The sequence below is a fragment of the Amblyomma americanum genome, chromosome 6 (assembly GCF_052857255.1).
Source record: "Amblyomma americanum isolate KBUSLIRL-KWMA chromosome 6, ASM5285725v1, whole genome shotgun sequence".
NCBI classification, from domain to species: Eukaryota; Metazoa; Arthropoda; class Arachnida; order Ixodida; family Ixodidae; genus Amblyomma; species Amblyomma americanum.
In genome coordinates, this window is record NC_135502.1 from 156772486 (window position 1) to 156844574 (window position 72089).

Genomic DNA, 72089 nt, shown 5'->3' on the forward strand with positions numbered 1-72089 from the left:
ACCGTCCTCATGTCTTTTTGTAACAAATCTTCCGTTTCCCATTTTAGTTACTCTTTCAATGGCCGTGTGGTGGATAGGGTCTCGCAGTACAAATATCTTGGTGTCATATTCACGCATAACATGTCTTGGTCTAAACACATTGATTACGTATGTAATAAAGCACTAAAAAAACTAGGTTATCTACGACGCACGCTACCCAATTCACCAAAAGACACAAAGCTACTGTTGTATAAATCTCTAATCCGCCCTGTTCTTGATTACGCAGCTGTAGTGTGGAACCCGTACAAGCAATTCGAAATTAACATGTTAGAAGCAGTCCAGAAGAAAGCTGTGCGTTTTATATGTCATCGTTGTGATCGCGATTTCTCACCCTCTTCTACACATCTCTCATTGAATTTAACCACGCTGTCTGTCCGTCGCCACACTGAATCATTAAAATTCTTACATTGTATCGTCAATTCCTCAGTAAGGCTGTCAGCTAACCACTACATTAACTTTGCACCATTATCATCTACAAGAAGTCATCACGAGCTTAATTTGATACCGTATTTTGCGCATGCTAATTTGTTCAAATTCAGTTTTTTCCCCGTTCAATAGAAGCCTGGAATTCTCTACCCGGGTCCATTCGTTCTTGTCCATTTCAAAACTTTGTAACTGCCGTTGAAGACGCATAATAGCTGTGTATTCTTACCCTGTCGTTAACAGTTCCTTTCTTGTTTGATATTTCATTTGTGATTTTAACTTTTTGTAGTGCTCACTTTGTACATTTTGCTGCATTTTGTTTCCTTGCATTTTTGTGTTTTCCCACTCCTGCCATAGCGCATATAATTGCGCTGCAGTATGTATAAATAAATAAATAAATAAATAAATAAATAAATAAATAAATAAATAAATAAATAAATAAAATTAAATGTGTGTTAGGACAGCTGCTGTAACATCGGGAACATATTTTACCGGCTTAATTTACACGTCGTTGACATCACAGCTGGCGGAATTTTTTAACTGCATAATTGTTAAATACACACTTCACTGTCGGTAACAGCACTGAGGAAAACACTATAGGGGTTTTCATTACTGAGCGGGTTTGCATGATTAGATAATGTTGGTACCGAGAAATTTGCGGAGTGTTCATCAAAAGCATCCGCCAGAGCGGAACGAGATACTAGCTGATCATTTATTTTCAGCTCACTTATTGGGTCAGACGTAGATAAACGGCTCAAAACCTCATTTAGTTTCCGCCAAGTAGACTTGCAATCACGCTTGACCGTGCTGAAAGAATTTTCAAGATAGTCACTTTTAGCTTTCCTGATTTCCTTATTAAGGCTGCTTTTATATTTCTTAAATTCCTTCAGCTTAGTCATTTCTCGAGTCTTAATAAACTTGTGAAACATGTCTTTCTTGACTATACTAATTGTGGCCAGTAGATAATCATTTATCCAAGGTTTCCTGATTTTTCTAGACACGCTAATAGTTCGGAAAAAAAAATGTTTTCTGTAAAGATTAGTAAATTTATGAGGGAATAAGCAGAATTAGATATTAGGGTCTTCTGATTCTTGTTCATCTGACCAGTCTGTTTTCTTTATATCATAACGAAATTGGTCTAACTGGGATGGCAAAATTGGCTGGTAGGTAACTGCGATTTACTGGTTTTTCTTTATCTAAAGGTTTCACACAGACAAAAATAGGAAGGTGATCACTAAGATCGCATGCAAGGACTCCCGATTTAACTTTATGGGCTGCATATTTGGTTAGAAATTGGTCAAGCAATGATTAGGGTCTTCTGATTCTTGTTCATCTGACCAGTCTGTTTTCTTTATATCATAACGAAATTGGTCTAACTGGGATGGCAAAATTGGCTGGTAGGTAACTGCGATTTACTGGTTTTTCTTTATCTAAAGGTTTCACACAGACAAAAATAGGAAGGTGATCACTAAGATCGCATGCAAGGACTCCCGATTTAACTTTATGGGCTGCATATTTGGTTAGAAATTGGTCAAGCAATGTTGACGAACTGGACGTAACACGTGTTGGAAGATATATGGTATTGGTAATGTTTTGTGATTCAAGCAACAGCTTAAATTCATTAACAGGACCTGAGGTTGTACTAAGCGTATTTACATTAAAATCACCTCCGCAAATAAGCCCAAGACAGCACTCATAAATGTATGTGAAAAGAGACTCAAGAAAATTAAAGAAAATTGATAAGTTTCCTTCAGGGGGTCTGCACAGCACTACAAGCACCAACTTGTTCCAACGTAAAGATAAAACCTAGAAATCTGTTGCTGATTTCCTGAAAGCTGGGAGGAATTCATATTTTACATCTTTCTTTATCAGCATAGCAACACCACCTCCTCTACCGTTGCTTCGACTAAGATTACATGTCTGATATCCCGGCATACTAAGTGCATCATTATCATCGTGATACCATGTTTCACTCAACATGAGTACACTGAACTGGGTCTTAATGTTGCAGAAGAACTTGCTTTGGGGCTAGTTGGTTCATGATTGAAGTTCTGAAAGGCGCAAAAGACACACACACAGGAAAAAAGGGGGATGACACAAAGAGCGCCTACTCAGTTGGTAGTAGGCGCTCTTTGTGTCATCTCCCTTTTTTCCTGTGTGTGTGTCTTTTGCGCCTTTCAGAACATCAGTCTTAATCTTATTTAACAGAACCTCTAGCGAAGTGCTTTTATTCCGAGCAGATTGCATATTAGCGTGAAATGTATTGAAGGAAGACTGAAAGTAGCCGCCAACATAGTTGTCAAAATCATTTGGAGATACATAGTGTTGTCTGTCCATGACATTGTTTGGGGAAAACAATGAAAAACAATCAAATAAGCTAATTAGGACTGCTGGTCGCAATCCTATCCAGTTCGTTCATTGCTTGGATTCGCCATGCACGCTCTCTGCCCCTGCACCGAACAAAAATCCTAGCATTCCTGTGCCACACATATTGAAAGTCATGTTCTTTAGCCAATTTCTTTACTTCAAAAACTAAGTCCCTAGAGTGCTTTGTTAAATTTTCTTGAATGTACACTTGCGATGGAAGGGTACTTAGGCCATGCCTCTTCTCGAACCATTCTTCACACATATCTTGTCGGGCAAAGCGAAGGATAATGCCAGGGATTTTGCCGGGCTTGGAAGGAAGGCGATGAATGGCGACAACTTCATGTTGGGCTAATTCTGGAACAGCTATCGTCTTAGCGAGAGCATTGACTTTACCAAGCAAATCTTCCTTTTCAGTTTGTGCAATTCGTTGAAACTCCAAGTCTCCAAGTTCAGTTTACGGTTCCTCCATTCAAGGTCATTTAATTGTTCCTGCATATTTTGAACTTCAGTTACTTCCCGTTGCTCAAGCCTTTGTACCTTGGTCTTAATTTCCTTGATTTCTGTCTCATGATGTGCAATGTCAGCAAGAATCTTGTTCTATTTATCAGACATCAGCTGCACAGCTTGCTCAATGTTTTCAATGGTGTCCTTCAGGCTGAGAAGCGTTGCAAGTTTTCATGTATATCTACAAGAACAAGGCCAATCTGAGGCATTTCATCTGCCGATTTCTCTAGCACAGCAACCTCCGAAGCACTAAGTTTCTTCGGTCCACTTCGTGATCGTCCTGCTCAGCATGTCTGGTATCACCATGACTTTTTTGTTGTTTCCCCCATAGAATTGAACTGGCTTTCACGAACACGAGAGCATTTCCCTAAGTGATATGCATAATTGCAGTCACTACACATCAAGTAAGAATCATCCATGTCTACTTCTGTTGTACATATCAAGCATATCATTTCATCACCCATGCCTACAACACAGTTTCCGGCATCAACAGGGAACACACGAAGTAAAACTTGCCAAAATGGCAAACGAAAAATGACACTGACCTGCAAAAAGTAAGAACAACGTTTAGTAAAGGTCGTGTTGTAGCATTTTTTCTGCAGTTTTTGCTCCCCAGAACAGTTACGTTGCATGCGAAGTGGCTGAAGGATGTTCTATTTTCCAACTGAACATTCCTTTACTTGGGCCCCAGGTTTCCTATTTCGGTCACATTTCCCGTGCAACAGTTTGTAATTCTTGTGGGTATTTCTCGCATTACTTTCTAATTTGTCATTAACCCTTGCTGTTTTCTGGGATGGATTGATGAAGGTCAAAGTGCAGGAATTTGCCATGTACTACTATTTCTGCGTTCCAGTTTTCTTTCTCGTTCCTCGCCTTGCATTCTACTTTGAGAGGTGACCCATGAGAAAAGTTCACCTTCATCACAGAAGGCTGTTTGTCCAGTGCATATAGGGACCCCCCCCATTTCCCCCTGGCAGTACGCAGCGGTCATGTTTCGATTGAGGCCAAATGCAAGATGCTCATGTACTGTGCGATGTCTGTGCACTAAAGAACCCCAGGTGGTCGAAATTACCTGGAGCCCTCCACTACATTGTTCCTTACAACTCGAGTCACTTTGGGACGTTGAAGCCCTCAAAATAAACAAACAGAATGGAATAGATTTTAATTTATTTTTCTGCAGGTATCCAAGTGGCTGTGTTGAGGTGGATGGTAATGAGTAATTATTCCTCGATTGAAGAACGGGCTAAACGAAAGTTGTTGAGAGCTTGATTTTATGCTTTCTTTGATCAGATTGTATTTCTTAATAGCAGCAATGGAAATAAACATGTGAGGGGTCTCTGTGCAGTCATTTGACTTAAGGGCCATTGTCTGTGCACTTTACATGTTCATTTCATGCTGTGACCAATCAGTCCTGATTTCTAAAAAAATAAAGGTGACTAGCACGAACTTATACCTTGCCTGCATAATTCAGGCTAGCAAAAGGCCAAACCCCACCCTGCTAAAATCCCAACTACGGGATTGCAGTATCAATAAATAAAATAATAAAATAAATAATAAGAAAGAAAGCAGTGATGCGAATGGTGTTGGGGGGGTGGGGGGGTGGTTAGGAGCAGTAGATGGGAGGACATTGGCACTAAGGGTAAAGGTTGCTACAGTCGCATTGCTAGGCTATGCTGTGACAGTCAATGGCTCAGACCACAGAATCAACTTCAACAAAACCAGCATCCTCGGAACCGAAACAAATTGTCAAAACAGGCTCTTGCTCGAATCTTGGCAGATTCAAAGAACCCCGAACAACATCAACCGCACAAAGGGGAACCTCGCCCCAGTATATGCACAGGGACATTGCTCTGTAGCTCTAAGAAGAAAAGTCGCCATTGACCCTCACTGCACAGCCCGGCAATGTGACTAATAGCCTTAACAATTAGTGCAAACATCCTCCCCCAGGCCCCCTTCGCCAGCACCTTTCGCATCACCTCTTTCCTTCTTTCTGCCTTCTGCTCCACTCCATGCATACTTAAAAGATGCTAGCCACCACCCCCGTCACCCCTGAAGGAGCAGAGGTTGCTTTGAAACTTTCTGTTTTAAATTAAGTTTTTGGTTGAAGATGTGTCAGCTTATTATAAGTTGTCAGACCCAACCAGACAGGCAATTCTGTTGAAATGTTTAGTTTTCAGTATCATTTTAACTGTTTGTCACTATGACACTCATGTGACACTCATGTGTCATGTCATTGCATATTGCATTAACAGCTTGCAACAGTGATGTAGAAACTACCCCACAAGACACTGTGAGCCACAATGCTGCCCTTGACTGTGCCGGCTCCAGCTCTTGGAATCTGGATTCAGGTAAGCTGACAGCTGAATGGAATTTTTAATGTATGCCTTAGAACACTGTGGGAGTATGGACTGTTTTTGGGCTTCTGTGCTGACTTGCAGCATTTCTTGAAATACTGATTCTATGCAAAGAAAATATGTTTACTCAGAGTCTCGAGAACCGTTTCCTATATAAATATCAGTTGCATAGGATCTGCATTTATGTTGCAAGAGTTTTTCAATATCATGCGGGGCTAGTGATGAATGAGAAAACATTCTGGTTTTGTACATAATGAAAAAAATATTAAGCTTATTTCTAAAGGCTTTGCACTGTGTGCCCGAGTGGGCCAGGCTGAAACTAAAATGAAACCATGAATGCAAAACGATGTGTACACTAATTAGAAAAATAATTAAAACCCCTTTGTATTTTCAAAGTCATGAAAGCACACTGAAGTGTGCAAGAATTAGAAAGGAAACCTTGTTAGTCACTGCCTTTCCATAGTTGGGTTATATGTGAATAGAGAAATAATATTAAATTGAGGTATTACGGTAAAAAATACTGAGTACATTGAGTACAATAGTGTGTGTGCCATGGACCTAGTTGCCAGTCCTTGTTGGATGGCCTTCTAAAATTGCACAGCATTGTAAGGAAGCTATTGCAAGCTGCTGGGGAGGTTGTGTGCAAAAGGGAGCAGTACAGTAGTATATGGCAGATGCATCTGCGGCCTGAAGTAGGAGATAGAGCCCTGAAAATTGATTTTGTGACAAACCACTTTATTTGATGTTTTAGAAAAATACTGCAGGTGTAATGTGGCAGCTGGCACTGCAGTAATGTTATGATATTGTGGTCACCCCATGTATCCTTGGTAGGCTTCAAGGTGCCACGTGCACAGCATTAAATGTGCTGCTTCTCAACACGCATGCTACAGTGTCTCATATTTTCACACATCCCTGCAGCTCCTCACCACCACGCAGATGAACATGCTCCAGATGGCATTCCCATTATCAGGACTCGCACTCCGATGGGAGCCTCTGGCTTTCTCTCTTCGCAGCATGCACTTGGAGTTGGAGGTCAGTGCAGTGGATGGAATAATGTTGTTTTATTTTTTTGTAGGAACATTTGTGATTATTAGTCATTGTTACAGTGGACTCTCGTTAATGTAAACTTGTTTAATTCAAACTGATGCTTTATACCTGTCAACAGCAAGTGTTTAAAAGTTCTTCATTATTTAGAACTCTGCAGAACTGGCAAAATGTGTTTCAATATCAAGAGTGAACTGCGTAAGGTTTTTTTTTTTCTGGCTTGCAACATTTCTTAAACGTACCTACCAAAGCATGATTGTCTGCCCAGTGGGCCTGATGATGGCATATGTCTTGATGAATGCTACAGATGATCAGAAAATAATCTTGGTTTGCTGTTGACATTCTTGTGTAATTTGGAATAAGCTAATGAAGTGAATTCTCTTCTCATGGCATCTTCTGATACTACCATCACACGAAACATATTGCACTCAATGGGAATCAGCCAGTGCCACATGGCAACTACCAGTGTCTGCTGACATACACTCAATGGGAATACACCAAGATAATGGCCATTGAAGGCAGCCTTGCACTCGCTATGCTTAAAAAACAAGAAAAAGCTCGGTGATGTGAACTCAAAGGAGCGGAAAATGGTTCTAATCAGTATGCACTAGAATGTGTTCTCATCATGCCCTACCACATGAGTGGAACCCAAAGTAGCCACACCTGGGCTCGTTATTGCCAACTGGGCACTGTTACAGTCAAATGCATGGGACCACAATATTATTTCGACAGTAATATTAGGTGATGATGACGACATGCAGTGCATAGCGCAAGAGTGTGTTGCATTTTAACACGAGGCCTGATCGGCTGCAGTAATGGCATAGCACTCTTATGCACAGGCCAGCGAAACTGACCTGTTCGCGCTGCCACGGGTTCGAAACCCAGTTGTGGCAATATTATCTTACTTATTTATTCAAGGTCAGGCTTCAGCGATCAAACGGCTTTTGCAAGTTTGGTTGTGAAATAGAGCTTTCAATCTAAAAACTGCAATGTAATTGCCGCTTTTTCATTCGTGGACATTTTGCCTGTTGAGACAGGCTGGCATTTGTTGGCAGTGAATCAGAATGATCAAGCAATGATTATGTCGCAGTTCTTTTCATGCATCGTATGACCTGTACACACCTTTGGCATCACAGCTATCATTTGTCTGTTGAAACTGAATCACCATGAGAGAGAAATTTGATTATAAAATATTTAGCGGTTGTAGGTGAATACTTCCTGGTAATCCATGTATGCTAATGCCTTATGCATCGTTTCAAAGAATAAAACACGTAGATGGCTATACTATTTAATATTGTGGAGCATGTTTAGCGAAGTAAGTAGATTGAATGATCAACAAGCCTTTATTGTGAGCTTGTTCATTTGTACTTCCAAGGTTTAGAAAAAAATGGTTTAGTAATGGGTGAAGAAAAAAAAACTGGAAAAGCACATTTGCATTACAGTAAATTTAATTGGTGGAAAACTGAGAAATGGTCACTGCTGTTGATATCAAAACTGCAGTTGCCACTATTTTCTACAGATGTCATGCTTCATTGTGCACAGTGCCAGGAACTTCCAAGCAAAATTCTTCAATATGGTCAGAGTCTGTGTTGCTTAATTCTTTCACGTTGAAATGCGGCACTTTTGGCTGCTGCTCATGTACGGTGCTGTTGTCCAAGGCACAGGGAGCACAGTTGAATAGTATCATTTTCTGTTAATGTGCTGGTAGCAGCTATACCCACACCTGGCAATGTAGTCTGTGAAATGCACACTTTAAAGAAAGAAGTTCTCATCAGTGTACTCATCACCAGCAACTAGCAAACAGTGCTTTGACTGCATCGCAGCTGTGTTACTGACTAAACCCGCAGCACCAAAAGGGTTGACAATTGCAGTGTTGCCATAATGTCCCATTTGTAGGCCAGGATGGACACTACATTGAGGAATGACCCTTCATAAGTTCTGCCATATTCATTGCACTAGCATATTTTCTATGATTTGCTTTTTATGCTTTATCTTGTTTAATGTTAGTGCAGTTTAAGGACAGCGCAGTGAGCTATGGAAAGAAAAATGATAGGTGTAACGTTAAGAGACCGGAAGCGGGAAGAGTGGGTGAGGGAACAAACATAGATTAGTGACATCCTATACTCCGTTTCATACATCAGGTGCAACGCTGTGAAAGGTACGGAAGTAGTCCGCATAGGAAAATAAAGGGAGACGTGTTACTCCACACTTCTGTGGCCGAGTGGCCTGAGTCTGGAGAAAGTGACAGCGTGTCGTCAGCAATAAGAGGGCATTTAAGCTCATGACAAATGTGTAATGTAGTAAGCCTGCAGGCAAAGCATTCACTATATATGTTTCGCTCACAACAAGGAACGCACTACTTTTTAGTTGCGGCTGCAGGCAGTGCTAAGAAGAACGCTAGCTTTGACAGCATTGCACCTGATTTATGAAATTGCCTATAGTCAAAATCAAGAGGAAGAAACGGGCTTGGGCAGGGCACACAATATGAAGGAAAGCTAACGGCTGGTCTTTAAGGGTAACTGAGTGGATTCCTATGGAAGACAAACATAGCAGGGGGCGGCAGAAAGTGAGGTGGCCAGATGAGATTAGGAAGTTTGCGGGATACGTTGGGCACAGCTGGCAAAGGACAGGGTTGATTGGAGAGACATGGGCAGGCCTTTGCCGTGCAGAGGTTGCAGTCATATTGATGATGACGATACTGATGCAGAATTGCACACACAGGGAACCATGCATGATAAACGTATGCATGATAAACCTGCTTGCGTCGGCACCCTAACAGCATGATGCCATTGCAGTATTTGTTATGATGCTGAGACATCCTGTCATACTGTCAACCAAGTGTCAAATTCTGGTGTTTCAGCTGTGTTGAACTTAGTTTTATTACTATTTGTGTACACTTGCCCAGGGTACCTTTTGTGCAGTAACTGATGTGAGAGTGTTATTTCTGCTTTTTGTTTATTTAGAGATTTTGATTCGCTGCCCGGTGGCTCAGTGGTTATGTTGCTCTGCTGCTGACCCGAAAAACACGGGTTTGATCCCGGCCGCGGGAGTAGAATTTTGATGTAGGTGAAATGCTAGAGGTCCGTGTACTGTGCAATGTCAGTGCACACTAAATAACCCCATGCAGTCGAATTATCCAGAGCGCTCCTCTACAGCGTCCCTCATGGCCGGAGTCGCTTTGCGACATCAAACCCCACAAACTAACAAACCAACCAGAAATTTGAGCTGCTGGCAAAATGCGAGGCAAGGTGATTTCCCTGCTGTGAATGAACAGTGGTTTTTGAGGGATTAACATCCCAAAGCAACTCAGGCCATGAGGGACGCTGTAGTGAAGGGCTCAGGAGATTTCGGCTACCTGGGGTTAAAATGCACTGAGTCACTGACATCACATGGTATACAGGCCTCTAGAATATCGCCTCCATCGAAATTCTACTGCTGTGGCCGGGATCGAACCCGTGTTTTTCGGGTCAACAGCAGAGTGTCGTAACCACTGAGCCACCGCTGTCGTCCTTGTGAGTAAACTGAAGGGTTCAATAATTGTCAACATTTCAGGTGCAGGCCAGGAAGGCATTTCGCCTGAGCAGCAACGTGAGTAGACCAATTTATATTTTAATGAATTTTACATGTAAAATGAGAGTAAGAAGAGCTCACTGAAAGCATTTGTTATTTGCTCTGCATTCGGTGTCTCAGCGGTGGTGGCCGTCAGGTGTAGTCTTCAGAGAGTCCCTTATCAATTATACCTTTTGATAGAAACTCATCTCTGGCATTATTGAGCACATTTGACATCCCACATTTGTCAGAAGCACAACTGATGGACTCCTTGAGAATGCTGACTCAAGTGTCTCCTGTTCAGTGACAGCAACTATACGGGCTTTCCCTACCTCATCCAGTCCATGTAGCAGCGCTTCATGCGGCACCTATACTTTCAGCAGCTAAAATTTCTCTCCATTTAAAAGGAGCCTAGTACTGCTTTTGCAATCCCGACACTGTGCGAGATACGGTAGTTTATTTTGATAGCATGGGCATCGCGAGGTCAGCTTGATGAAATGGAATCTATCTCATTCATACCATGTAGTAGTGCATGACGGGTTACCTTTGCTTGCGCCAGCTGAAATTTTTCTTTTAAAAGCAGTCATGTACTGCTTTCGTGATCCAGACATCATGAGAGATGCGATCGTCTTGCTTGCGATAACGTGATTAAAAGTCATTAAAATCAAAGCGTCTAAATTGGTAGAAACCAGGTACCGAAAATACTACTAGATAAGGGCTCCGTTCATTGGAAGCCTTATGATGTTAGCACTGAATATTATGAAACTGGATCTACAAACTTGAACTGAAAATTGCTTGGATCTGCATTTGATGTGAGCTGAGAGTTTGACATGGTACATTCTGGAAAAAAGCCTCGTATTGTATGCGGGTGTTTACTGTAGTAGTCGGCCTCACTTGGCCAATGTGCTTGATTCCGGTAACTTTACTAATAATTATTTAAATGCAACTTCATAATCTTTTGCAGGCTTGTCGTCTAAGCAGACATTTGTATGCCAAGAAAGCCTGCAAGGCATGTGTCTAGCTATTTGGTCATACAGAATGCTTCACATGTGAAAGCTAAGTAAATAGCTGTTCAAGAGAAAACAACGGGATTTTATTGACAGTTAAGCCATCACAATGATGGCGCCAAAAAGAATGAGGCAAGTGGTAGTGGTCGCCACCTGAAAAATATTCTGCGCCAATAGCCAAGCGCTTAGTTCAGACCCTGCTGAGCAGGATGTTTCATGACAGTGCAGCCCGTGTTGCACACCTTCACTAGGGGCCCTCTGCAGTTTATTATATTTCATTTCCACCATAATCTCATGACATATTTTGGTCCGTTGTTGGTCCCTTTAATAATTTGAACTTGAAGGCAACCGAACTCTTGCTTTAAATTTTGTTTTAATAAGACCATTGCACTTGTCGATGGGAACAAAGGTTCTACTGAGTAAACCAGAAGTTTGTACCAAGAAAGGTTCAATAAGATCAGTTAAAATTATTGAGTCATCTGTATGTACATTTTTGATGTATTTGCTCAGTCCAGCTATTCTTTCAGTTAAATTCATGCACTCTTATTTAGGCAAGTGTTTTTTTTTCTAGGCTTTAATCATCACATCGTGAAGCTGCTGCTGGAGATCCGTAGCGATATCAAGGAGTTAAAGGGAAACTATTCTGCCACTCTAGACATGGAAACTGGAAGCGATGCAGTGATGGTAGCGACGTCACTGGAAAAACTGGCAGACATTGAAGAGGTTTTGGCAGATAAAGACCAGAGGGCTCTTCAGGTAAGAAAACATTTGCTGTCCTTTGTCTTCTCAAGTGATGTTAGAAATATAGGGGGCAAGTGTTGAAGTAGTTCCAGTAAAAGCTCGTTAGTTCATAGGTCATTAAAACAGATTTTTGGATAATTTGAACTGTACTACTTGGTGCAGCAAAGCTCCGTAGCAGCATATATGTAATAATAAAGCCTCTTAATTCGAACGCGAATAAATTCTGCCATGGTTAGTTCTAACTCTTCCCTGCCACACCCTGAATAGCCTGGCGCCTGGCACAGGGCCGGAGAAGTGTCCCCATGATATAGCGGCCTAGTCAGTCATATCACAAGGGTACATTTCTTCTAAAATGCAAAGAGAAGGTAGAACCATAAAACTGTTTGACAAAAACGAGTGCCATGACCGGCACGGCAGCCATAAGTGCCAGAGGGCAGGGACAGAGGGGGCAGCGACCGTGGCAGCAGCTGCCTGCTTCCGTGTAACACCTGAGACTTTCAACTTTTACTGGTTAATTCGACTCCCATTAATTCATAAACCCGAAAAATTTGAACTGCCAGCATGGTCCTGGCTAACGGCCATATCTTTGAAAGCCTGCCAATTTGGACGCTATGGGTCTCGCAACGGTTAATTTGAACGAGCTCTTAAAGGTTAGCTCCATCCAGGTATAATCGGCACGGTAAGCAATCATCAAGGTGGCCCTCCCTAAACCTGAAATGCATGCTGCAGAGTTCAGTACGCATCTGTGACATGCACACAACTGCACGCATGATGAAAAAATTGAATGGCCTCATCTCCGAGAATAGGGTGACCTCATAGTTTTGGTTTTGCATTTATGAGCTTCATGCTAGCCCGTGGCAACAGAAGCTATCAGACGTCCATCAGTGAGCTATCCAGGCTCAGCTGAATGCTGTTTCAAACGCTGATTGCCGGCACTGTGCATTTTCCTCGCTTCCATCTGTGTGGTTCCTTCATCATTCCAAACTGTGCACTCGTCAAGTGTCATTTCGTGCGTTGTGTGGTGAAGCCTGTTCGCACGAGACGCAGCCGTGACGCAACGCCACTACAGCATTGCACCGTGAAAGATTCTGGGGAGGTCGTTACAAGTTAGAAGTTCGGATTTTACTCGTAACAGTGCGCACAAAATATTGATGGAAATGCGAAAAGTAGCCATTTTTATGTTGTTCTCATCTCAAATGAGGGCAGCCATTGCTCAGTCTTCCAATGTATAAATTTACTCTGGTGCAAGTAGTTCTTGACAGTTTTGTTGGGGGCCATATGACAATTTGAGTTTTTTTTACAGTCCCTTTACAGTCCCCTCATGTAAAGCCCTCACCCAAAGGCCCTTGAGGTATCTATAGTAAAATAAAAAAAATAAAAAGATTTAATGAGCTTTTGCAATGTTGTTCTGCAGATTTGTTCTGCAGATCATATCTTTGTAGCATAAGCCGAAATGCGGTTTAGGAGAAACTTGGTGCTGTGCAAAAAAATATGCAGTGAAAGCTCATTATTTCGGTGTGCAAAACACCAGAAAGAAAAGAGAAAAGCTAAGAAAACAATTTGTAAAGTTCTGCAAGGAGCTGAAACATTGTTGCCTGCTTTTGACATGAAAAGTACACGGCAATGATTTTCCAGAGCTCTGTGAAGTGCTTCATTATGGGCAAAAATTTGAAAGCTTCCAAACAGAATTATTCCAGAATAGGAAGGGCCTCTATGGTCTTTTTCTCAGTGTGGCACGATACTGGTGGCAGCTTTGCATGAGAGGAGAGTGCATTGCACAAGCTATGAAGAGTGGCATGTGGTGCATGCACAGATATGGAACAGTAGGAGAACGACTGAACCATGCATGTGGAAGCAAGGGTAACCTGCAGGTGCGGATAGTCAAGTGCCTTAAAAAAAGTAAACGAGTGACTTGCCATTGAGTGTTGAAAAAATGTGCAGCACAGCAGTGTGCAGCTGCGCTTTGCTGATTTACTAACGTGTGGATCACTGCTGTTGTTGCAGCAGGTTAGCGTGAATTACAGGCATAGCAGCGCACAAAAGACGGCAGAGTAGACAGACAAGGACGAGCTTTGAACTTCTAACAATTCTTTATTGCGAACGCTTCACACTTATATGCATGCCATACGAGCCGTGGTCGTCGTATAGAAGCGCACAAATATGCGAGTTCTTTTTTCGGAGAGGGCAATACTATACAGTTATTTGCATCGTGAGCATAGAATAGTAGTCTGAATTAATATTTGCCTTAGTATTGCATTTCTTTCAATTGTGCCTATGAACTACTGGCAACATATTGATTCCTTTTAATATTATTTTGATGCATAGTGTTTTGTTCAGGTGTAGTTTAATTTGAGCCTTCTACATATGGTGAGCCCACTTCAGATTAAGTTGGGACTTCGAAATAAATTTCCTCATGTTGCATTTGGATTTGTAGACCTGAAAGCTTCATTTTGTAGAAATGTAGTTGAATGAGGATTTGCTGTAGATAATACCTAGCCTACTACAAGAAATTAGCACAAGTGTTAGCCTTGCTGTGCATAGTTGCAGCTGACTGTTATGTGCTTACATCACTCATGTAGCTCCAGGCTACAATCTTGTCGTGGTTCAAGGTGGCCTTAAAGTAATGGCTTCACTTTTTCCCCCTTATCTTATTGTTTGGGAAGCATATGCCATTGAGTCATGAATAAAAGGAAGTTCATATGATGATGCAAAGATGGGCGTATAGAAGACAACAGAGAATTGTTATCGTTAGGCTGATAGATCACACCACTGTGATCATAAGTCTGTTTGAGTCCTCTGTATGACCCTGTTCTACATGATTCTGATTTTTTGTTGACTTCCACATGGTTCCTCTAAGAGGGAGCTTTATTAAAGATTCATTGTAGGGTTTTAATGGCGTATAGTTTGCTTTGTATAATGTGTATAATCTATTTCAGATCAGAAAGCTGGCACTTATCGGGGGCGAGACGACTGATGAGGCAACAAAACTTATCATGAAGACTTTAGTAAAAACTCCCGTGGCCCTCAGGTACACATTGGAGGGGCGGGGTGAAAAACAAAGTTTTAAGAATCTTCGGCTGTACAGTGCAATTGTTGGTGAGTACATGGGAATCTTCTGAAGATTATAGACATTTTGTGAACACACCATCTAATTGCAGGAAAAAGCTACATTCAATCCACCTGGTGTGGCTTTCAACACTTCCGTTATCGAATACTGAGTAGGCATCCAAATATAAAGGACTATAGGTACTGAATTTTTGCTTGTGTGTTTTCTTCTTTCAAATGATGCATTAGACATTCATATACATGTACGACCACTAAATAATTTATAATTGAATTTCTTCTTGACGTTGTTTTGGTTTCATCAGTCGAACGATGACTGCGACGTGTAGTTGGTGTTTAATTCACATGAGACATAACAAATCGGTTATATTATTGCTGACAGATAATTTTTGTCCTTCCAGGTCTCGGAACAGGCTGGATTAAATGTCGTGGGGAATTAAAACTACATATCAGCGATTGTATTAGTTTTTCTAGTTGCATCATGTGACCAAAACTTCAACTTGACGACAGTCGTCATTCGGTCGATGAAGCCAAAACCGCATAAGAGAAGAAATTCAATTATAAATTATTTAGCGGGGCTGTAGGCAAATACTACCCGGTAATACATGTATTTTTTTATCTAACGCGTCGTTTGACAGAAGAAAACACGCAATAAATTTAGGTGTCTATTGTCCTTTAATGACTCATGCACCTATCGGTTATTCTTACTATGGATATTTATGCTTATTATGGTTACAGATATTAATAGCAAAAGAAATTTGCTGATATTTCAAGCATTGCACATTGTAGCATTGCATACGGTTATCAAGCATTTCCTGGAAGATGACTGTTATACTGTGCAAAGTGATTTTTATCCACCATACCGAATATCAGTTTGATATGTGTGTTTATTTGTTCACTTTTACAGCTGCTGTGCAGCGCAGAATACCTACAGCCACCATTGAAGGCATCAATAACAGAGTGGCAGCATTTCTGCGTGGGGCGAGAGACCGAGATGGCGGTCGGAGGGCTCGGATGAAGGGGGTGGACCCTTCACCCCAGTAATTGAGGCATTCTTTTAATGCCCACCATATGCATTGCAAAAACAAATAAATAAGAATTCTTACTTGCGTTGTATTGTCAGATATGTGGAATGTAATTTCAGTAGTAATATGTACACAAAAAATACTGAAGTGAAGAAAGCCTCTCTGGGTTGGCAGGTGGGCCTTAAATCTAATTGGGTCGGTGGGCTTAAAGGCTATGGGTTCTATATGGGTTACCTTTGTTGACTTCCCGCAAGTGTCTCCTAAGAAGCCTACTGTGACCAGAACAGACTAGCTCAAGGGGGATTGGGACGGGCTAGCCCACGTGGGCCCGGGACGGGCTAGCCCGCGTGGGCCCGGAGTGGGCTAGCCCGCGTGGGCCCGGAGTGGGCTAGCCCGCGTGGGCCCGGAGTGGGCTAGCCCGCGTGGGCCCGGAACGGGCTAGCCCGCGTGGGCCCCGAACGGGCTAGCCCGCGTGGGCCCGGAACGGGCTAGCCCGCGTGGGCCCGGAACGGGCTAGCTCGCGTGGGCCCGGAACGGGCTAGCCCGCGTGGGCCCGGAGTGGGCTAGCCCGCGTGGGCCCGGAGTGGGCTAGCCCGCGTGGGCCCTGAACGGGCTAGCCCGCGTGGGCCCGGGACGGGCTAGCCCAAGGGGATCCAGCGCGGAGCTGCGTGGGGCTATGCAGTAAGCCCACTGGGCTGCCCTTGTGGGTCCCCCCCGATGCCGAGTTGCAAATCCCGCACATATCCCACGTCGGGCCCCTGTGGGCAGCCCGTGCCGGGCCCACAAGGGCCCGCAATTCAGAGCCCCGTTTGTGCTACTGGGGCAGTGAGGAGAGGTGAAGAATTAGCAGATGCTTTCACACGTCTACTTGGTATAAACTTTGCAACTCAACATTTTTTTCTCGAGTTAATCTGATTCATTGCATTACAGGAAAAAAAATACAGCTAACACTGCATTTTTCCAGGCCACACCTTCGTACCGTGTTTGCGTTAAAGGAGATGCTACTAGAAATGCAGAAGACGCACTGCGCCGGTGCTTTTGCTGTGCTCAAAACGGGTCCTCCTCACATTCTAGATTATGGGACCGGAGCTCTTACAGCTTTTTCGATATTCGAGGCTCCTCCGTCGTTTTGAAACGCAAAAGGCGCCCGTGTGCTGTTTTATTTCAGTGCACGTTAAAGAGCCCCAGGTGGTCGAAATTACTCCGGAGACCTCCAGTACGGCATCTCTTTCTTCTTTCACTCCCTCCTTTATCCCTTCCCTTACGGCGGGTTCGGGTGTCCACCGAGATATATGAGCCAGTTACTGCGTCATACCATTCCCTCAAAAGCAAAACTTTTTAGTATATTTCTATGTACAGAATTGAGAAAGCAGTAAGAAAATGGCACCAACTTCCTATCGACTAATATTAATAGAATGCGCTCGGCTAAGAGACTGTGACTGCTGAAAATTTGTTTCATTTCTAAGGTTGCTTTAGTTGCTTTGACCTGTTAGGCTGCAGTACTTAATTTAGGCATTTCTTCGCACGATAAAAACTTTCTCTCGGTCTCTAGTATATTTCTACTGACAACAGCACATAGAAAGCAGTAAGAAAATTGTAGCAACTTTCTATCAACAAACGCTATAGAATATGCTCGTCTAAAAGAATATGATTGCTAACCTTTTTTTTGTGTTTGAGGTTGCTTTAATAGCTTTTAATTGTTCGGCTATAGTACTTGATTATTTTAGGCTTTTATTCACATGACCAAACGTGTTTTCTGATTTCTAGTATATTTTTACTCATAACAGTGCATAGAAAGCAGTAAGAAAAATCTATTAAAATAGAATGTCCTCTGTTTTGAAAACACGTTTCTAACCCTGATTTGATTCTGAATTAATTTGCTCCAGTAACACTGGAAGCTTTTCGATATAGGAAAATTGTTAACTAGCTCCAACAGATTTCACTATGCACTCAAGTAAGATGTCACGGTTATGCGAACAATAGTTTTAATCACCTGAAGCCCCGTGCCGTTCATTTAATTCTCTCGATGTGTTGAAGTGCACTAATATTTTCTAGTAACTTTCTGTTGACAGGAGTATATACAGAGAAGTCCCCTTCTGCTACCATTTTCATTAACAAAGGTGCATAGAATGTAAAAATTATTTTCTATTGACTTTTTACTCACAAGGGTACATACAAAGAAGTAACTTTCTACCAACTATCTATCAACAATCGTTGATAGAATGTAAAAATAACTACAAGGTTACAAATTCTAAAGAAAGAGGATAGCTAATCTTGTAAGGGTTGTGATCGCAAGTGAGTGAGTTCATGAGTTTGAGTGAGCCTCTCTAGGTTGACCAAACGTCTGTGAGTAATCCTGAAAGCAGCACTCAAGTTTTTGCTGAGGCGCACCGGTCAGTCCTGCTAGACCGAGAGCGACACCAACACGACCAACGCGTATCATATCAGAGCGACAGCTAGGTTTTTCAGGCCAACGAAAACAAAAATCTGATCATCAGTTCCTACGTTAATCCTAGGAAGATCGCCGCGCTCAGAGAAACCATTCCTATGAGGCGCTGCGCGACTTCGGTAATTTGTCACGGTTCTCTCCAGAGAACACTCGAACCGAAAGAATGGACTAGGCGACGGGTGTACCCACACAAACGCACATTTATTACACCCTACGCGACACACACACTAGAACACCAAACTAACAAAACTAACACAACACACAAAGGCTATAAATACACACGACCCGGGCACACTACTACCAGCGTCTACTACTAGCGTTCTACTATTCGTGATCGGCGTTCATGCTCACGGTTGGTTCGGTGTGGCTGCGGCGTTGTATGGATCCAGTAGGCGGCGTCGAGGCGGCGTTCGCCGTGCTTGGGCTGGCGTCGCTGGCGGTGTTCGACGTGCTCGGGCTGGCGTCGCTGGCTGCGTCGTAGAAGCTCCAGGTCCAAGCGACCGTGGAAGTGATGCCGGTGTTGGCGTTGGGTGCACCACCCGGATGGGTTGCAACAGCGCTGGAGACACCCCTGGCCGTAGCATTTCTTCTTGAATATTAAGTTTTCATTGTTATAGGGTGTTCAATTTACTGGTTGTGTATAGTCTGATATTCGAGATCCAGATACAACATCCTTTAACATCATGCAGGACACAAGATACTTGCCATGATTGCAGTCTTGCATTGCTAGCATTGCTTTCATGTTTAAGGCATCTCAAAAACTTCATGTAGTGCACATGGCCCTGATGCATGGTATTAAAACCTCACAAACAGGCGGGTGCAAATCTTATTGCTGTGATGTAGCAGTGTAGATATTTAGAGGGGCTCTAATAAAGTTGCGTTATGCCTGGGGTGTTAAAGCACGCTGCTTCACGAATATTGTCCACCAATAATATTTTTATTGCGGTTTGTAGAATCTGAGTTATCTGAAATTGAAATTTAAAATTTCAGCGTCTTCGCACGTTTTTTTTTCCTCTCGTCACTTTTTGTACGCTGAAAGGTCGCCGTTTCTCCACAGACCCCAATTCTGGGAGCGGAGCTTCCTGACTTGCCGGAGCTGCACGGCTTAGTGGCCGTGGTCACGGTAGCGGCCTGACGTCTGGAAGAATGTAATAAATAGTCAGCTCTCAACTTTCGTACGCAGGTGCAGACGACGGAGGAGGATGCGAACAAGGAAAAGTCGGCGGGAAGGTCTCGTAAACTTTATGCTGCGTGTAGAAGTGTATTTCTGGGTCAGGTTTTCGTGAAAACCCAGTGCACTGATTAAGCAAGTTGATGCACTCTCCTCGAAAGGTGTTTCAAAGCCCCTTTATTAAAGTGGCTGCAGTGCACTGCATGAGAGAGAATTTTGTTACCCTATTGATTGTGAGTCAATGTTGTAGCACAGACAATCGTGTATTCATATTTACTGAAGTTTTATTTCACCTCAGCAGCTGCTGTGATTTTATTGGTAATGATAGCCTGGTTGTCTGTATTCACAATGAAGGCACAGCAGAGAATGAACAAAGGCAGATTGGAAGGAAAGCAGACAACTGCGTTCGCTCTTTTGCAGTCATCTGTTCTGTTTTTGCACCATGATGCTGTAATTTTGTAAATGCTTAATTCCTGTGCCTGTCTCTTGCAGGCACGATTCGGTATATCCAAGGAGGTGAGCCAGCTGCACCACGCACGCACAATAACATGCGTCAAGACATGCAGTCTGCCCACAGACCACACCAGGCCGCGCGTGGGGTGAAAGGACTTTCTCCGCTTGTGAGCCTACAAGGCTTCAATCTTGTGTGGGGTCTGCCACCCGATTATATGCACTGTGTTCTTGAGGGGGTAACGAAACAAGTAACCGAGATATGGCTGACTGCTGTTGGTAAACATTTTTATATTGGCAGGCATGTTCATGAACCTCAGCATCGCATTCAGTAACTTTAGCCTCCGATTAACTTGTACCGATTGCCTAGACAAATTTTAGAGCGTAAAAATTGGAAGGCCACTGAGTGGATGTTCTGGTTACTGTATTATGATCTCCCTTGTTTAAAGGATGTGATCCCTGAAAGGCACCTAAATAATTTTTCATTGTTGTGTCAACGTATTTTCCTGCTGATTCAGACCTCTGTGAGTAGCGTCTACTTCACTGAAGCAGAGCAACTGCTGTCGTCATTTGTGAACACGTTTTCCTTCCTGTACGGAAAAGGCAAAACCTCATTTAATGTGTATCAGTTGCTGCATCTTGCTAAAAGTGTGGAAGCGTTTGGGCTTCTGTGGGGAACCTCCGCATTTTCATTTGAAAATGGCAATGGACAACTGTTAAGACATGTTACAGCCGCAAAAGGTGTGCCATTGCAGGTGGCGGAGCGTTGCATGAAAATGTGGCTCAAGAATGCAATAGGTTTGTGGGCCTGTCATCAACTCTTGCAGAGAAAAACAAAATGTTAACGGTTCGTGACATGCAAACAATTGGTACACATGTGCTATAAGCACCACTGCGATCGATTTACCTGGAGGACGCCGTAACCGGAATGATCATTACTCAGTATGGAGAAGTGTCGGTCATGTTACATTATGCTCGAGTAGAGATAAATGGCATCACCATTCACAGTATTCAATAAAATAGGCCTCAAAAGATTTGTTCTTACTGTGTGATGATTAATGATATTGATTTCCTTGTGATAGACATCTGCTCTTTCAACATAAATGCCCGAAAGGTTGCACTCGTGTGCCAAGAGTTGGTAATCTGCCAGTCAGTCTTCCGAAATTTCACTTACATGCACTCCTGTAAGCGTGCTCCTGCGAGTCGAAATCTGTCTGTACTCGTCTGATGATGTTGCTGCCCAGTGTGTGTTGCTTGAAATGAAGAATGTTTCTTATGTTTGCGATATTGCAAACAATTACAACATAGATTGAGTGAAAGACGGATTTCAGTACCTCGTTACTGTCAGCTTTAAATGAAGAATAGAGGCTTGAAAAATTCTATACAGGAGTCACAATTTTGAAGTCTTAAAAGAACATGTATTTTGAATCATAATTACAAATATGCTGTTTATATAGCAACAACTTTAAAAACTTTAGAGCTCAATTTGTATTATGCAGCATTAATTGTGCTCTTGCTGCATTACGTGTTGTCAGGAGAAGCCAGTGTCATGCATTTTATCAAAAACCTTGCAGCAAAATTTCTTCAAAGTTTGTGACAAAGAGTTTACATAACATATGCGTTCACTAGGACTTGGTTTACAAGAGGTTAAATGAAATATTTGAAATCGGCAAACACAAATACATGCTTGTGAACGGTTAATAATTGTGACTTCAATATATTTTTCCTGGACCTTTTTTTCCATTTAAATAGGTTTTTTTGGTTTGGTTCTGTCTGTTTAATGTTCCTAAGCGACTTAGGCTAGAAAGGACGCCACTGTGGAGGGCTCTTGAAATTTCGACCATTTAGGGTTCATTAGCGTGCACATAGATTGAACAGTACAGTGACCTGAAGCAATTTTCCTGCATCGAAATGCAACCGCTGTGGCTCGGATCAAATCCATGTCTTTGGGGTCAGCAGCCGAGGATCATAACCACTGAGCCATCGTGGCAGCCAATTTAAATAAGCAAATAAGGGTGCTTTTGTTCAAGAAAATGCGCTCGGCTGGAGCTCCTTGTCATGATGGCGATGATGTTTTTCTATAGCTCAAGGGCGTCTTGGCCAAAGAGTGATATAGCATAAGTTGGGGTCGAAGATTCATTTTCCGAGCATTTCACCCCTAAAGAGCAGATCACCAGACCAGATTTTGACCCATTGCTTTTCCATCAGCAGTCAGCTTATACCAATGTGTACTCATTGCCAGTAGAAATTGAGCTGCACACCTTGCTCTTGCATATAAGGCAGATGTTTAAACCACTTTTCCACTGCTGTAGTATAGGTGCCTGGCATCTTGTGCCTGTATGTACTGAACCCCATAGGGAATCGAACCATGCACCCGTCACGTTCAAGATGGATACTGAAACCATTTTACTACTCCTGTGGCCTTGGTACCTAGCATAGTTTGCCAAATACTTTGCATAATATGCCTGATATGATCCAATGCAAGAGATTGCACCTGCCAGAGTAGTGTTTCCGTTTCATGCTGTTGCTCAGTGCAAGCCCGTCACAAAGGCATGACATTGCTTCCGCACACAGCTGCACAGTCAGTATTTGCTGGTGTAGAATAGCAGAACACTGGTGAGCCATGGGGCCAGATATGGGGTAAAGACCTTGATGTTATAAGCTAGACCATTCACAAGCACTATCTTTGTGCATGAGGTGCTTGATCAGCGAGGGTAATTAATAGGTAATTTCCTGGCAAAGAAGTAACCCACCTATAGTGATATGTAACAGAGTCAAAACCTACTTTTAATGCTACTCTTAACCACAAAATAAACCACTAAAAATATGGTTGTGCTGCTCTTGGTGACGCAGAACTCAGAGTTGCCTCTCTATGCTTTCCATTTTCTGCTTCATTTTTGTCTTTGTCATTCATGCAGAGATATGATTGCACTGGTCAAGGATAGCTTCAAACCGGCTACTGCAGTTTCTACAAGCCAGCTGTTTTTAGTGTGTGTGCATTGCTCTTTTGCTCAGAGGTCTCATTTACATGAAGTACCATTTTGTAAGGATCCCTGTGATTCTTCCTTTTGTGGCCCTGTGTCCTGCCTGTTGGCCCCCTGGACTTTTGTGCAGACTCCATAGAAATTATTGCGGGCTCCAACAAGTTCTTAGCAAGGACATGCTGTCACCAATTTTTATTCTTTGTTAACTGAAAATGTGCTTAGTTTACCTCACATGTAGTTACCGCACATGTAACCAGCATTTTGTATTGTTCTTGTACAATTAGTTTGTGTTTCTGAAATATGTATACTTCTTCGGCAGTGCATACATATTCTCATATGCATATGGCATTTTGCCGCATGCATAATTTGTTGATTACTGTTGTGGTTCTGAAAAGTTTTGATTATACCGCGACAATTGTGGTGTAATATTCTGCACTTTGACTACCCCTGTACAGGAATGCATGAGTGCTGCACTGTACATATATTTTTGCCATGTGTAATCACCAAGCATTGTTAGTAAGTTCACCACTGTTTTCTTGTTTTTCTGTGACTATTTCGTGGCATCACTTAGGTCAGCAATTAAATCTGATAGGTGAAGTATAACTATAACAAACACAGTTTTTGTTTTTCACATGTCCATTGGGCAAATATGTAGTCAGCGCCGCTGGTGCCTATGGTGGTTGGTTGGATAACGTTGTTGACTGTATAATGCTGAGAACTTCACCTATGAGCAGTTGTGACAGCAACGTTTTGTTTGGTGTTCATATTAAATTTTCGGCAGATGACGAGGGTTGTGTTCACTGTGACCTTTAGTAACGTTTGGATGTTCTGTGTTGTTAGAAGGCCTGGCAATAAATGATCTATGTGCCTACTTACTGTCCCAACAATAATATACTGGTGCTAGAATGCACAACTGCAAGGTGGCCTGCAGTGAGCAGTCATGCCTGGCTATGCAACTCACTTGGGGAATACTGGAAACTCTTCCTGGAGATGTAATAGTCATGCAGCTCCAACAACACTATCTCAGTGCCGCTGAGTGCAGAGCGTTGCGTGTCAAAATATAAGCACTATTTGGAGGGCATTGATTTTGCAGTGAGTGAACCAGTTACCAGTTCGATGCTGTAGAGAGCATCAGTTGCAAAATGGCGTGAGAATGACAGTCCCACTGCTCATAAATGATGCATTTGCAAGGAACATCATCATGATTTTCAAGGGTGCCAGTTTTTTGGCAGCCATAAGGAATGGGCAAAAGAATATAAAATTGACAATTACAGGCCCATTGCGTACTAAAACATAGCCATTGAATGCAGCACTTTGCGAATCCTCTGTAAAACCTAGATCATATAGCGGATCGACTCACCGAATTATTACATTGAATCACTACAGTCCTGATAGTAACATGTATGTTGAGTATATTTTTGCTGCAGGACGAAGGCCTCTCCCATATATCTGTCCACTTAACCAAATCCTGTGCCAGCCACAGCCATCTCTCTGCGCACGGTTCTTAGTATAACCCACCCACTGAACTTTCTGCCAAGTACACTTGCCGTCTCTTATAACTAAATCCGTCACCCTTAATGATCATTTGTCATCCTGCCTTGGCATCACATTCCTCAAGCCTATTTCTTCTCCATTTCCACTGGGGTGTCAATTATCCACATTTGTTCTCTGATTCACTCTGTTGTCTTCCTGTCCTTTATCAGTGTACACATATTATTTTTCTTTCCATTAAGCTCGCTGTATTGTTCTCAATTTAATTTGGACCCTTTTGATTACCCTTCAAGTTTCTGCCCCACAGGTGATCACTGGTAGGAACGTACACCTAGCTATAGAAAATTGCTCGTGTGAGATATTGTTATAAACAAGCCATATTTATCTGACTATACCTGTCAAACTTGCCCCATTTTCATTTTTTTAATTCACACTCATATATGGTCCAGATCTGCACTTATACCAGCCCAAAGTACACTTATTTCCTTACCACTTCTACTGTCTCACCACAAATTTTAAACTGCATTTTCTTCAAAGACTGAGTTAGCAGCATGTTAATTTTTAGACCCATTTACATATATGCATTTTTAGACGATTTATTTCTCTCGTACAAAACTTTTTGAAACATGTCATCATTGATAATTTTGAGCTCTCAATCCGTGAGTGATAGCATGGTGACAAATCTGCAGCAAAGCAGTACAGTCCTTCCACAGGAATCTGTCGCGCCGCGAAAGAACCCGCGGCAGTAATCTGTAGCGCGACAGAACCCGCGGCAGACACTTCGGTCGCATATATTGCCAACAAAACTCTTTGCACAGAAATTCTACAGCACTCAAGCGGCACCCCATCCCCCAAACAAAGCGACGCATAACCGAAGCATTCTAAGTTCCGTATTGAACGCGTTTGCAAAAGTACAGTCAGAGAAGCTTAGAGGTCAATTAGGCTAAAATGTTACATGGAAACCACTATCTGGCAGCTAATTTCACTTTCTGTAGTCTCCTGCACACTACCCATGAGTTATAAAAAAGTGTAACACCAAGTGTACGGAGTGTGTTCACGTGGCCTGCTTTGTAAGCTGGACATTTAGTCAGATGGTACAAAATACATTGCAGAAATGTATCCACAAACACGACAATGTACAAAGCATTACCTATCAGCCTTGTCCAACAAATTCTAAATTAGCAAATGTACATAATAATTGACGTTAGAAAAGTTTCAAGCTCGCAGAGGAAAAGAGTTGACTTATCATGTCCTGCGAAATGTACTAGTACCTACTGCACAAGTCCTCAACAGCTCTTTGAGACGCGCAGCTCTGTGTCGTTCGGCACGACTCTCTCTGTCGCACGACAGAACCTGCGACAGAAGTCTGTCACGCGACAAAGCCTGCGACAGAGATCTCTGCCGCACGACACGCGGCAGCTGAAATGTCTGCCGTGTGACACACCGCACTAGAGACGTTTTTCTCGCGCTACGGAAGCCACGACACGATCCTTTGTCGCACGTCACAAAGAACGACAAGAAAGCTTGTCTTGCGAAATAAAATTTTGTCGCGCGACAGATGCGCGACAGGAATTTGTGTCGTGTGATTTGATCGGGCATGCATGAATTAATAGGACTGCTTACCATTCGAGGCAGGTGCGTGGTAGTGCTGAGCTGCTCTACGTCTCCACATCACGGCAACGCTCGTTCTTTTCCCTAACGCCGACTTCAGGACAACTATTGCTACATTGCAAATACACTTGACCCATGAACACGCGCACATAATAACTTCGCCTGTGCATTCTGACTTCGAATCTTTAAAATGTGAGCGAGCGCCACCCTTACTGCCAATCTAGAACAAAAAAACACATTCGGCAGAGTACCTACTTCTGTCGTGATACGTCATATACGGCACTTGGACAGCAGTGAACGAACCTATGCACTTTTTCAGTCATATATTAACACCAAAAACGCTACAGTTCACTACGGTACCTTGAAAAACGCAGTTTAAAACGTGTTCTGAACCGCTGAAGCATGCACACCGCGACGCCATGAAGAAAAGGCTGGAAAAAAAGTAAACAAAGCCCCGATGGTACCGGTGGCCGTTGTCACATATATTAAGGAGCCTAAATTAAATCTTAAAGGAAAAAGGTGTGAAGAAGATGACGTGGATTAACCAAAGAATAAAGAAGATGAAGAAGTATTCGATGAGGTTGTGACAGAATTTTTGTGGAGAAGAATTCGTTGAGGTGGAGGGAGATGATTGGTGGAGAAGAGAAGACGACATGGCTTACGTATACTAACGCCAAGGCTATAAAAGGGCCAGGGAGAGCGAGGCACGGGGGAACAGCAGAGAAGCGGAGGCTACTGCGGGCCAGGGGCACATAGGTTGGAAGAGAGCGACGCTGGCTACTGCTCCGGTGAGCTCGCGTTCTACGGCTTCGCATCGTGGACTTGCGGCCGTGCCTGAGCCCGTTCCGGAGATTCAACGAAGGACGCTGCCACCTGCCACGGCCAGGGGTGTCTCCAGCGCTGTTGCCACCCATGCGGGTGGTGGCCCCAACGCCAACAACACCCGCATCCCCTCCACGGCCGCTTAGACCGGGAGCTTTATGACGCAGCCCGCGACGCCGTCAGCGACAACAGCCCAAGCACGTCGAATGCCGCCTTGACGCCGGCTACTGGATCCATACAACGCCGCACCGAACCAACCGTGAGCACGAACGCCGACCAGTAATAGTAGAACGCTTGTAGTAGTAGACGCTGGTAGCAGTGTGCCCGGTGTTTTTATAGTCTGTGTTTTGTGTTAGTTTAGTTAGTTTTGTGTTCTAGTGTGTGTCACGTAGGGTGTATTAAATGTGCGTCTGTGTGTGTATACCTCTCCCCTAGTCCATTCTTTCGGTCCGAGTGTTCACCGGGGAGATCCGTGACAAAGATAAGTGGCGAGCCACCCAGGATTCATTTCTTTTTTTTTTGGTTTGGCTCCGATTTTTTCGATCTGTCGACGGCAAAAAGTATGGACTTGGAAAAAACGTCACAGCTGGCGCTCAAGCTAGGGTTAAGCAAGGAAGAGGCGATGCGTCTCTGTGATGAGGAGAAAGAAGAGGCAAGAAGGCAGAGAGAGGAAAGGGCACAAGCACACGCAGACGCTCGAGAAGCAGAAGAGCGCGAGGCGAAAAGAGCTTGCGAGGCAGAAGAGCGAGAAAAGAGCTCGCGAGGCAGAAGAACGAGAATAGAAAAGAGCTCGCGAGGCAGAAGAGAGAGAAACTGGAAGAGCTCGCGAGGCAGAACAGGAGAAAATACGGATAGAACTGGAGGAGTTTATTTTGTGGAAACAGGCGCATGTCGCGGCAGGATATGAGGAGATCACCGACAATGATCAGCGTTCCTTAGAGAGTACAAAATCTCCTAGAACGGCCAGTTTGCCCAAGGAAGCTGATGGCTCCTTTCGATGACAAAACAGATGATTTTCATGCATATCTGTAACGATTCGAACAGATAGCTTTGGTGCATGGCTGGGAGCACAGTGAATGGGCCACGGCATTGAGCATGTGTTTAGTGGGAGAGGCGCTGAATATGTTTAGAAGGCCCCTGCTGCAGATTCTATGGACTACGAGAAAGTCAAAAAGGCGCTCCTCCAAATATTCAGGCTTACGGCAGAGGGTTTCGTGAGATTTCGCGCCGCAAAACCTGAGAATTCGGAAACCGCTAAGCAGTTTTCGTTCAGGCTAACCAACTATTTTGATAGGTGGTTTGATATGTAAAACACAGAAAAGTGTTTTGTAGTGGTGCGTGACAAGCTGGTCACAGACATTTTGAGCATGTTGCAGCTAAAAGCTAGAGCTATTCCTGAAAGAAAGTTGTGTTCATTGGAAGAGTTCACCGACACTCCAGACCAATTTCTCGAGGCTCAAGGGCAAAGAAATTAGAGTAAGGCAAAGGAGAAAACCCAGAAGATCGTAGAGACGGATGCGGCAAAACCAAGAGCATATGGCGTTGCATCTAAGGCGCCAGTAAGGAGTTTTCTCTGCGCCAAGTTGGGACACCGTGCAGCTGACTGTCGAACTAGTAGCGCTGCCCAAAAATCACAGGTTGTGTGTCAAGTTTGTAAGAGGAGGGGTCACACTCTGGATGATTGCCAATACAAAACGGAGGACCTATCTGCATGCGTTGTCGACGCTAGGGCAAAACTTGTTAGGCCACCGGAAGTTCCACAGCTGAAAAAAAAGCAAACGCCGCTGGAAAATGAGGCAGTGAGTGGAACACCCAAGTCGAAAGCAGCAATGCCTGTGGTGGTTGGGAAAATAGGGGACCGTCCTATAATCGTGCTTAGAGACAGCGGAGCTAACAAAGTTTTGGTTCGGAGAAGCCTGGTGAACGACGAGGATATTATAGGGGAAGTGTCGGCCGTCACTGTTGTAGATAGTACAGTAAGGTACCTTCCTGAGGCCAGGATTCTAGTGTCCACGCCATATTATACTCGGCTGGTAGTGGCAAAATGCGTAGACCAACCCATCTGCGATCTCATCTTGTGGAACATTACGGGTGCAAGAAGTGCCGAAGACGCCGATCTCGAGTGGAGGAAGCTCGACGTTGAACATTCAAAGGAGGAAAAGCCCGCGACAGCTCAGACGGGTGCGGTAAGTTTTTCGTCGGCAGTGGAGACGCTCTTGTAAGGAGTTCAAGCGACAGCCCGAGCAACGCAGCGGCCGCTCTCTACTCCTGGTGCGATGTGCTTGAGCGTAACACAGGGCTTAATTGCAATTAGGCAAAAAGAGGACCGAGCTTGAAGGCCCGCTTCGAAAGAGTCGGGGAAAAAGTGAAAAGAAAGAAGAGTCGTACGTCATTCGAATACCAATTGGTAAACGGCGTTCTGCACAGGAAACACATATTTAGTTAAGGAAAGTGGGTCCAACAGCTGGTGTTACCAAGAGATATGCGAGAGACTGTGCTACGCTTAGGACATGACGCCATTATGGCCGGACACCTGGGTATTAAAAAAACGGTGTCTAGGATCACCGAGGAGTTCTTTTGGCCTAGTATTCGGAGTGACGTTAAGCGCTTTGTTCGCTCATGTGACGTGCGCCAGCGCACAGTTCTGAAGGAAACAGTTGGTCCCGTACGTCTTGGCAAGATGCCAGCCATCGACCTACCGTTTCAGCGGGTGGCTCTTGACATTGTGGGGCCAATTTCTAGTAACCGCCAAAGACAATAGATATGTGCTTATTCTGGTTGTCGTGGCCACTCGTTATCCTGACGCTATTCCACTGAGAACTGTTGACAGTATACAAGTGACGGAGGGTCTTGTGGAAATGTTTTCGCGTTATGGGTTCCCGAGGGAAGTTTTGAGAGACCGAGGCTCGAACTTCACATCGGAACTCATGAAGGAGGTTAACCGCCTTTTCTCAGTAAGGCAGTTACTGACAACGCCTTACCATCCCATGTGTAATGGGCTTGTAGAGCGGTTCAACGGCACCCTCAAAAATATGATCAAGAAAATGTGGCAGGAGAGTCCTACTGATTGGGATAGATATCTCCCAGCTCATTTGTTCGCTTACCGCGAAGTACCGCAAACTAGCTATGGGATCTCGCCCTTCGAGATGTTGTATGGGAGAACGGTTAGTTTCGCTTTCATTTTTCATTCAGAATGTGCACGCGAGCTTGAATGTACTTGCAGCACCGGAGCAACACAGTGATTGCTAAGTTGCCACTTATGAAAAATAAGAAGTTATTGAACATCATATATTTCTTAGGATTACTAAGTTACCATGAATTCGCCCCTTGCCAATTTTTTTTTTGCTTTCACTCCAGCGCCTTCATTTCGATGGTAGCAAAATATAAAAATATTGTAGCCTATGTCGTCGTCGAAAGAGGAGGGGAGCATGAAATGTATAGTAAGCAAAGCACAGCAAATTCTTCGACGGCTCCTCCCCGAACAGATATCCTGGAATGATACGTACGAATTTGGGACGTTGCCTTCAAGTGGCGTTCCTTCACTAGTTCGACATATTCGGCGGCAGTGATGTTGGCACGGGACAGGTGTACTGCGGTCGTACGGCAGCATTCATGCGATTACGCGTAACACGGATATCTGGCATGTATTCAATGGCGGTGTTAGGTACACTTTCATGGATGCGTCAAGCCTCTTTGCTGTTTACCGCAATCCAAGGCGCAGCACCTTCCAGCCTCTCTTTTGTATGCGCGTCGTCCTGGCGCCGCGGCTTTCGAGCGAAGAGGCCGCTCGGCTTACGCGCTGCGCATGAAACCCGAGCAACCTTCCAAAGCCCCCACAGGAACGGTGGCATGGCATTCGTGGTGAGGTGGATAAGAGAGGCGGGAGAAGGTCTGGAGGGTGCCGTGTTATATGTTTGATAGGAGTCATGCCTCTAGGCCTGTAGCATTGCTCTTCATAAAATTAAATTATTCAACAAAACAGAGCGGTGATTGCGAGCAACATATACCGATGTGAGAGGCACAGTGCGGACTCCAGGGTCGTATCTAAGCAATCGAAGCGCTCGACAAATGTTTCTGCGGTCCAGTAGACCTTCGGTTCCCTTTGACGCACTCACAGCCCACACAGCGTGCTTCCACTCGCAGCTCGCCGGTTGCGAATTAAGTGGGCGGGCGGAAATGTTCGCTTCAGGTTCTAGCAGTTGTAGGTCATGTTCTCTGCCCGGTGCGCTGTGGTGCATAGACGCTGTTCGCAAGTTTAGCCAGAACGGGAGCTGAAAGCACTAAATGTCTAAAGCGCCCGCGTGATGTGCAATGCAAGTGCACGTTAAGGACGCCGGATTGCCGAAAATAGTATAAAGCTTTTCACTACAGCGTCTCCGATATCCCGGGTTTAGCAGCTTTCCGACACGAAACGCCCCATACCAGGGAATTTACTTTTTATGGATTGCAAAGGCACCTCCTGCTACTCGTTAGGTCTTAGGGAGCTAGGTACATCGATGCAAAATAAAATTTTTGTTTTCCCTACTTTACACTTAAGAGTTTCTCAAGCTCTTCTGGGGACCTAATTAACTTCAGGTCTCCACAGTTGCCTTCCTTTCAGTTGACAACGTAATTGCTTCAAAAAATAGCTAATTTTGGTCCTATTGCTTGTGCGTGATTTGGTGTGTAAAGCAGAACCATTTGGCGCAGACATTACTCCGATTGAAACATAAGGTCGAAGGATGTCAGTGTAATGATTTCTCTATTCATTACGATGCAGTTGTAACTGCTTTGCCCTGATATGGATTCAGCAAAAGAGCACGTTATTATAAAAAACAACCAATGAGCCCACACATTCACAGCATAGGTAATATTCCAACAATTTTATTGGCATTTGTAATAAAATCAGTCACATGTTTTCTTTTTAGGCTGCATGTGAACCAAATTTTTCTTGCCGCTGCAAGTATGTTCTCGACTGCGAAAGATGAAACCATGCCTCAAAGTGAAATTCTAACGACCGCATACAATTGGCACCATCAGCGCGTTTTTACCGCTCTCATAATTAAGTTTGATCGTCATGTGGAATGTTGGCTTAACAATCTCATCGGTGCATTAGTAAAACGTGGATAAAGGTTACTGCTTCACATATGCATGCGATGTTGTCACAGGAACTACGCTAACATATTTCCTTCCTTAAAGCACATGAGCTAGGGCAATATTGTCTTTTTTTTCATTTCTTCTTCCTCATTTAGTCAAATATGCAGCACTGAGGTGAAACCAGCTTTAAATTTTTTGAAAGGAACACCCTTGCTCCTCGATGGCACTACAAGGAGCATTAGGGTCCCATGCACCCGTTCATGCAAATTTCTAAAATTCTTTGGAGCAGGATGGGAGCATGTGTAACAGAAACTCCTAATTTGTAAGGTGTAAGAGTGTGCTTGGAATTATATTCCATTTAAAGGTGCGAATATTTTTAGTGTGGAGAGCAGCTGAGATGCATTAATTTGCGCGACGCTAGCACGCTCACCGGAGATCATGAAACTTAACAGCTTAATCTGTGACCAGTACAAGCGGATTGCTTTGATACCAACTGAGTTACGAAACGACGTCGATACTAGCGTCACACTTTTGCAACAGCGACTCGCACTCGCCGCATTCTGATCACGTGTTGTTTCTCATGCAAGAGCCCACTAGAGCATCGAAACATCCGTGTTTTCGAATTAATATTATTCCGATAATTACAAGCTGTTTTGGCATGTACCGGAATAGAAGTTCTCAACCTGTGCGTCACGAACGGTGACGATGGCGTCGTGGTCGATCTTAATTAAGACTCGCCGCAACGCAGCCGACACCCCAAGCATATGGTCACTAAAGTTGTTTACCAGTACTGCAAACGTGGGCATAAAGTATCGCTCAGTCGCAGGCCACTCGCTCGCTGCTCGATTTTCCAGCTTTCCGAGTGACAGTCAGAAGCTGCTAAGCCAATCAGTGAGCGAACAGCAGTGAGCTAGCCGAGCTTTCGGCAACGACGCCACTAAGCCTAGCCGGTTTCACATCGTGGCAGCAGCCCAGCGCACTTCGGAACTGGCTAGCGCAGGGGTGCTGCTCTCGCCATTGTTTTACAGCGAACCTCGTCCCAAAGTAAAAGATATGCTTGGTTTCCGCGACACCTTCAGGAGCGGAGCCAGCTTAGGCCAGGAGAGCCAAAATTGAGCAACAGCAATTAAAGGCATATGGGAAGACATTTGTTTGTATTCCTGTTATCGCTTCTACCAACAACTCGATATTGGCCAACGATACTCCATCCCACGGCTTGGTATGGATTTTAACAAACAATACTATCGCATTTTTCTGATGCTGGCGGCCGGCATCCAGGCTTACATGCCGGCCCCGAGATCGAAGGGCTCCCTTTGTTTATCATGACGCTTAATTATATGGCCGTTGTGTACATCAAAACCGCCAGATATCCTCCTGTTCGCTTAGGTTGTCCTACAAGGAGTCACATTGGAACCAGCGCAATTTAGAGGAGAGAGCGCGGGGGCGCAGCAGCTAACTTGGCCAAAACAGACGAAACTCTCGAAAGCGTGCGATAGACGTCAGTCCCAAGACTGAATTCTCATTTCAACCGAGAATCAAACCTGAAGGAGGCCCGCAGGTCGCCCTTGCAGGTGTGAACAATTTATTGTTTATTTGTTCCTCAATGGTCCACGAGGGACATTACATGGGGGGTGGGCTCAGAAGAGAATTAGCAAGGATACAGATTATGTTCGAGGGCGGTTTTGAATCTGCTGTAGTCGATGATGGTTGCCACTTCGGATGGAAGGTCATTCAAGTCTCGGGCTGTTTTCAGTTTTCAGGAAAAAAGACTTGTGATATGTTTCGGTGCGGGCTTTCACACGGTAGACAGCATTATGGTGACCATTACGGGAAATACGTTGAGCGCGTGCGATAGAAATAAGGTCTTGTATAAATGTGTGGAAAGTTCAGGATATAAGAAATTTATGATATTTCCGCTGCCACCTGTCTACCCAGCCGGTTAATCGAATGGGAACAGGCGGTCCCCCGGCCTAGTACTTGGCTCTCCAGGGGTGCACCGTGTGGGAAAGAGCCTGCGCCTCAAAATTCCCGTCAAATGTGGGCAATAATATGCGTTGTTGAGCTGCTGCCTGATCGCAAGCGACTGCTGGTCGCATGCCCTTCGCGGCTTGCAGGTCTGAATGGGCACTAAAGGTGCGTTCACAGTAGCGAGTCCCATAGTTCGCGCAAGTTAAGCCCATTGGACAAGGGGGAGTGGCGGAGGCGGGGGGGGGGGGGAGCGCCGAACAAGTGCACTCTTTTATGGAAGTCGCTTGTGAAATGATTTCACATAACTCTTCAACGAGTCTGTAGAGTCGTGGGGTATAACGCCACAATACCTGACCGATATCCAGGTGCTTGTTCCGCCGGGAAATTCAAGCGAAGGCGCAAAGCAGCACCCCATGCGCGCGACTTTTCTGGCCGTCCATGTTCAAATCGGTTCAAGCACGCCGGCCGCCGCATTTCACCTTCGGCTTCATGCGCTCTTCTCTATATTTAGCGAGCTTTTTGTGTCAGCGTCATGAAATTTTCAGCGATGGCAATGAACGACGTCGTAAAGTAGTGTTTTTGCTATTTTATGATGAGAAGCACGTCACAGCTGCTCAAAAAATTCTCTGCCAACACTGGATTGGTGTTGCACTAAAGAGCGTTAGCTACGGGGGCTTCAAGTGTTTAGATCGGGGTGCTCAGAATACGTGGAAGACAGAATACAAACACCTGAGTGTGTTTCGTTTCAGAAACATTCCTTCTAAGATACAAGCAGCACCATCTACTTTTAAGATTTTATAATACTATTGGGATTTACAGCCACGTTCGTTATATCCGGTATGTCTCCTCCTTATATATCAGGTAAAAAATTCCATAAACGCGTGCATTACAACAAGGCGAATCGTTCGACCGCATCCGGAACCCTCTGCGACGAACGGTTATGCTGTAATGGCCATCTATAATTCCCCGAAATGCATGGTTTCGGGGTGAAAAGGTCGTCGGTCCGAATACCACACGTATTTCGGGTTAATCTTAATAGTTATTTTATCCCCAGCAACATGACAAGTCATCTGACACCACTTACAACATTCTGCATCAAACGGGCGGCCCCCAAATTTCATACAAATGGGAGTCCCCGGTGTTCCACTTCGATAGCTGCTATAGTGGCATATGCAAAACGGATTGAAGGTATAGGTGACAACTGAGGCTCTACGCGCGCGCTGTTGCTATGTGATGTAGTGTGGTAACTGCCTTGGCCAATTGACCTTCCCTGCAGACAGACGTGCCCTTGACAAACGTAAGTTGTAAGAGCTGACGCTCTTAAATCTGAAACGTGGAAAGATAATATCGGGGTTGATTTGAACACTTATACACAGAACTGCGTGCATGTACATACATGCCGCCTTTGTGATAGCCGGATGATTATGGCGAGAAGTTTTCTCTGATTGACAATTAACGACATTCTTTTCCGCGATGCGCGTATTTGTGTCCTTGGCCTTCTCTGGGCATGTAGTATTAGCGGTAAAATATGTTACATGCCTTGACGAACACGTCACAGCAGCCAGGAGGACACTGACTTTCAGCTGCGCCATTCGACTTGCGCAAAGCGATTGGTGTGCAGGCGCTGTCGTGGCTGGCTACATGACGCCACCCCAAGCACGTTAGGATGCGCAGGCACCGCTGGCTTCGTCGCTTGTGCATTAAAGCTTTCTGGGCTTTCAACGACTCATTCTCTTGAGCATGCACAACTTTCTTCACACTGTCATGTGGGAACAGAAGATAATTAAGTGGGTGCTCGAGCAGTGCCTCTCCTGTACGACAATTCTCGTTCGGAGAGAGAGCCAGGTCGCCGAAAGCGAGTTGAAAACTTGACTCGCCATTGTCAATTAGCACTTCAATTCGCTCAGTGCCCGTCACCAACAAACCAGAGCACCTCGCAAGCTCTTCGCGACTCGCCACAGTGATCGTGCTTTAACGCATCTTTGGTCAATTTTATCCTACCGCTGTCACACGGCGGCACATCGGTCGTACGACACATCCCACAACTGGTATCTTTCGTGCAGCACATCCCACGACATGCTGTTCTGTCGCGCGACAGGACGCACGACAGGCACTTTTGTCGCATGGAAATAGGCGTTATAGAACTCTGTCGCGCCACTGAATCCACGACAGGCAACTCTGTGGAGGCACGCAGTCTCTGTCGCGCGGCATGACTCCCACTGTCGCGCGGTAGTACCTGCGACAGGAATCTGTCGCGCGACAAATGCTGCGACAGGGACCTTCTTCGCACGACCACATACAGTAAATATGTCTGTCGTGCGGCAGAACCTACTACAAACACCTTTGTCGCGCGAAAGAACCCACGACACGAACCTCTAACGCACGACTCAAGGCACCAAGACAGCTTGTTTTGCGGCAGAAAATTGTATCGCGCGACAGATGCGCGACAAAAAATTCTGTCGTGCGTTTTGATCGGGAAAGCACCACATGTTTGGGTAGAAGACAAGGAGAGGAATGCCATCAGCAATATGGATAAGATAAAAGAAGTCGAAGATTTCTACACAAATCTATACAGTAGTCAATGTAATCACAGCGTTAATGAGAGAGACAATAGCGCACAGCAATGCAACTTCTCGAGAGTAACGAAAGAAAAATAAAGAAATCCTTGAGAGCAATGAAAGAGGGAAAAGCAGCTGGTGAGGATTAGACAACAGCAGACCTGTTGAAGTGCGGGTGTTAGATTTTTCTGGTAAAACTAGCCACCCTGTAAGCACAATGCCTTAAGACCTCGACCGCGCCAAAAGCTTGGAAGAGCGCTAACATTACCTTAATTGATAAAGAAGGGGACGTCAAGGACTCGAAATTTTACAGACCGATCACCTTACTGTTGGTTGCCTATAAGGTATTTACAGAGGTAGTCACTATTAGGATCAGGGCCACAAATGCCAGGCACATTTTTGTAAAGATATTGCACAATAGATCAAGTTCACGCTATCAATCAGCTGACAGAAAATGTGCAGAATATAAGCACCCACTGTGTATCGCCTTCTTTGATTAAGAGACAGCATTTTGCGCAGTGGAAACCTCAGCAGCCATGCAGGCATTGCGGATTCGAGGTGCATAAGAGCGTTATGTGAAAATACTGGAATATATCTATAGCAAAAGCACAGCGGCCATAGTCTTCCATAAAGACATGAATTAAATTGCAGTAAAGAAGGTCGTCAGGCAGGCCAAAGCTATTAACTGCCTGTTTACAAGAGATATTTCGAGGCATGAATTGGGAACAGTTTAGGATAAGACTTAATGGGAAATATCGTAATATGCAAAAATATGCTGAAGGTGCTGCCGTGCAGAGTCACTTCGCAGTGAACTATAAAGCATGATCAGTGAGTTAGACAAGCAGAACAGAATGGTAGGTCCTAAAATTAACATGAAGAAAACCAAAGTCATGCCGAACAGACTAGCAAGGGAGCACCAGTTCACAATTGGCAGTGAGGTGCTTAAGGCGCCCGTGTAGTGTGCGATGTCAGTGCACGTTAAAGATCCCCAGGTGGTCAAAATTATTCCGGAACCCTCCACTACGGCACATCTTCCTTTCTTCTTTCACTCCCTCCTTTACTCCTTCCCTTACGGCGCGGTTCAGGTGTCCAACGATATATGAGACAGATACTGCGCCATTTCCTTTGCCCCCAAAAAAAACAATTAAACCAATTAAAGTGAGGCGCTGGAAGTAGTAAAGAAATACTAGGGCAGATAGTGGCCGCTGATTGGAATTGTGAGAGAGAAATAACTAGAAGAATAAGAATGGGTTGGAGCGCATATAGGAGGTCCTCTGAGATCATGAATGGCTTTTTACCGATATCCCTCAACAGGAAATTATACAACAGCCGTACCTTACCGGCACTGACCTATGCGGCAAAAACGTGCATGCTAACGAAAAAAATTCAGCTTAAGTTAGGAAAAACGCAGCAACTTATGAAAAAAATTGATAGATGTAGTGTTAAGGAACCGGAAGCAAGCAGAGTGGGCGAGGGAACGAACGAGAATTATGTTTTTGACGAAATTAAGGTGAAGCAATGGGCTTCGGAAGGGTGTGCAATGCGAAGGCAAGATACTCGCTGGTCCTTAAAGGCAAGAGAGTGGATTCCAAGAGAAGCCAAACTCAGCAGGGGGAGGCAGAAAGTTAGGTGGGACGATCAGAATAAGATGTTTCCGGGCATACGTTGGGCGCTTTTTGGCAAAGAACAGGGTTACTTAAAGAAATAAGATAGAGGCCTTTGCCCCTCCTCACTGGCCGTAGTGACGCTGATGATTATGATAATAAAACTCTTCAAAATGACCTGAACATGCTCAGCAATAATTGGGCGAACTTACAAGGTTGTGTTGAACTACCTCCCAGTATTAAAACCATTGTATTTCAGAGCGCACAGATGTGGGCTGTTTGAAGTATGCCCAACACGGAGGCGGTGTTTGCACCCCCCCCCCATTGTCCACATCCTCTAGTACATTCAAGTTCTTCGACTAGCTATCATATCAAAATTTGTGTTTGATTTTGGAGCATGCGGGTCTGATGAGAGCTACTTAGTTTGGGGCTGCGCTTAAAGTACTCACCTCGGTTTTCTTTGGGGAACATGTGGGTAAGCCCAAATTGGTTTGCCCCTGTTCGACAGGCATCAGTCCGATATCACTACCGAAGGGGCTAATGAGATCAAAAGCAATTTTTCCTCCTAAGGGGCTGCCCACATCAGTCCAAAGTACGACCGCTGGTGAGCCGGGTGCGCTGCCAGCATTGCGCAATGCAGCCTAAATGAAGGCAGCCCCCACATGGGCTGCCAATTTCAGGCCCACGTGGGCCCAGTTCTATAACGCGCATTAGGCCCACAGGTGCCGCATATATTGCCCACGTCGAACCTACAGGAGTGCCCTCTTTATCACCTACTTTGTGCTGCTGGGGCTTGTACAGAATTTTTGTCATTAAAGAGAAGTTTTCCCAGGTCTTGTGCTCTAACCCAAGGCACGGCCCTGTCGGGCCAATTATTAGGACAAGAGCAAAATAATCAGTCACTTTATTGTGAAAACGATGCAGTTTCATTGCTTTCGGGTAATTCCGTAATGTTGAGTATAATTGTGATGAAGGACAATAGTTATTGGCGTCCACGCAAGCACAGCCATACGGTAAAGCTATGCTGTTGCCGAAACATCGCACTTGGAGAAAAATTCTCTCTAGCCAGGTGTTCGATCCCGGGACTACCACCTTGCTGGCGCAACCGTCCGCTTAACAGAGTTAGCCAGGACAACTAGCATGTCGAAGAGCGAGGGTGAATCCATCATTAACAAGCAGCGCGGACGCTGTTGGCCCACTGTTCCAGGGCTAACCCGCAAGGTGGAATATATTTGCAATGAAAAACATTTAGTCATAAGTTCCTCCCAAGTGCAACTATGAAAAAAAGATCTACAGCTTCCCCCAAAACTCCGCAGTTAAAAAAATGTTTTTGCAGTAAGAGGTTCATACCCCGGACGAAAATCTAATCGGGGCAGTCGCTCTTTCAACGGACCAGACCAAGACGGCTAGAATGTGGTAGTGCCAGAGCAAAATCATCATTCAATCAAAAGGGGCTAAGGGTTGGTCGAGAGGTTTTGTAGAAATCTCTCAAGGTGGAGTATATCTGTATAAACAAGCATTTTTTTTTCATTATCAGCCACCCAAGAGCAGCGTTGCAGCTACAAAATGGCAGCTGCACATTCTCCTCAGAATATTTGTAGGCAAAGAACAATTCTTTCTCAAACCACTTTCGATCACGGTACTAGCGCCTCACCGGGGCAGTCGCTCTGCCAACTCAACTTATCCTTGCTGCTAGTATATGATAAGGAGAAGACGAATTCATAAATAACTCGAAGTGCGAACTGTGTTGGTTGAGGGCTCTATGCTAATCGCTAAGGTGGTGGAGGTTTCTAATTGCGGAGCATTTAACGCCTAGCCTCATCTCATGCGCAGTTATGAGGCAAAGAATATAAGATAGCTTGCGCAGAACCTTCGCAGTTAAAGACTTTTTTCTTAGTCTGGTGTTCATTCCTGGCATTACCCCTTAACCGCGACCGTACCTTTACTTATTGAACTGAGCAGAACGGCAGCCAGATTATAGCGCTAGAACGATATGGTCAACAATCTAAGTGGAAATGGTGTAGGTGGAATGTCTTTATAAAAATCTTTCAAAATTGAATATCGTGACCATTATCGTCAGCCCAACTATATGCCCACTGCAGTGCAAAGAACACTGCCATGTCCCTGCAGTTAACCTGGTTCTTTGCCATCTGCGGCCACCGTGTCCCTGCCGCAAACTTCTTAATCTCATCCGTCCATCTAACTCTCTGTCACCCCCTGCTAAGCTAACCTTTTCTTGAAATCCACTCCGTTACTCAAGGACAGTAGTGTGGCTTCATAGTAAGGCTAAACAGCCTCCAAAGAAACTCTGCCATTAAAAAAAATCGTCCCGCTCCGAGGTAAGAACATGTAAACACCATTTCAACAAGACAGCAGCTCTATTGTGGTAACGGAGACGGCTAGGTAATAGTAGGGCGAGAGTGAACTATTCAAAGATGCGAAGTGAAAATGGTGTTCGGAAACCCTCAATGAGCAGGTGAATTTTTTAAAGGAGCTTTTAATTGTACATATCCACCGAAGAACAGCCTCAAGGTAACATATCTGTAATCTATACTGGTTTCTCATAGCTATCCATAGTTGAACGAAAATTCGTCCTCCTCGTGGGTTCCATCTAAGGACCACCGCCTCACAGGCGCAGTCACTCGAGGAACTTACCCGGGAGCTAAACGCCCGGCTACATATGGTAGGATGAGAGCAAACTTATCGATAACTTGAAGGGGGCACAGCAGAACAGGAGTTGTGATTAAAGTAATAATCGTGCTGGTTGTGTATACGAAACTGAGCCCACCACCTAACCGAGGAAGTTGATATAGGAAATGAGTGAAGAGTAGGCAAGCATATGGTAGGACGTTGTGTAATAGACGAGAAGTTACTCAAAAGCATCCTTTCGAGCACAACCATGTAGCTACTTAGAAAATGTATAGAGCTTTCACAGTATCTTCGAATCTGACAAAAAAATGTTCTGGTCCGGGGTTCTGCCTAGAAACACCCCCTCAACGAGCAGTGGCTTTACCAACTGAGCTAACCAGACTGGCAAGCTTTGGGAAATTTGAGAGCGCAATGATCTATAACTTAAAGTCAATATCGTGTTGCAATGTTTTATAGGAATCCTTACAGGTGGATAAATTTGTTATTAACAAGCAATTACTCAGTAGCACCCACGCAGGCGCTCTTCTATAGCTGCAAAGCAAAGCTTTACGTCTTTTTAATAATTTTTGCAGTTAAGGCAAATGTCCTTCCGGTGCAGTGTCGAGCCTAGAATGGTCACCTAACGGAGACAGTCGTTCTTCCACCTGAGTTAATGGGGGCGGCAAGCATATGGTAGGGCAAACGTGAATTGGTAGGCTGAACGCAAATATTTGCCCCTTTTCTAGACATACAGTCACCCTTGTGGCATCCCCTAAGAAATTAGACAAACATTGTTCTCACTTAGAGCTATTGATTAATTTGCTTGCGCTCTCCTTTAATCTAGCGATTCCAGTTAACTTGAGTTGTTAAGGGGACGCACCGATGAGGCGCACGTCCAGGGCTCGAACATCGGAACGGGATAAGTCATGTAACATTGAATTTTTTCGAGCTGTACACTTTATATTGTAGTCGTGCGGCTGCGTATGGAAGGATGTCAATAACTATACTCTCCACAACAACAAATTCACTCAACATAGATGGATTTACATAAAACATAGAATAAACACGGTTCCCACTTCGTGTTACTTGTCACCCCAATTTCGCGTTTTTTTATGCTTGCAGTCTTCGTTAGCTCACTTTGTAGAGCGGTTGCCCCCGAGACACATGCGCCCAGGAATCGAACATCGGACAGAGCGAATTTTTCTTAGTCTACGAATGCAGGAGAAGCTTTACCGCTTTCTTTTGTAGGTGTATGGCTGCCATTTGGTCGAGGCTAATGAGCAATTGCCGCATTATTTATAAGTTATTAGGGTAAGTAACCTTGCATTTCACTCCCTTGTGCTCTGTGATTTATATAACTAAAAATAGGCTAAGCTAATGTTAAGTAAAGGGAACGCAAGCTGTCCTCTAGGTCAATGCCTCCGAGGGACAGCGTATGGTGTAAACAAGGGGGGAGGGGTTGATTCTAATATATTTATTTACTTATTTATTTATTTATTACCTCAAAGACCCCGGATATGGGGCATTACATGAGGGATGGGCATGACAGACTACAAGATGATGGCCTCAATCTTTTTCTTGAATTTGGTGGGGTTGGTGAGGTGTATGGCTTCCGGCGGCAGATCGTTCCAGTCCCGAGACGATTTGACAAAAAAATATCGTAAATGAGATGCGTTTCTTGCAGGGGGAGGGTGCACTGTCTTGCTGTGGTGAATGCGGCTGGACAGACGATGTGCTGCTGATATGATCGATGCTCCTAAAGATGAATGATAAAACTTATGAAACAAGCATAATCGAGATATTTTTCTTCTTGTTTCAAGACTAGACAAAGAGGCTCTATATTTTAGAGAAGACACACTAGTATAATATGAATAATCACAGTAAATAAAGCGGATAGCGCGATTTTGTAAGTTTTCAAGTATTAGCGGGAGGTTCGATTGATGAGGGTCCCATACTGCTGAAGCGAATTCTAAGTTATGTTTGACGAAAGTTTGGTAAGCTAACAATTTAATGGAAGGGGTAGCAAACCGAAGATTTCGACGTAGGAAGCCAAGGGTGTGGTTAGTGTCATTAGCGATGGTCGTTATATGTGAAGATCGTGTTAGGGTATGAGTTAAAGTAATGCCTAAATACTTACAGGTAAGAACGGAACGCACTTCAGAACCTTAAAGAACATATCCAGAGGAAATGTTGATTGCCTGCGATGGAAAGAAATCATACATCTTTTAGCAATATTAAGGGAGATTAGCTAATGCTTGCACCAAGTTTCAATTCGGGTTAAATCTTGTTGAAGGGTGTCGGAGTCAGTGCTTGTAGAAATCGGGCGGTAAATACGCAATCATCTGCAAATAGCCGGATGTGAGAGGTAACGTTGGAAGGAAGATCAATAATGTAAATGAGAAAAATCAAGGGTCCGAGCACTGTGCCTTGAGGAACACCTGAAGTAACCGGAGAGCGAGGGGACGAAGATTTGTTAGCGTAGACAAATTGTTCTCTGTTAGTCAAAAAGTTCTCAAGTCAGTTCATCACTAAATTATTAAGGTTTAGACGCGAGAGTATTAGTAGTAATCATTTGTGCGGTACTATATCGAAGGCTTTTTCAAGGTCAAGAAACAGTGCGTCAAGAGGAATATTTAAGTCAAGATGCGAACTAAGGTCATTGATAAAAAGTGCTAGTGGGGACTCACAGGAAATTCCTTTAAGAAATAATGTTGGTTAGGGTGGAAAAAGCTGACTGAGACTAGAAATTTAATGAAGTGAGAATAAATAACATGTTCCATTCGTTTTGAACAAATGCTTGTGAGTGAAATAGGGCGGTAGTTTTTACAAGAAAAAGATGAACAATTTTTGGGGACTGGGACAATCTTACCTATTTTCCAGTCTTGTGGCAGCACACCTGATGTTAGAGACTGCTGAAAAAGGTGGCATAAGATGACACTAACAATGTTCTTAGTATTTTTTAGAACTTTAGACTTCAAGCCATCAATACCAGATGAAGAGGACACTTTCAATGATTTGATCAGTTTCATGATTCCACTGGTATCGAACAGAATTTCTGGCATAACAGGGTGATTGAAGACAGGGAAGTATGGTAATTCGCCTTCAGGTACTTTAGTAAAAACTGAGCAAAAAAGGAGTTAAGAGTGCTACAGACTTCTTGTTCCGGTATGAGAATGCTACTATCTTTGTGAAATGTTAGAGGTTTGTGGCATGTAGGGTTAATAGTTTTCCAAAACTTGTTTTAGGATTAGTGCGCAGCATAGACGGTAACAATGATGAAAAAAGGAACGTTTGGTTTTGCTTGCTAAAGATTAGAATATTTTTTTCCGCAGACTGATACCTTTTCCACGCGCAAGCGCTTTTCAGGCGTTTGGCTGTTCGAAAAAGTTTTTTTCTTTTTGTTGTTGAGGCGCTTCAGTTCGTTTTTAAACCACGGGGACGATGATTTTTCTATGATGTTGATAGTAGGGATGTGCTTATCAATCAGTTGATGCATTTTGTGTTTGAAGAGAGACCAGTTAGTTTCAATAGACCGGCTTGGGAAGTCAAGGACCAGCCACGCCCAAAAGTCGACAGTTCTACGCTCATGGCTGTGTAGTTCCCTTTGTCATATAAGGTTAGTGTCTTTATTTGCTTTTTGCTAATGCATGCATGTAAGAGAATATGGCACTTGAAAATCGAGGAATGTTTCCGCCGGAAACTATAATACTTTGGAGAAATTATTATTAAAATAATACCTCATCCAAAGTATTATAGTTTCCATAACATGCAAGTACTTTTGACCGATGCTCCGTTACTGGGTGTGTCGTAACACGTGAGCAATGAAAAATTCACTTGCAATAAGAAATGCAAAGGTTCACCATCATCTGCGCAGTCATATTACTTAAAATCTGTTGTCTTCTTTGAGAGATGCAGTTTTGAAGAATAATACCTTTAAAATTCGTTAAACCGCACAGAAAGACAACAGAATAGAAAGGTAAATTTGCGGTTCTTCTTTATTCCATGTACACTTACCAAATCGAAAAGGAGTAGGTACTGCATTGACGAAAGGCTTTAGTGTGATGTGAATAAAGCTTTCCAAAATGTTATTAACGCACTAGACTGCAAGAAAATTGCTGGTAGATCAATGAATTCTGCTCTCGTGATTGAAAATTAGGAATGAGGAATTACATTAATGCGTTCGCTCGGGTTTTGTAAAAATTACTCCCTTTCTGGGGTTTCAATTTTCTGGAGACAAGGTAAGGTAAACTACTGACATTGTGGGAATTTCTGGACCGCCGAAATAAAACTTTTAACCTCGACAATTGGCGCCGTTCGGCTAGAGGTGGCATAAGTTGACGCGGTTTCTCTGTAACAGTCAACAATACGTTTCTGTCCAAACATTATAAATCGACTTGCTCTTGTGTGCACGCTTTCAATGTTTTTTATAAATCAACTTTCTACGGGGTCACATATAATGGTGTCATATTATAATGTTGGTCGCACAAATATTCAACAGGCTGTTAATTTGGCCGATGTCACCAGTACGTAATTTCTCCACCCTAATTCTACAGAAATGAGGACTGCCAGATTGTTCAGGGTTGCTACAAGTACGGTCGAGCAGCGCTGTTACTTACTCTGGTCTTGTTCGTGACCCGCAAAACTGCTTTTTTTCATTTATCTTCATTTTTCTCTTTGGCGCCATTTTTCAACGGCTGCGCGTGATTCATTAGGCACTATATTGTTAAATCTATTATTTATCACACAAGAGTGCAGGCATTCTTCGGCAAAACGTCTCACTGTAACGGCTCTATTAATGTCGGAAGCAATGCCTTTAATACTGCTACATGGTGGCCAGCCGAAGAATGAGGAGCGATGAACGATCGCAGAGAGATAATGGCGATGGGCTTGGTAATGGGCGCGAAATGGTGATGGGCTTGAGAGATTGGTTGGACAGTGAGGAGGAAATGTTGAGCTGCTGGCCGCCACAATGAAGGGCAAGGCTGAATGATTCCTGGTTCGCGAATCTTTCGGGCCGCAGGTAGCCAGGAGCCGACGGCCGATGCCCCAGGACGCGCCGAACGGCATGGGCAGGGGGGTGTTATCTTGACATGTAAACGGCATCTCGGGTCGCTGGGGGCTAGGTCGGGTCCTTGAGTCGGGTTCAGTTCATTGTGTCGAGTGGTCTGCGTAGGGCCGGGGCAGAGGCAACAATGACCAGGTCGCTTCGGGTCAGAAAGGCTGGAGCACTGCCGGGCGACGCAGGCCAAAAACTCACGGCCGACGACCACGGGTCACGCAGGACGCCGATGCCCCAGGAGCAGGATACCGATGATAATTACCCAGCAGCTCCATCAAATATTAAGTGGCGACAAGCGGAAGAATAAGGTGAGATGAGCGATAAAAGAGAGGATTTTGGTGGCAGCTCACCTAGGGCAAACGCTCTGTTGTTTTTGTTGTTGTTGTCTTGGTGACATGGCACATACCCGCGACGAGGGATTGGCCAGGGTTCATTGGGGAGACCCCATAAAATAGGGTAAACTGATGTCAAGCTAATTATTGTGCTTTGGGTGAAATTTCAGAGTAATTTAAGAGAAAAGGAAGAAACAAAATATCAGGAGAGAATATCTGAGAATTAAATTAATAAATATATGTAAATACCCAAACGCTCTTTTGAAAGCGGAAATTTTGTAAACAATTCGCAAGGGAATCTGCCGTTAGCTGTAATATAAAGTGGAGGTATTCGCGAACTTCATGCAATCGAAAACCCCTGGCGCACGCGCCGCTAGAGAGGAGGTGGGGAAGCGACAAACTGAGACCCAACTTCGTAATGAAAATTCCTATGTGTGCTCTCCTCTGATGCGCAAACCTCCGGCAAGAGAGTAGGGAATGCTCCAGTGTGTCTACTTCACCACAAGCCGCACAAAGGTTTTGTGGGACTGAACCCGCATCTACATAAGTAAATATTTAAACGGGGAATCCTGCACCGCATGAGTGTCATCGCTACTTCCCACTGCAGGGTTTTACACGCACGAGCCTTCCATGGGCACATGAGATGTTGGTATTCAACAGTACAGAGTAAGGGATCGTTGCACGTGGTGGCCATAAACTGAAAAAGGAGGAGGAGGAAAAAAGGAGGAGGAAAAAACTTTTATTGCTCTATTAAGCAGACGTTTTAGCCGCTTCCGGATGTCTTCTTCCCTAGGGCTTAAATCCCGGTTGATCCGGTGGTTGGTTCCCTTCTTCCAGGGCCCCACTGAGCCGTGCCACCTCGCATGCTTGCTGCACTAGTCTTCTTTAAACCGACAGCTCGCTGCTGGTGAGCGGGCCCTCCCACTGTTCCGCATTGGGCTCTTTTAACTTATGGAAGGAGAAGTTGTTCTTGTATTCCCATGTGATGTGGTATAACGTGGGGGTTGCCCCGCACCACGTGCATATGTCCGCCTATTAGTTCGGATACATTTTGTGGAGTGTGTGTAAGTTGTAGAAGGGCCTGTCTGCAGTCTTCGCCAGCCGACTGCTTTGTGTTGTGTTAAGAGTGGGTGCGGCGGAAGATACGTTATTCTCCTGCCTCTGTGATAATTCAGTATCTCCGCGAACGTTGGCTCCACCGTCGTGGGGGGTTCCGAGCTCGTTGATGTGTCCGCTCGGTTAGTAAGCTCGCGAACTAGATCATCGGCCCTCTGGATCCCCTTCACTCCGGCGTGTCCGGATACCCAGAAAGTCTTATGTTGTATTTGTGTGCTCGGGGGCCTTGCTTGGAGGATTATGCGCAGCGCCCCCTTGCTGACTCTACCTGCGGTGTAGTGTCTGCATGCCGTTTTTGACTCCGTGAGAATTCTGAGCGACTCGTTCCTAGGGTACCCTTCCGCTACCGCTAGAGCTACGGCAGCTTTTTCTTCTCGAATACCCTGCAGCTTCTCAGTGTTGCGCAGGTGATCATGTCACCTTTTTGGTTCACCACCACTGACGCAACTCTGTGTTATTTAGAGTTTCTGTTCCACGGGTGTAGGGCCCCATCCGTATATACTACGTTTTTGTCATTCGCGAGGTGCTTTTCTACATATTCTGCCCTGCAGATTGAATAGAAGTGGAGAAAGTACAGACGTTTGTGGCACGCATCCGGTTTGGGAAAGCATAAGAACTGCCGTCCTGTTAAAAATTCGCGGATCTATGTATAAATGTAGCACGGCGGGTGTAATAATGCCAATTTAGTGATAAAGATCGCATTTTCAACACTTTCGTACGCTTTAGCAATGTCAAGCGTCACTAATACCGATACTTCTTTCTTGCACATACAAAGGCAGACTCTGCTCTCTAAATCGACATGGGCAGACCAAATGGATCATACGTGGCGAAAGCCAATCTCGGAAGAACCTAATGCGTTCACTTCTGAATCATGCCGGGATAGGTGGCTGTGCACAATTATTTCTATGACCTTTACCAAATTGATTGTTTGAGCCGTCGGCCAAATGTTATCAATACGGAAGCATTTCTTAGGCAGTACGACTGCCCCCACAATTTACACAAAGATGTATTCAACTATGCATTTTTGTGGGGTGATCTGAAGACCATGCGAGGCGAACACACTGCGCGGCTTTTGAATAGTACGCTCTGTCGTTGCTGAATTCATCACGAACACTTCTACCCATTTCGAGTGTGAATCCACCAACACTAAAAGCCACTGGTTGTTTGTGAATGCGAAATTAAGGTAGATTCTTTGCCAACTGCGGGAAGGCCAACCCCATGTTTATAGTGGGGCCTTCCGAAAAGCATTCCGCGCCAACTGACAATACAGCGACCTTTAACAACACACTCAATGTCTTGGGTTAACTGAGGCCACCAGACATAGCTACGTGCGAGCATTTTCATACGCGCAACTCCGGGGTGGCCTTCGTGCAAAAGTGCCAACACTTGTTTGCGCAAGCAGTGGGGAACAATCACACGATTTCCCGTGTACGCACTGCTGGTCTACAGACAGTTTATGCCAACGAAAAAGTATGGGGACAATTCACTGTCAGCTACATGTGTAGGCCAGCCACACATCGTGTTCGTCAACCCTTTAGATAGCACTCTATCCGTGCTCGTTTCCTTCCTAATCGCGTCCACAGAGAAGGAAAGTTCATTCATAACTGAACTGAAAAAAAAATGTACTTAATCTGAGACATCTTGATCATTCGCGAACGGCAAGCGCGAAAGCGCATCAGCGTTTCCAACGTAGCTGCCCTTACGATACACCCATTTGTATTCGTACGCCACTATGATCAAAGCCCAGCGTTAAATGCGTGCTTTTGACGTTACTGGAACGGGCTTGCCGTGCGCCAGAAGGCTAGCTATTGGCTGGTAATCTGAATAAATGATAAAACTACGCTCAAACAGATACTTGTGAAACTTCAACCCATACACCACGGCGATAGCCTCTTTTTCAATGTGAGCATAACATTACTCAGCTTTGCTCAGCGCCCTAGACGCATATGCAATTCGCAGTCTTATGAAACAGAATGGCGCCAACGCCATACGTGGATGCGTCACACACAAGCCCTATCGATTTGTTGGAGTCGTAGTATGTAAAAAGCTTATCTGTCGGTAGCCACGCTTTACTTTCCTGAACCGCTTCCTTTGCCTCACGTGTCTACTGAAGCCTTTTCCTTGGTTTACAACGTCGTGCAATGACCTCAGCATTGCGCCCATTTTGTGAACAAACTTTATATAAAAGGTAATCAAACCCAGGCAAGCTCCCAATTGTGCCTCATTCTTTGGTGCCGGCGCCTTCGTTATCGCCTTCATTTTTCGTCTCAGAGGCGTATGCCCTTTTCGTTAAGAATGTGCCCAAAGTACAATACCGACGTTTGAAATAGTTTGCACTTTTCTTTTTTCACTTTTATGCCTCTGTCCTGAAACCGTCACAGCACACTTTCCACTTTATCAAAACAGTCATCAAATGCAGCCCCTACAATCAGCACGTCGTCCAGATACACGCTACACGATCAAGTGCCTTCAACACGTCATCCGTGACTGCATTAAAGATTGAAGGTGCGCTTGTTGTGCCATAGGGTAAACGCGTGTGCTTGAACAATCCTAGGTGCGTGTTGACCACGAGTAGCGACTACGGACGCAACTCCAGCTGCTGATATGCAGTAGACAGACCAAGCAGCTTAACATATTTACAGCCAGCCATTTTTATAAACAGATCCTCCATAACAGGAAGGGGACAGTGATCCATTCTTAGGCATGGATTTAGCGTCACTTTGAAATCCTCACACATCCTGATGTGGTTGTTCGGTTTAGGCACGACCACTAGTGGGGTCGCCCACTCACTCTGCTTAACAGGTACTAACGAGATTCTGCAATTCTGAACAAACTGCTTCCCTAACCGTAAATGGCACCAGTCGCGCTTTACAAAAAAGCTGGTGTACTATCCTCTTTCAGCACCAATATAATGGCGCTGTTCTTGAGCAGGCCTAGCGTAGGCTAAAAAATCTCGGCCTACTTTTCAAGCAACGCTAACACTTTGTCCAGGCGAACCCCATGCACACTAGACCAGTAAAACTTAAGCGCCGCCAGCCAGTCACGTCCCAAAAGCACAGTGTTGGTATTCTCGTTTGTCTTCACGACAATTAACGGAAGCTGCTTGTGCTGGCCGTTGTGCCCTACCGAAACGGTTAGCTTCCCTGTTACCGGCAGCGGTGTGCCTCCGTAAGTTTTCAGCTTTAGACAGCATTGTTCTTTGGGCAGGGTGAGCAGTATTTCTTGTACAGTGCTTCTGGTACAACTGCTACAGGCGCCTCCGTATCAATCTGCATGCGAACATTTTTCTGCTCAATCTTCAGAAAAATTTCGTAATGTTCGGTGCGACCTTCCAATGAATATATATTGTGCAGCGCCAGTTCACACGTGTCACTGTCGTCAGCTGTGGAGTTCGTAGAGTCTATTTCTGTCCCTGCATATTCTCGCTAAGCGTCCAACAAGGTTACACAACCGACAACCATACTTCCGAAATTTCCAGGTAGGCGCTTCAAACTATGAGCCGCATCGTAAACAGTCCAGCGATTTCGTCACCCTTGCCCCAACGGGTCCCGTAGCAGTTTCCTCTTTACTACGCGGAGAGCGTTTTCCGGCGCCTCGCTTTCGGTGAAGAACGCTGACGATCCCTTGCCCCACGTTGGGCTGGAAATGCTGGCTTTCCTTGCAGGACAAACTCGATATTCCTCGCGATATCGCAGGAAGTTTTAAACATCCTTCAGGAAATCCGCTTGCGTTTTTTTGTCACAGAGTCCGGCCACAAAACGGCTGCGAGCAGAATTGTGCAGAAATGTTCCGAAGTCGCAAGACGCCGCCAACCGTTTCAACTCTTCCGCTAACGCTGCCAGTGTTTCTCCTTCTTGCTGAAAACGCGGGTAAACTTGAACCGCTCTGGAATTACAGAGGGTTTTGGTACATACTGCGCTCGCATGGTTTGCACCAGCTGTGCGTATGTCTTGTTTCCGGCTTCTCCGGTTCTAGTAAAATGTTTATCGCCTTGTATGCTTTCTTCCCTATAGCCGTTATTGACACCGAGATCTTCAAGTCGTCGCTCACCTTAGAGGCATTTATGAAGTGGTCGAATCTCTCCATGTAGGACTCAAAATCTTCGCCGTGCTCGATGAACTGATCGAACGTTCCACTCATCGCCATCGTGCCAGTATCCTCGCAACACACTCCGGGACCGCTGCGAGTGGTCTCTTGCAACCCGACGGGACTGTGATCCCATGCTCGTCGCCAGTATGTTGTAGCTGAGAGCGATGAGGCAGAGCCAGGGTAACGAGCGACGTAGACGCTTTATTGGCACGCCCATACCGGGCCGACAATACACTATTCCCGCTGAACGCAGCACTTATGTAGCGCCGAGAGACGCGCTATCAATGTGACGTCACACGCGCTTCGCATGACACCACAGAAAGAAACCCTAACAGGCATCATAGACTACATACAAGACTTATCTATAGAACCCACATATTGCGCCTTCCAGTATTCTCCCTCAAAATGCCGCCCTTTCATAGTCAAGTTCAACACCTTCAGACTAAAAGGACGTGTACTTTCGACACGTAATAAACTTAAAATGAGCGTCTCACAGTGTTCGAACATTTTTTTCCGCCACGCGTACTGCCAGAACTAAGCTTGTTGAGTTCGCGAAAGGTCGTCCCGACTCCCTTAGATTTCAGTTGCGCTGCAATAAAATCACAGAGAATGTGAAATTATACATGTATTGTGCCTCCACTGATAGCATAGTTGAGACTGCCATGCCAACTATGAGCAGATGCTTTCCACGGCGGTGCGACGTTTCATAACATAGCCGTAATTGAGAGCATAGTTGAGTCTTCGGCGCCCCAAAATATAGATGCTTGCTACGGTGGAGCGTCATCACATGATTCCAGCTAAGAAAACGGGAGGGGAAGTGGAACACGTCTTTTAAACACAGAGGTGTTGTTTTATAACATACTTAGCATCCTTAACAAGCGCATTGAGCTAGCCTCTGTATTTGATACTATAAACGCCGACATTATTGTGTTAACGGAGACCTGCTTCGACCACAAAGTAATGAGTGGAAACTCTTCCCGACAGCCCTCAGGTTTTCCTTTTAACGTCCAAAGTAGCACAAAGTGGGCTACAAATTAGGGCCTCTTGTCTGTCCCATGTGAGCAGTCCATATGGGCCCCATGTGGAATATGCAACTCGTGCCCATGAGGGGCCCCAATAGGCAGCCCACTTGGGCTCCCCCAATGGAGCCAGAGGGGAACCAGCTTGGGCAGCCCACCTCAGGGCAAATAAGGGCAGACTGCTTGGGCCTGCCCAGAGGGGCTCAATCCCCGCCCACATGGGCAGCCCATTTCGTTTGCCCCAAAGTAACCCGACCTGGCTCAACGTAGGCCACTCATTTTCAACTCCGTTGTGGGGTCCTTGTTGGGCCAAAATGAACATCCCCTTTTATGCAATTATATAGCCCAGTTAAGCCCAAAGTGGCAGCCCCCGTTGGTTGCCTAGATGAAGCCGTGCGTGCCCAAGTGGGCAGCCCAATTTGGCCCAGACTGGGCTTTATGAGAGCAACCATACTGGGCTGCCATGATGAAGCGCAGTTTGGGCCAAGTGGGCAACCCATTTAATAAGCTCTACAAAGCACTGGCTGCAGAGACATTACTCATGCAGAACCAGGTGAATTTATAGATAATTCTATGTACTCACAGCGACATCTTATGCAGACGCACCAATATCTGCAGCTTCTTTGCCTTAGCATGGCAGTGCAAACCTGAAGTATGGTATATCAAATTCACAACTCGTTTTGCTGCACGTTTTATTGCATTATTTCACAAAAGGGAGAGCTCAGTGGTCAGGATGGTGTGCACGCGTCAAGTTCATTCTGGCCTTGGACCACCGTCCCGTTACCCTGGCGCCACACAAGAAGTTTGCAATCCGGTAGTTGACACGGGCGACATCCGAATCAGGCACCCTCTGCTGCACAGCAGCGGTAATCAAACAGTTCATAATTACGAATTTGAAAAACATGAATTTTCTGCTATGTGGTCAAACCTTGCAATAACATAAAGACAGCAGCAGAACACATTTAGTGTATTAGCAATAATAAAAGAAGGCACGAAGTTTGCGAAAATCTGTGAAGGCGTGTGAGTTGTGCAAACCAAAATGGAGTAAGCACAGTGTCGCTAGCGACTCACAAAAGGACTGTTTTTTGAGAGAGCAAAAGAAAAGAAAAAAGACTGCAGCAAGCTCTATTCAAAACCACGGCAAATTATTTCTACCCCGGAAACTTGAAAACATTATTCCAATCGAATGTGCAGTAGAATTTTCGTGAAGTAAACCGAGTAAAACACATTTTACTCGCTATTTGCAGTTTCCGAATTATTGACACATTTTTGTGATCGTTACAATAAATTTCAGCAAATGCTGATAAACAATGAGCTGAAATCAGTAAATAATTGTTTCTGCTCGCAAATATGCACTTTTATATTAAAACCTGCAACAGACATTTTATTTCGAACAAGAGTACTCAACTAGTCACATAGCACCGATGCATATGTATCTGCTCTGCATAGCCTGTGAAAGAATGTAATTCCAGTTTTCTTTAATGACACTGCTTTACCTAGGGAATACTACTGTTAGCCTGTTGGAATAAATAATGCATGCTAAAACAAAAAATTCAATCCCACGGAAAACAGCCGTTGTATGCTAAAAACGGGCAGAAATAAAACTACAAGCATTATTGCTTCTCACTAATTACATAGCAGGAAGCACCACCAACCAATTCTTTACAGCATATTCCACATGCTATGTCACACTGCGACTTTAATGTACTGATCATTGCATATTTTCATTGTAATAATGTCAAACTTGGGTCAACTGGTGGAAAAACTTTCAATTTAAATTCAATATTTGCAACATTAAATTATGTTTTACATCTGACAGGTATCAACATATCAGACAGTCCCACAAAATTTTTACTGATGACAAAAAAGAACAATAATGCCCTTAATGCGTCCAATTTTGTACGCCAAAGTAATGCAGGCTTATATAATACATTGATTACTAATAAAAGATGAGGCTATATGAATGTGCTATTCTAGATTCTTAAGTGGCTGCTGATCATGCATCCAGAAGACTATTCAGCCATACGACATCTCGGAACCAGAAAATGTTAACATTTTAAGTATTTTGCTATTAGCAATTTCTACACAACCAATGCCATATTTTTGGAGTACACAGGTGATCAGTGAGTGCAGAACATTTTCTGTGATGCATATGTAGTTAGCAGCCCATTCGTACATTTTCAGCATTCCAAGGTGGAACTAGATATAGAAAGGGGTACTTTTTATATGAACATTAGGCAAGCGACAAGTTGGGTGTCGCTGCAGAATTTGGCTGGTGCCAGCACCACATAGCATGGAAAGTTTCTACGAGTTAGTGTAGCGCTGGCATGGTTTTCATTGATAATGTGACATGCCACAGATCACCTCAGTCTACGTAGAAGGCTTCGCGCCAATAGCTTACTCCTAATCAGGTTCATTATTATCATCATGCTTAGAGGAACATTTGTTTTTCATGTATAACAGCTGACAGGCATACCTCGACCAGAAAGGAAGAACACAACTGAAACTTTATAAAAACTTTCAAAGCTAATAAAAAATGTGGCTGTTCCAATGCAGGGCCTGCTCGGAAAACTGGCCCAGCTAGAAGGAGGCTGGGCAAATGCTAGACAATATTAGCTAACAAATGTCACTGTCAGATTTCTTGCGTGCGACCCTCTCAACTGCACTTTGATTTGCATTTTTGCCAATTTATTTTTTCTGGCCTCTAACTCTAAAGTATCGTCTTGGAATTGAAGGTGGCCTAGATATGAGCAACGATGGAACAATAAAGAGCACAAATTTTGGCTAAAGGGGTTACAAAAAAGGGGATGCAGAAAGTGGCCATCACGTATGTTAATTCTGCAGTAGAAATGAACCTGAGCGTGCATGCCACGTACAAGTCCTCGAGAGCAAGCTCGTAATTTTCAAGATATTTTCAAAAATTCGCGTTTTTGCTCCGCAACCCACGTCACCGGGCGTTCGTGCGCAGTGTGACTCGCCAAAGCATGCCCTATTACCTCCCCCCCCCCGAATATTTTTGAACTGTTTCAGAAACCCAAGAATGATTTCACCAAATTTCATGCAAGCAAACTGCACATGCCACTGCAAGGCTTTGATAAAAAGTTACAAAGTTAAAAATAATACAGCTAAAGGATGCAGACTATGCTACAACTTCCAAAAAGTGCCAATGAGTGAGAGCAAAAAAAATGCAGCTATTTTGCACTCCATATTTTTATGCATCCAGGTTTTATGCATGCTACTCAGGGAGTGGAGGGGGAATGTTGCGTCCTTCTGTGTGGAGTCCTTTCACAGCAGGGCTTTTACTGTCTACGCTAGTCCCGTGCCATGACACCCAATTCACGAGCCTCAGAGGAAAAGCTACATATTTTGCACCGCAGCCTTTTAGAGTGCTGTACCTATGTTTACCACCAAGCTTTGGCTTAAAGGTGCACGCAAGGTGATTCTGAGCTTGTCTTTTCACCACAAGAACTCGATAGCTAAGTAACCACACACATTTAAATAACCAGTGAAAACAGTGCTGACAGATACAACGCTAATCGCAGAATCTCCGTGTTGACGAATCTCATGAGAGAAACGTGCAATGGGAAAACCTTATAAAACAACCACTCTAAAGCCTGGGTCACCAGAAGAGCCCTTCGGTCAAGGTCTTAAAGGCTTTCTTCAAGTTCGTCAACATCTTCCATGAAACTCAATTGGACCACCTCTTCTCCGAGACAATGCTGCAGAGAAACTGCGTGAATTCCTTTGAGCTTTTTGGTGTAAGCTCTGATCTTCATCAGGAGCTGCACTATCCGATTGTTGAAGCAATGTTCAAAATCCCTGATTACAAAAAGACGTCCCATATCCCTCTCAGTGCTTTGGTATGGCTAAACGAATCAAAATTTGGTATACACCACATTTATTGCACAGCACAGCAGTAATTTTTTTTAATTCAGTGCCATTTTAAAATGGTCAGTATCTCCAAGATGAATGCACAAGTTCCTGCTGTACAGAGTACAAGCTGTCGAAAGTTTTCGGATAAAAAGGAGTAGAACATGACTGCATTACTGTGTCCCATTCGCACGCATCACACATTCACTAGGTCTACCCTTATCCAGCTTGAACCCAACAAGCTTCTAAGCTTGATGGAGCAGCTGTGTATCCTGAAAAGGTTAGAAGTTTCTGATATGAGGGAAACGCGTGTCCGATTCTGATTTTGAGAGTGCACTGCAAACATAATGTGTTTGTGACCTGCAGTAAACTGTCAAAACAGGCTATAGGGAAAAAATACAGCATCGTGGCCTGTGGGTAGCGTGCCTACCTCACAGTCTGACGGTCCAAGGTTCAATTCACACTACCATAAAAATTCACCCAATTTTTACTTCAGCTCAGTTACTAACCTTTGTTTACAGGAACTTGTCAGAGAAATTTTGTGTATAGGAACATTCCCGAGTTTTTTCTGATTTTTTATTTCTCTGTTCTATCATTCTATCAGGACTTTCCCCCCACGGCTAACGCCACTGCCGAGTTTTTTGTGACAAGAGATCATTAACACTTTCGCATTAAAATTCAGAAATATTGTGGGGCCTGAACAGCAGTTAGTACAGTCACTGCCCTTGATGGTAGCGTTACATGTTGCAGCCTCACACTCACGGTCCTAGGAGTGAATGTGCCAATCAGTTTTTTTTAAACCCAGAATATTTAAATTTGCGGGGCTGACAAATCGCCCCCATATCCACAGTTTATGGAAATTCTCTAGAACTGTAGTGCCACGACTAGGGGCGATGTCATAGGAAACAACACGCCTTACCATGCTGCCACTTACAGCTGTCATCACAATCTTGAGAGTTGTCTGAAAATGAAACAGCACTATAGAAAATTGAATGCGGCCCACTCACGTTGTGGCGAGCGTAGGGTGTTCATATCTTGTCGACCTGCAAAATCAGTTGAACGATATAATACGAAATTTATTCATATATTCAGCATACAACTTTTCTGCTACTGTCATTTTTGGCAAGCAAGCAAGACTTAAAGATCGACAATTAGAGGTATTACTTAACTGGTGCTGGGTCTCCGGCGATCAGCAAGGTCGGGATGGGAACATTCAAAATTCTGACTAAATTTCAGACAGCATTTGCTTTTTCATTCGCACTTTCACTATAGTTGAACGTCGTTATAGCAAACACGTATAAAGCGAATTAACAGTTATAACAAAGTAAGAGAAAAGTTTGGTTAGTTCATGCTTTTTTCAGCATGAGTTCTATTAGTATAATGAAATGAAGAGTTTAAAATTTGACACTCGATTCGTTATAATGGAGCAGGTTTCCTATTAGCATGGCTCAAAATGCACAGAGACGTGAACACTTCAAGAAATGCAATATTTTGATCATTTGAATAGTCCAAAGTAGTAGTGTATGAATCGATCGTTTTTTCACATGCCGCACCAGTTAGGGGCAGTACGAACTAGCATCAAGCTGACAGACGCATGACTGGCATGTCATCAAAGCATCGGCTCATCATGTTGCACGCCCCTGCCACAGGTGCACACCTGCGCGCAAGTGGGCTGCACTCTAAGACTTCATCAACTCCGTTGCGCAAAATGGCAGCGCAGAAGCACAAAGTAGTTGCAGTTGAGTCAAGACTTTTTGGTAGTCTACAGAGAGCGCAAACTGGGACATTACCGCGGACTTAAGTGCTGCATCTAGCACTCATCCGAATATTGTGAACGCAAGGCAGAAGATTAAAGACATCCATTGACATCCGTTCCAAAGAAGACATGAAGAATGATCGCCACGTCTTCAAGTCAACTGGCGACTCTGAATGTTACGTTTGAGGACTTAGTCTCTGCTCATGACACCTCGGCAGTGGCATCCGAACCGATCGACAAAAATATCGCTGACGAGCCGATTCTTGCAGACGATGCAAGTACGGAATATGAAAGCGAACCGGAAAGCAAAGAGTGAGCTTTAAAAACTGCAGAAGCCGCCGAGGCATCCAGGAAATTGAAGACTTACCTACCGAAAGTACCTGTGGCCTGATGAGGAGAAAGCTCTAGATATTATTGATTTTGTGGAGAATATTTTGCTCTCAAATACTGCTCAGTGCCACCAAGAAAACATTGTATTGTTTCGCAAAATAAATCTGTGCGAACCAGCATCCCCATTCAAGTGTTCATTTATGCTCTCGAGCACACAGCAAAGAGCGACACTTCGCATGCTTATACCAAGCCTTTAATTCAAAATTTTGCCTTATTCCACCTTATAGTTGTCCACCTTACAGCGCTTTTTGCTCCGGTTTATTTGCAGACTTGTTTGCAGGAATTTGCTTCCGTATTTTAGCACGATTGTTAGGTATAAAAAATTTTAGGCCAAACTTAGACTTATTTAAAACATGATGTGTCTCTATTCGAGCCACTCTGGTTAGAAATTATGAATTTCTGGTGCATTTAAACTGGCAGTGAAACATCTTGACATTCTCAGACGGCAGTACCTTGCACTTATGAAAGGAGCCTACAGCTATTGACATGAATGAAATCATAGGAAAATATTTTATCTTAATAAATGTAAAATAATAATGTAATCACGGAGAAAATTGATTAGGAAGAAGGAGTGATGCAAACCTGCGAGCGCAAAATATTATGTTCGGGGCTCTACCAAATCTCCTAAGACGACAGCTGTTCAAGCTTCTTTCGTAGGTATTTGATGCATGTAACCTATCCTTCATACGTTCACTATCACCATCCTTGTCCATAGTGACCGACATAGTATGTTCTGTAGCAAGTGTCACATGGAACATGATCAGACAGGAGTCGAACTTGTGCGATAATTCTCTTGAACTACCCATGGCAGCAACGCTGTCAGAATCTAGGTCCTTTATTAGAACAAGTGGCTTTATTAACGCGAAAGTGTTAGAGGCTCCATTCTCCAGAAAATACTGTGTGTTTCCGTGTGCGCGTGTGCGTGTGTGTGTGTGTGTGTGCGCGCGCGCGTGCGTGCGTGTGTGTGTACGTGCGCGTGTGTGCGTGCGTGCGTGCGTGCGTGTGCGTGTGTGTGTGTGTTTGTTTCGTTTTTTTACTGTTTTATTTGTAGCCTCTTTTATTTTTGGCACTGTTAACTTTTTTAGCCTTTACCCTTGTTATACGTTTTTTTTGCATGGATATTTTAAGTGTTAATTGTTCTCCCATCAATGCCTTTTTTACTTGATTTTATACCGATTCTTCGCCTGTTTTTAATGACTCCTTTTTTCCACTTATGTTTACGCCTGGCTTTTTCTTTGTTACCTTTTTTGGTACGTTCGCGTTTGGAAATTCTTGACCTAGCCTTGACTGCCTTGCGTTCTTTCATGCCAGTTTTTCTCCTTGGGATCGAACTCTCTCTGTATACACTATCAAAACGTGACTTAGACTACCCCCGTCATATCTGTGCAGTACATGCGCTTGCGTGTTAATGCCTTTCTGTTACATATAAGGCACGGATCAGACAAGTTAAAAATAAAGTTGACAGTTCAGCGCAAGTGTGTGTTTGTGTCCTCCCTGTGTCCTTGTCTGCTAGCGCTGCGATTCCTTGATGTTTTTCAAAGAAAAATGATAGCCATGGCTAGAGCAGGTGGTCGTTTACATTTGATATGGCCAGGATTGACTGGGCGGCAGCTTGCGCGTCCTCAAGAGGCCACAATACATGGCAGGAGCTGCCAACTCGGACTTTTCCAGGCAAACTTCCAGATGGGAGAGTGCGATGGAAATCGAACCAACTGGAACCTTTTCATCCTGAATAAAACAAGGTACTCAGAGTCCAGACTGGCATGTTAGTGTCTCTCAGATAAAACGAGGCTTTATAGGTGCTATGTCAGCTGGTCTTCCACATAACAGGGCAGCCCACTACTGTAGTGAATGAGCATGTGTGAGATAATAATGGCAAAAACTGAAAGACTAATGAGTGATTAAACGAGTAGCAAACTCCGTGTTTGTTGACAAGTATCCAGGAGAGCCGCAGGTGGGAACCGTTAGCGCTGTCTGTCATACCCTTACAGGCAGTGCTTTAGTGTCCCCTAAATTTCCGGCAGCATTAATCCCACAGGTAGCTTAAGAGGGTGATAACACAAACCTCACTCTTCCGTTGGATCACATTTCATTCGCTGTTACACCGGACAAAGTACATCCAGCGCTATGGACAAGGGTGGTGCTGGTAAACATCTCAAGGTTAGGTTTTACGCAACAATTACCTTCGAAAGAACAATAAAATGCTGGCACCATAGATCAGTTGGTAGAACACCGAACATGAAATTCGAGGCTCATAAGCTCGCACCCATCCGACTGAATTATGTTGTGTTTGTTTACTTTCTAATCGATTCTCAATCATTACGTTTATTTCACAATGACCTTCAAAAATATCTACTATACCTTTCTTGTGTCGGGAGACATCGGCTTAGTGTCTACAGATATACAGGTGCGCAATGTGCCTCCCAGAGGCTTTAATAGCTACAAGCATCGCTTATACTGAATAAAAAACACCTAAGACTGAAAAAGAGATATTCAAGCAGGTGGTCGAGTTATCATCATGCATTCTATACACTGTTTGGCAGAGCAGAAAGGGGCAGTTATTAAAAAACACCAAAACTATAGGTCTGCTTCCTTGGCAAGTGCACTTGATATTGGCTGCTTGAAACGCATGGATTCTCGCGGCCTCCTTTCTGGTGCGCTGCGATGACCATCCTCGTCCAGAGTCGCATCGTCGAAAACATCCACTGCCTGCGGCTTTGACGAACTGGACTGGCAGATGACCCTGCGCACTGCTCCGCTCTTCCATACATTCTTTGATGCGCGGAAAAATTTGCTAAGCGTAACCACATAAACAGCTGGTACACACATGCATATACATGTAGGCTAATTGTACACTACTCTTTTCCTAGTAGTTACTACCTGCTGTGGCCTCCTTATATCGCAGTATAGTATTTCATCACTACTCCCTCCCCATCTTCAAATAAAATGCGCACATGCTAGGGAGTCTATTCCACATTTTGCTATTAGAACTCAGCATACTAAAGAACGACAAATGAATGACTTGCACATAGCGGAGCCTTCAGACAGCTTTTAATTCAAGACGAGAGCCACTATTTGCAATATTTGACTAGTGGTATTAGGCAGGGTGGGATAATAAACTTAGATCTAGATTCAAGATATTCTGCAATTATCTTGTTGCTTTTCAGGTGAACACATAATTCTGGCTCAAGGCAGTATTCTGTGCTATTATCAAGAAATTAAAGGCAAACAAAGCAACTACGACATTAGCAGCAAAATGAAAATATTAAGAAGGGAGTCTTTAAAATAGTATAGGTGGCTCACTTTTCAGACACGACGACCATAATTTAAGACACTATGTCTCAGCTGTTTTGTTCAAATTTCATTTATTCGTCCCACTACGTCCGCTGTACAAAGTAAAGTGTTTTTTTTCTTATTGTAATTTTCATTCCTTAAAGGAGCCATGACAGCATATTTTCCTGTGCACCCTGCTAATTGTATTAAATTCTCAACACGTTATACTAAACTTTACAAAAGTGTCAGTTGATTTTGTGTGCTCGAGAATTTAAAACGCATTTTTTCAATAAATTGAGAAATGTGCAAAATAGAGGAAGGCATCTTTCCGCACATAGAAATCTAAAATAGTAACGCAGCGGTACCCGAAAGCTACCGTGGCATCACTTTTACGGATAATCCACCCCTGCGCATATGGAGTCTCCGATGGCGGCAGAATGGCTTGTGCATGAAAGTGACATCTCGTAAAATGGAATCGAATCCAAACTGGAAAGTGCCGCCGATTACTGAATCCATTGCTACCAGCAGGAGGCAGCTTACTGCACTGTCAAAACAAAACCATGGCCATTACTTGGACACCTAGACGTTATTGCTGGCGCGCTGCTAACAAGCTGTGAAACATTGTGGGGGAAAAAAAGACGAAAACACTCCTTCTTTTAGTCATTTCTTCTGGAAAAACATTTTTAAATTGGGTTTACTGATTGCTTCGTTACTTCGGATTCACGAGACTATTGAACCCTGTGAGTACTTGCCCGGGAATGAAAATTTCTCTGTTCGTAAAAGTTGAACTTCATAAAACCGCATTTTCTTTATATCGAGTTTGAACTCTATAGCAAAATGATTGCTGATCTAGCAACCATTGGTTGCTGACCACGAGAGCATAATTGTCCTGTGTCGTCTGCTGTTTGCTGTTGGCAGCATGCTTGCATGCACACTGTGTATGGCAGTCGCTCGAAAAGTTGATTTTTTTTAGCTTAACGACTTATGCTGCATTTCCCGTGTTTTCTTTCATGAAGCCTTAATATGCGAGCTTAGTGGTCTTTGAGAAAGCGGAATTGCTCGTGGGGAAAGTTTTCTGATCGTTAAAAAAACAGAAATATGGGCCCTGCTTAATTTTTTCCCTTCAGTGGCCTGTTATTTGTAAATTAAGAGTGTGGTCTCTTTTGAGCATTCAAGTGCTCCCTTTGTGGTAAGCGGCACGTGCCGTGCATACCTTCGCTAATATACGGCGGAAGGGCATGGTGGTGCAATTCTATCGCTGGCTACCAAGTTCTTGACCGCTATTTGTTGGCTTGATAATTCTACTCAAATTACAACAAGCCAGTACTAAAGTAAGCTTGCAGCATGAAAGGAGCACACAAAAGTGCCGAATGCGACAGCTTCCAAGCTGCATGCATGTGTCAGTCAAGCATATAATTTCTTCGACACGTAGAATCCTTTTTGCAGAACCAACCTGCTGGAAAAGCCAAACCGTCTCGAATGTTCCGCTGCCTGCACCGAGTCGCCACCGTCTAATTGAGTGCTTCAAGGTAAATAGTATATCATTTAGCATTGACTGCGTGCATGCAAACTCTCTTAGGAATGCGACGATTGCGACAGATGCAGTCCCACGCTCAGGTTGTTTGCATTGCTGTGCACAAACAGTACTGCTCGTTTGCTTGTCATAACACACAAGGTGAGCTTTTCATATCTCAAATATCTGCTCTTGCCCATAAATTGTAGTTTTACTTGTTTACACGCTACGATAACAATGCAATAAGAGATAAGGATGCTATCACCTGCTTGGGAAATGGTTCGTGTAGGACTGGCGCTTCTGCTAATTGTATCTGCTTCCTTCAATGTCACCAATATTTCTTTTTTAATACATTTATCTAAAAATACTTTCAGAGGCAATTCACAATAATTAAAACAGACAAATTTGTGGTCCACAGATGAGGTCGACTGTCCTCAGCATATGCTCTGCAGACCAGTTCACATCGGCACTTCTCCTTTATTTTACGCACGTCCTGCGATGTAAGCAGTTGTGGCTTTTTTGAAAATGAAGGTTTATTAGAGCAAACTTTTTTACAGAATGCATAAATAAAGGCAGATATAGACTAAGCTACACTCTAAGGCTATTTGCGTGTACTAAAACTTGTCAGTTCGCTCTCCGCAATCACCGAAATTTCAAACACGGAACCTGCGGACTCGCTAGACCTGGTAACAAAAGGGACCGGCTGACCGCCGCTGACAGAAATTTAAGAATCTGGCAAAAGTTCACCGCTGATTACAACCAAAGTGTGAGGATATGAAACGCAGCCGCTCGTTTCGCTTTTTCAATGCCCATAAGGTAGACACAAGCGAAGTTTTTCAGACCATTGCCTCACCGGGAATGAAACATTCGCACGGCTATGTCACTTCCCTCGCCGCTGGGTTTTGTGTACAGACACCAATTGAAAGCACATCTTCTGGCGTGCACACGTCGTTTGAGTCACAGTGGCTAGAATGAGGTTCAATAAGGTTTCATATTTCTAAGTTCAGGGAATGTCACGCGAACTGGGATCCGCTCTCTTCCGGTTCCCGCTAAGCTCATACTTTACACTACAACGATATGCGGTCATTGGTCGTGCTGGCATCGGCGTCAGTGTAGCATGACAGTCCATCGCACGGCATCTGTATACCAAACAATCCGGCGACTGTCGATCGGCGCCGCATCGGCCTTGACCGACTGGACCCTACCTATACGCCCCGTGCACCGCCCATAGAGGCGCCACTGAAAGCCGCCAAGTGGCCATTTACGGCCCATCTTCTGGGAGTCTGGTTGGGCTCCTGCCGTCGCTACGGCGAGAATAGCTAAAGTTCGCAGATGGGATTTTCCTGTTGTTCGGGACACCGACTAACATTTTTTGTGGAGACAGCAAGATAAAGGGCCGGGATTTGTATGAGAGCGGGCATACCCACGACGTCGTAGCCGTTTGGGACAATCCAGTTTCCATACGCGCCAAGTGCGTGGCGCAGGCAAGCGTAACGAAGCCCATCTACGAAGTGGAGCTTGTGATGAGTAGCCTCCTTGTATATAAAGTAATCGCATCAACAAGGCCCCTTTTTTTAAACACAGCTCCCGCACTGCACGAGTCTCATGAGCACATACAAATCGCGCGTCTCAAATCGACCGAGCGCACCATCATCCAGCATATGTATACGGTCCTCAAACCATCGCTTCACTGACGCACTGATTTGCGTTGGCGACCGGAATACATGAGGCGCAGAACCAGCCTATCGCGCTATCACAATTAATATAACTCCTGCCATTTCTTTGGGAGGCAAGAACGGAAGGCGCTGTGCATACGCTGGTGCAGTTATGTTGGCTGCGCTGCTGTGCATGCATTACCGCGACTGCTCATTCTTTCTGCATCGAGATATGCAGAAAAGAACAACGTGCTCCGTTTACTGGTGTCCGCGCCTTTACGGAAATTTCCATTGCTGCTCCAAGTCGAGTCTACCACCCAAGTCGACGCTCTCCTTGCCTCTTTTACCTTCTTCCGGTGAAGATACGCGGATTGATGGTGGTCGTTAATGAACATTTTTTCTTCATTTATAGCATTCACTAAATCACGTCATAATATGCATAATAAAGACCTTAATGCCACACTGGACCTAATGTGTGTACAAAGGGTTATTTCCTGTTGATGCTATATTCACACATTAAAAAAATTATTGGGTAATTGTGGTTATGCAAGGAAGATTTAATTGCAGCTTTCACTATCCGCTTGTCTGCAAGCTTTTGGGAATTGCACGTGTTCCACAAAATTAGGTACTGCTTCAGCAAACTTGCTATTTGAAATAACAGGGCCTGAATTATTTTAAAATATCACACTTTAGCTGATTGCACAAAGAATTTTTTTGATCACTTTTACCTGATGATTCTTGCATACTGGCAGCTTGTGATGACAATAAGAGTTATACACATTTTTAACTGCGGTTCATTATTATTTTGTTGGGAGGCGTCAGTTACCGAATTTGCACTGTACAGTGACAAGTGCTCTTTTAAGGCAGGACCAGGTGGACAGTGGAAGCACGTTGCAGCTTTAGTGCATTACATTAACAGCTAAGAAAATGCTTCATGTACAAGTGGACCAGGAGTGTCGGGAAGCCTTTTTTTGTTCTGTTGTGTTGGGTTTAATGGGGCATAAGCACCTAAGGCTATCATGCGCCAAGCTCAAGGTATAAGAAATTTTTTTCTGCAGATTTTCACAAAGATAAAAAGTTATGGAGGTGTGGAAAGCTTGAAAATGTATTTCCTTCTACCTAGTATTAAGAGCAAAAACAAGATTTAAAAATGGCTCACATTAAAAGTTGCAAAGGAGTTCGGGTAACCTCATCAGCCGTAATTTGCTGGGCAAGGACTGGAGGCTCTCAACCAATCAAAACAAAAGCAACCTCAGCCCTTTTCTCTGGAATCAGAAAGTGGTTGAAATGTACTAATATACAAACAGATCAGTGGGTAAAATATTTTAGAGCCTCTTGAGAAGTCCGGTTTATTTAAGAAAGCTAAAAACACATGATATATCAATAATTGTATCAGCTCCTAAAAGCAGTGCATGATGAAAAGCAATGTATTCGGTATAGAATTTAGTAAAGTACTGATTTTTAGTTTTTCTATTCTCGCGCAAGAAAATAAAATGTGGTTAATCGTAACTTCGTCTCCGCATTCTTCGCAAACAGATTGATCTTGTTTTGTCAGTAAAAAATTGTGTGTGAGGTGCGTGTGTCCTATACGAAGACGGCAGATAATCACTTCCTTAAACGTTCTCGGTGGGTGCCGGACTTCCATTCACTTATAACTGGTTTGACAATGCGTAGTTTGTTTTTTTACTTCGTAGTTCCACGCGGACTGCCATTTCTGACTTATGTTAGGATGTATTAAGTTAATACAATCTTTTAACGGAATATTTACTTTTATTATTTGCTTGTAACGCACTTTAGCAGCGCATGTCTGCTCTCTTTACCTTTAATTCCGATATGGCTTCGTACCCAGCAGAGTTTCAGGTTTTGTCCTTTAGCTGTGGCTATTACTATGTTTTTTTATGATATCACCATGTATAGGAGAGACTGCATTTCTTGAGTGGAGAGCTCTAAGTAAATATAGCGAGGCGGTGTAAATAACACTGTTTTTGAGGTTCTCCTTTACAATTTGTTTAATAACTGCATAGACGGCGTAACATTCGGCAATGAAGATTGATGCGTACTGTGGAAGCCTTACTATCTGATTGCAATTCCCTTCTACCACTGCACTCTAAGCATATACATCTGTTTTTAAGCCATCTGTGTAAAAACCTCTGAAGGTACTGTATTTTTCTCATTTGCAAGGAATTATCGGAGAATATGTTTATGTGTGGTTTGTTTTTTACAGAACTGTGTAAAAGTAAAATCGCAGATTGTGGGAAAATGATACTGGATGCAGCGGACCGCGTCTTTGAGCAACGTCAGCTAATGTGTCCATTCAGCCGAGGTTTTGGCACATTCTTCAAAACACAAGCATAGTGCCCTATTAGTGTGTGGTCTGTTGTTAAAGATTGTTCTAGATGGGCACTTTGTTGCTATTTGATGACAGATATGTTTAGGAAGTGAATGGATCTTTAGTATGTATGAACACGTTAGCATCGTTCTTCTGTCTGTGGGTGACGCTTCGTAAGTTTCTACATACAGACAATTTATGGGTGACGTCCTATACGCAAGAGTGGAAAGACGCAAACCTAATTTATGTACTGGATCCAGTCTTTTAAGATGCGATGGTCTTGCTGACCCATAAACTATACATCCGTAATCTAAGGCAGAGCGAACAGACCGATAAATTTGTAAGAGGCATATCCTATCAAAAACCTAGTGTTTCCGGGAAAGTACTTTAAGTATGTCCAAGGACTTCTTTAAAGCTTTAATATGTGGTAGGCATGTCCGTTTTTTGTCACAAATAGGACCAGAATTTTTACTTCATTTTTTATACGCAGTTTGGTTTTGTTTAGATGTAAGCTGGGGTTGAATTGTAGACCTCGTTTCAGTGAGAACACCATGCTCACAATCTTGTGTGGAGAACTGGAATCCATTTTTGTCTGCCCATGTCTCTAGTTTGTTTATTGTTAACTGTGTTAGTCTCTTTCATGTTGCTACATTGGATGATGTACAAGCTATTTGAAGGTCGTCGACATAGACTGAGTACGTCATGAACTTTGGATCATTTTCTTTATAGAATTCATCTTTACAATAAACAGTTTTGTGCTTAAAATACACACGTAAGGAACGCAGTTCTCTTGATCAATGTTCCTGGAAAGGCTTGATCCCAGGCGTACTTGAAATGAGCGGTTGGAAGGAAAGTCATTTATGGAGTTCAACATTCTGCCACGGATACCTAGAACCCCTACTTCGCGGAGGATCCCAAACCTCCAGGTTGTATCATACGCTTTTTTCATATCAAAGAATGCGCAAGAGCATGCTTTTTGTGTACTAAAGCTTCTCTTATTGTGTTTTCGAGGCGAACTAAATGGTCTGTCGTTCAGCATTCCTTTTTATAACCGTATTGATGGACATCAAGAAGTTCACGAGATTCAAAGACAAATATTAATGTTATATAATGACACTTTCAAAAGATTTTGCGAGAGAGCTTGTGAGGGCTATCGGCCTATAGCTACTTGAGGAAGTAGGTGGTTTCCCAGGTTTCAGGAGTGGCACTATGACGGCTTACTTCCACTCCTTAGGTATTTTTCCTTCTGTGAATGTTTTGTTAAAAAAATTCAAGAGTGCCTCTATGGCAGGCTAGGAAAGATAGGCAAGAATTCTTTAATGTATCTGGTCGTGTCCTGATTCAGTTTTTTTGCCGGTATACAGTTGTTTATTTTTTGGAGCGTAATTAGACAATTGTATTTTTCATTTACCCATCCACTTGTTGTGAGCCTGTGTTTTTCGGCCGTGCTTTTGTATTTCAAAAATGATTGGCTATTGTGTGATGATCTTGAAACTGCAGCAAAGTGCTCCGCCAATATGTCTGTCTGTTCTCCCATATTTGTTTGTGCACCGGGTGTTGTCAAAAAAGGACTTGCTCCCAGATTTTTTTCGATGGGGTTGAACTATTTATAGAAGACACATGAGCTCTCCAGGATGTTTTTTCGGCATTGCGTCGAATATAACGTGCTTGTGTTCAGACCTTTTTGAAATGGATAAGGTTCTCGTGTGCGAAAGATACCTGCGAAATCTGCGAAAGATACCCCACGCTTTATTTAGCCGTTTTTTTGCTTCTTTGCATTCACGTGTGTTCCACACTTTGTGGCTCTGACGGACCATTCCTGATGATTCCGGGATTGATAACTGTGCGGCAGCAAGGATGAATGATGTGAATGCGTCATTTATTGTGTCTACGCCGAGATTTTTGAAAGAAATACTCTATAAGCTGGCCTGTCCTCTAAGCAATTCTCTATAAGCTAAATATAACCTCCAACGCTGTGTTTTGGAGGGGATGACTGTAGGGCAGGATGAGAGGCTTATTATGAAAGGAAGGAAATCACTCCCATACATGTTGTGAAGAACATTCCACTTAAAATCGGTAAAAACACTTTGCGAACAAAAAAATAAATGTATGCAGCTCATTTTCCCACTGCTTAGAGAACAGTAAGTGTATTTGCCTCTGTTCAGGAGGCAGACAATGTTGCAGAGGATCGAAAGATTTGATATTTTCAAGAATGTTTTTTTTGTGGTCCTAGGTTAGTCTCCTGGAGACAGGGTGCTACCGGGGAGAATGAATTCAAAATATCTGTTACGTCAGTGTAGTTGTAAAAAATCCACGATAGTTCCAGTGAACTAGAAATTCCATAATTTTAGACTAGTTAAGGATAAGTTTTAGAAACTAGGTTTGTTGGTCTTTTGGACTTGTTATAGGGACTTTATTCCTTTTTATGGGCTCAAGAGAGCCTTTCCGCCGCTGCAGCGGGGGTGAGGGAGGAGTTGTCTCCATCACCTCTTGAGAGGAGCTGCGGGACCGCGGTTTCACCGCGGGTGTTTGAGTTTCAGACCTCCCCCGACGGGGGGAAGTCGCGCGAGATGACAACCCATGGATCGGCGCTCCCTGCTTTAGGGGTTGCAGAGCAGCCTTCGCTCTCCCTGCCTGCGGCGTGGATGGCCCTGCCAACGGCTCGGTAGAAGCCGCCTCGGCAGGTGCCAAAGGGTTGTTTGGCGCTGCGTCCCTGCGCACCACATCTGCGAAGCTGGATTTCGCTGTGAAGGAGAATTGGTTGGTGAGGGCAAATCGCCTTCTCTCTTCTATAAATGAAATGTTTTCTTTGGTCTTTATGATGATTATCTCCTTTTCCTTCAAGACGGACACGCCCTGGAGTATGCAGCATGGTCTCGTTCACAGTTTGCGCAGCGCAGGGCTGCGTGACATTCCTCTGAAACGTGATCCTTCAGTGCGCATTATGCGCAAGTTTTGTGGACGCAGCAGATCTGTAAGCCTTGGTCATACCTTTGACAATTGAAGAATCTTCGTGGATTCGGAATATATTTCGTGACATTTACTTTTAGGTATCTTATTTCGATGGTTTCAGGTAGTGTACTTGTGTTGAATATTAGAACCAAGTCTTTTGTATCTATTTCTTTTTTGTCTTTCTGGATTTTGATTCTGTGTACATCTGTGACAAATATGTCGAACAATCCTTCAAGCATTTCATTTTCAGTGAGGTGTATGAAGCCATTTTCAGATGACGCCGCAGACAGTGTTAAGTGATCGATGTGCTGTTATGGAGACCGGGATGTCCCTTGTAGAAGGAATGTTTTAGAGTTTAGATCATTGGATGCACTCGCGCAGTTCAAGAAGAAGGTCGCCGCTGGCCATTTTTTAGACCTTGTAGCCGGGGCCCAAGGTATCTGTTAAACATTTAGACACAAGGAATGGCGAATTTATTCTTGCTTGTTTTCTATCGCTTTGACTCCGGATTACATGGAACTTGATAAAGGTCGGTTTCTTTTCGACAAAAGAATCTGCTGCTTCGTTCCACCCTCTCTTAAGATATCGATCTGGTTTTGAAAGTGGGGGAGCCATAAAAATATAGTTATTCGATTATTGTGCCAGCGACCCAGCACAGAATCCAACAAGGAGACGGGACAGAAACTTGAAAGCAAGTGCTGCCCACGCCAGCTGTACACCTCAATTATAACCAAATATGACGCAACTCAAGGTAGTAGGTCACACAATTAAGGTTTACCCTCGCCGCCAGGAAAAACGAAAAACCAAGAATTGAGTACGACATAGGAGAGTTGTGAGAAAGATATAGGAAAGTGAAAGATGGAGGGGACGATAGGAAAAGGCGACTGCCGACTTCTCCCGGGCGGGTCAAGCCGGAGGTTTTGTCTACAGGAAGCTGGGGCCAAAGTGGTTTGTTGCCTGTGCCGAGGGGCCTTAAAGGTCCAAAAGCTCAGCATCGGCTCAACCACCAGGAACCCCTTTTCCCCGGACACGGCGATGCCACGCACGGTTAGGCGCGTGTGCTCCGGTCCGTGGTAATGCACTGTTCACCATCATCCCCCTGCGAGGATGTCCCTGTGGATGCTCGGTAACGCGTGGTGTCACCACTCACCAGCGCCTGCAGGCTGCCGACGCCCCTCTGCGGGGAGAAGCCTTTAGTACGGTCACTGAGGCGTATAAAAATGGCGCATGGTTGGATTGTTTGCTTCAGAAGACGGTTGAAGACATTAAAACAACGACGCCAGCAATACCGCTACCTCAAGATGCAAATGCTGTAGCCGCATTACTTGATGGGCAGTGGCACCATAACTGCTCGCTCATTACAGCCATCACGCATGAGCTATCTGTGACCATCAATAATGAACCACTGGAAGAAACATTTTGTATGGGCCTCCTGTGGTGCAAGGCAATTTGCGAAAGTCTGGTCTCTACCGTCGTCAAGGAACCGATGAAAACAGCTACGAAGATATGCGTTACTACATGCCCAAAATTGTAATAGCGGCTGAGTAAATAGCAGAAACATTCTGCCGAGCCTTTCTGCGATGAAAAGAAATGCGGACATGACGTATTTCAGCCAGCAGTCGACCACACAGCATACTAAAATCAAGAAAGGAGTACAATGTACTGGCCGAGGAGTTCTTGTCCGAAAGCTCACTTTGGTCCTCAGCTACAGCGTATGGGAACGCCCTTGAAGAAGAAGCTATGCAGTGATTTTTGAGGAAATAGAAGCAGAAGTCCACAAGTGTGGGCTTGTGATTATGCTGGAGCAG

The 72089-nt window shown here is 44.1% G+C and overlaps 1 protein-coding gene and 1 pseudogene across 1 annotated transcript; one reads left to right on the plus strand and one right to left on the minus strand.

The window, feature by feature from the left end:
* Positions 1–1843: 1843 nt before the first annotated feature.
* Positions 1844–16161, plus strand: LOC144095576 (uncharacterized). Its single transcript, XM_077629261.1, has 7 exons — positions 1844–1859; positions 5586–5681; positions 6606–6719; positions 10284–10319; positions 11859–12043; positions 14965–15124; positions 15999–16161. The coding sequence occupies exons 1-7, from the start codon at positions 1844–1846 to the stop codon at positions 16133–16135; spliced, it is 744 nt and encodes a 247-aa protein (XP_077485387.1). The 3' UTR covers positions 16136–16161.
* A 34456-nt stretch (positions 16162–50617) lies between these two features.
* Positions 50618–51581, minus strand: LOC144095577 (uncharacterized; annotated as a pseudogene).
* Between the last annotated feature and the right edge of the window lie 20508 nt (positions 51582–72089).

Coding starts and splice junctions, on each gene's coding strand:
- LOC144095576 (XM_077629261.1), top strand. Junction 10,320..11,858: donor CATTTCGCCTGAGCAGCAAC/GTGAGTAGACCA, acceptor TTTTTTTTCTAG/GCTTTAATCATCACATCGTG. Junction 15,125..15,998: donor GCTGTACAGTGCAATTGTTG/GTGAGTACATGG, acceptor TCACTTTTACAG/CTGCTGTGCAGCGCAGAATA.